At 46.4% G+C, this 70925-nt stretch overlaps 2 protein-coding genes across 5 annotated transcripts in view; both read left to right on the top strand.

Annotated features, from left to right (window-relative positions):
* Nucleotides 1-21484, top strand: part of Xpr1 (xenotropic and polytropic retrovirus receptor 1) — a 172470-nt gene extending 150986 nt beyond the window's left edge. The window contains exons 12-15 of the mRNA XM_015491740.2: nucleotides 4790-4956; nucleotides 8125-8264; nucleotides 13092-13313; nucleotides 15551-21484. Coding sequence (XP_015347226.1) covers nucleotides 4790-4956; nucleotides 8125-8264; nucleotides 13092-13313; nucleotides 15551-15611 — 590 coding nt within the window. The 3' untranslated portion in view covers nucleotides 15612-21484. The remainder of the gene's footprint in view (nucleotides 1-4789; nucleotides 4957-8124; nucleotides 8265-13091; nucleotides 13314-15550) is intronic.
* A 10873-nt stretch (nucleotides 21485-32357) lies between these two features.
* Nucleotides 32358-67350, top strand: Kiaa1614 (KIAA1614 ortholog). 4 transcript variants are annotated; one of them, XM_048809896.1, is made up of 11 exons: nucleotides 32360-32463; nucleotides 33703-33910; nucleotides 35718-36661; nucleotides 37605-37668; nucleotides 46865-47008; nucleotides 52608-54061; nucleotides 55415-55568; nucleotides 57088-57346; nucleotides 60699-60826; nucleotides 61523-61707; nucleotides 66159-67350. In XM_048809896.1, exons 3-11 carry the CDS (start codon nucleotides 35752-35754, stop codon nucleotides 66350-66352), a joined length of 3492 nt encoding a protein of 1163 aa, XP_048665853.1. In that variant the 5' UTR covers nucleotides 32360-32463; nucleotides 33703-33910; nucleotides 35718-35751; the 3' UTR covers nucleotides 66353-67350. The 4 variants fall into 4 exon arrangements, with proteins under 4 accessions (XP_048665854.1, XP_048665853.1, XP_048665855.1 ...); XM_048809897.1 differs by lacking the exon at nucleotides 33703-33910 and having other exon boundaries at nucleotides 32358-32463; XM_048809895.1 differs by lacking the exon at nucleotides 32360-32463 and having other exon boundaries at nucleotides 33408-33910.
* The last annotated feature ends 3575 nt before the right edge of the window (nucleotides 67351-70925 follow it).

The following is a 70925-nucleotide window of genomic DNA, read 5'->3' as shown; positions in this document are numbered from 1 at the left end:
GTGTCAATCATTTTAAGAGTATAACTTTTCTATAATCACAAAGTTGGGGTCTGGATTCAAACCCAGATCTTCTCTGATTTCAAATTCAGTTATCTTCCCACTTACTGACACTCTTAAACTGTAAAATGGGAATAATAATGCCCTCAGGCTAAAAATGGTAATCACCAAGGGAGTAATTACATGTGATCTCCCCTTTTAAATAAAACACAGTAAAGATCAGGAGAATATTTACTGAGTTCTCAGCTTACAACTTTTTGTATGTTTGGAGCCCAATAAGTGCATTGTAGACTGAAACTATTGCAAAGTGAAAAATGCATTTAATACACCTAATCTTCTAAACATCTTTGCTTAGAAACACAATATAATATAGTGTTAATTGTTTACAATCACAGTCTCATGGTTTACCATATCTGTGTTCACTGCTGCTGCCTGTCATCAGTAGCCTAAGAAAAGATCAAAATCCAAAGAATGATTTCTTCTGAATGCATATGGCTTTCACGCTCTTATAATGTCAGAAACTGGAAGTCAAACCATCATAAGTTGGGAACTATTGTGTATTAATTCATTTTTCAGAAAACATCACTAATTATAATTCAGCAAGTTTTTTGTTTGTTTAGGTTATAAGAATAGATTGAGGATTTTCCAGATATTAAAGCTCAATCATAGGCTGTGGTTTTGAAAGTTATGTCTACTCTTTCATTTTTGTGTTTAATTTCAGATTAAATACTAATAAGCTTACCACAGCAGAAAGATACAAGGTGAAAAGAAAACTATTTACTTTCTCTCTTTACATGGTATTGCTTTTTTTCATTTTTCAAAATTTCTTTCCTGAAACATGATTTAGAATGATTTCTGTAATTATTCTGGTTTCTCTATTACCACTTTTCCTGACTCATTATTTCACTTTTATCATTCCTACAATGACTGTGGGTACACAGCTCTAAGAAATTTATTTTTGTTTGTTTTTGATTCAGCAGATGTTATTACCATAAATATGTTCAGTATGAATTATGCTTCTAATGTGGCAGGTGTGTAATAGATATAAGCTTAGGGTAGAATAGCAATGACTTGATTTTCTGTGATTCTGAACATCACTAAAATGGACTACTGGGGTTAGCCAAGAGAGAATAAGATGTAATTGCTTGCCTAAAGTGATAATATCTTTTCAGTGTATCCTCTGAATACCAATGAAGGCAGATGATTTCAGGGAGAGGCAGTCTTCATTTGGGAAATGGGGAAGATCAAATGAGGGCAATAATTAAAATGAGACTAAAATGTAGACCAAGTATATGCTAATCGTTGAGGAAGTCCATAAGATAAATATTGCTTCCTGTGAAATACTCTGTAAGAATGTATGTTTATTTAAAAGTCATTCCTCATGTGTGTTTCATTAAAGTTTCACAGAAATAATATGGGCTTGAATAAGAGAAATACCTGACCCATTGTGCCATTTTAAGAATTATACTGTAAGGATAGGATTAAAAATCTAGGAATACTGAAAAATTAGTACATTGCTTTTAGTTTCATTATCTATTGTTTTTATTTCACTTTTTCTACAATCTCATTTTATTTGATAAATTAAACTCAGTTATTTCTTCAGTAATTAGTAAAGAAGGAAAGAATCAGTTTTCACTAGTAGGACTTGATAGTACCTATGCTCATTTGAAAATAGTCATTTTGTAATTTTCTACCTAATGTATCTATTACTCTATTCTCATGTCCTCACTTGTACTAGCAAACAAAATGGTATCATTGTGTTGGAAAATTTAGTAAAGTAATATTTGTAGAGTAAGTGGCACATGCTAGGAATTCAACTTAAAAGTTGCTGGTATAATTTATAGTTGTGCTTGTCTTCATCTCTTTGTGTTCATTTTGTGGAAACATGAGAATGAATTTTATTAAGTTGCTAAATTTACTTTATTCTTTGCAAACCTTTGTATATGAATTATAGCATTCTTTTTTAAAACAACCATGATAGGAGTGATTGAATGATTCTACTCAGCAAAACTGTATTTCTGTATAGAATGAAATAAACGTGTCAGAATACATCCAACTCTATTTAGTTATAAATAATTTGACATTTTAAATTAATAATTCATATATACAATGTCGTATAGATATTCAATTCAACATTTGTGTGTGTGCGAGCGAGCGCGTGCATATGGTAGTAGGAACCGAACACAGGGGCACCCTACCATTGAACTATATCTTAGTTGTTTTTATTTTTTTTTTATTTTTTGGTTCCAGGGATTGAACTCGGCCCCCACCCCCCACCCTCTTTTTTTTTTTTTTTTAACTTTGAGACAGGGTCTGGCTAAGTTGCTTAGGGCCTCACTAAGTTGCTGAGACTGGCTTTGAATTTGGAATCCTCCTACCTCATCCTCCAGAGCTACAAGGATTACATGTGTGCAGCAACATGCTGGTTTTGTTTTTTGAGACAGGATCTCATTGAGACTGGCCTTGAACCTGTGACCCTCTTGCGCCACCCTGCTGAATTGCTAGTATTACAGCCATGCATCACTGCACCCGACTCCCAGTATGCTTTTGATAAAGAAAAGTTTCTATGGAAATAATTAAACCTGAAAATATGTTTATCCAAGCTGGGGTGTTCATAAGAATCACTTGTGAACCACTTTTTGAATAGCAGATGCTTTTCCCTACCACTAACTTTCTAAGAGAAGAAGCTCAACAGTGATGTATACTAGTATATCTTTAACAAACCAGCTCTTAGTTGGGAGTGGTGATAGGGAGCACTGATTTGTAGTGTTTGCTGATTTCCATGGTATAAATATTTCCACTGTAGCCAGTTTTAGGTTACTAAAATAATAACTTGAATATATAGAGTTAGGAAAAGGTATACAGGAACACAGCACTGTATTTCCATCATACAAATAGAATAAATATATATAACCTCAAAAAATAGATAATAGTGAAATTTAGTACTATTAGGAAGTGATGAACTATATTTATTACTTTTATTTTTAATATAGCTAATAATAAATCACTGTGACTTGATTTTTAATTTTGTATTTAACAACCAGCATCCAAAATTTCTAAAAATTCAGCAAATCCATTCTTATGAGCTGATACAAACTGACTTTGACATAACATTAGAGCTCTGAGGTATCTATTTTTTAAAAACAACTAAGTAATACAGATGTAAGTAACCTACCAACCAGTTATTTTTACAAAATACAGATCTTTTCCCCTTTCCTAAGACCCAAGAAGGCCTTCCACAGTCAGACCCAAAATTCCTTTTCATTTCAAATCATACCAGTTCTCTCACATCCTCGGTGTGTCACCTTCACTTGATGTTGATTACTTGTAGCTTTTTAAACACACCTTGTGCTTTCCTGCCCCATGCCTTCTCTTTATCTTCCTTCATTCTTGAATGATCTTACCTCATCTGACTTTTATGATATTGTTTATTGTTCTACTAGAAATAGCTCAAAGGCTACTTCCTCTCATTTCCTACTGTTGGAAATATTCCTGTTCTTCTTGATGTTCTCACAGAACTTTGTGTGTACTTCATTTTGAGCTCAAATTTATCATCAATAACAAATGTCTATTTCACATACTAGATTACAAATTTACAATAATTACCTTTGAAATCATACTATACATAATATTAATAGCCTTAAAATGATTAATAAATGCTTATCTAGGTAAATAGGAAATATTATGGATAATGCATGATATAGATTTTGTTTTCTCTACCTTTGAGAAACTGATCAAAATTGAAACTTTTTTTAAAATTTAGATGTTTTACATCTTTTTTTTTTTCTGGTAATTCAGAACCAAATTAGTATTTTTATACCTGTATCCTGCATCTAAATAACACTTAGAGCATCATGATGACTCTAGAACTTACCAAAGAAATGTTTTAGAGAATATGTGAAACACTTAAAGCCAAAAAAAATTAAATTGTATAACTACATTTGAAAAATATTTTTATTCTGATTTAGTGTGTTTGATAGTGTTCTCAGCATAAAGCCAAAGTTATTTTATCATGTTTCCAGGATAAAGCCAAATTAGGCCTTTGTATCAATAATACCCATAAAAGAAAAATATCATGCTTTGCTTTGTGATTTGACTTTCATATGTCCTTAAATTTTGCTTTCTGACATTTATTCTAGGATTATTTGATTGTTTCCACATTAAGTGTTGACAAGATGTAAGTGTACAAAGGAAATGTTCTAAAGCAAAAACAACCCAACACTTGCTTAAAGCAAATGGAGCACATTCTTTGTTTCTAATTTTTTTTTTCATCTTTTACCCTAAGCTGCCACCTGATGGTAAAAATTAAAATGACATTTTTAAAACCTCTTGCAGTTATTTGGATTTTTATGTATTCAGTATAGAGCCTCCTAAACTCCAAATTCACATTGTACAAATTCTGTATGTTCATTGATTATTATTTTTTTAGAGAGAGAGAGAGAATTTTTTAATATTTTTTAGTTTTCGGTGGACACAACATCTTTTATTTTATTTTTATGTGGTGCTGAGGATTGAACCCAGCGCCCCGCGCATGCTAGGCGAGCGAGCTACCGCTTGAGCCACATCCCCAGCCCCATTGATTATTTTATGATTACTTTGGACCACAGCGGGAAAAATGGTATTATTTAACCTTTGTTAAACAGTGATACTACTAAGGAGATTCATTTAAAGTTTTACTTCTTTATGGGGCACTATAAAAATTATCAGCTGTTTAATTATAGTTGTATTTAGTTAAGAATTTTGTTTAACTTTAGTAATTCTCTTTTTCTCCTTTTCCCCTTTCCTTCTTCAGAACGAGGTCACTCAGATACCATGGTATTCTTTTACCTGTGGATTGTCTTTTATATCATTAGTTCCTGTTATACCCTCATCTGGGATCTAAAGATGGACTGGGGTCTCTTTGACAGGAATGCGGGAGAAAACACTTTCCTCCGAGAAGAGATTGTATACCCTCAAAAAGTATGTACATAGTGTTTGTATTCATTTAAAAAATAAAAATAATAAATAAATAATCATTAGTTAAGTCCTATCAAAATTATAGACCCAGTCCCTAATTATACTAAACTAATACAGTAGAAGAATAATTACCTAAATTTTTCAGTCAGCAAAATTGTATCAAATGCTTACTATATGATAGGCACTATAAGAAATAAAAATAAAATAAAATTTTGGTTCTCCAGGAGGCCATAAGCTATATCTAAGCAGATAAATAAATAGATTGCAGTACAGTATGATAAAGACTAGAAGAATAAATAATTTACTACAGTTTGTTTTTGAAGATAGAATTCCCTCTGTCTGAAGTACCCTTTCTCCTCTTTATTTGCTTTATAAATTCCTGTTCCTCCTTTTTAAGTCAGTTTAAGTGTTACTGTCTCTAAAAAGCCTTTATTTTTCCTAGCATATTTAGCCATTTATACGAGTCCTTTTTGACCTATATAAACTTCTATTATAGCAATTATCACATTGTATTATAATTATCTATTTAGGTATCTCTATTTCTCACTGCCAAGCATAGTTCCTGGTCTGTGGTACACTTAATGTTTATGCAATGAATGAATGTTTACATCCCTGAAGGAGCAGTGTTATGGACACTCAAAGGAAAGGGAGGGCCTAACTCTCCTTTCATTTATTTAAACCTACATACAAATAAGGACAAGAGAGGCTGAATTTAAAAGTCAAAAGACCAAAAGTATCTTTACTCAGATGTTCTAGTAACCTTGAAAGAGATTAAACAATGAATTGGGAATCCTGACACATGAATTCTGGTCCCAGCTCTCTGACTAACCAATTGTGTCTCATTGGGCATCCAGACTACAAAAGATTCTAAAAGGTAAGAGTGTTAGATTAAATTATTTCTTTAGGTATTTCCAGTTCTGAAATTCCTCTATGGTAAGAAAGTATAGATTGGGCCACAAATATTTTATACTATACCAAAATGTCTTCAATAACTCAAAATTATATTTTTAAAAGTATGTGAATGTGTCAGTTGATAAGTAGGGAAGGCTGTTTCAAGCCTGAAGATTAAAAGATAAATTATAGGAAAGTAAAGATAAATGATGTATATATAAGTTAACTTCAGATAAGCAAATGAAGGGGATGGGCGTGGGCATTCATTGATGTTGATCTTTTTTTTTTTTTAACTTAAAACTATAGCAATAATCCCAGTGTGAAAATTTACATATGCTCAAGACCTCAGACGTATTTTTATAAGTCTCATTTGAAAAAAAATCAGTAATCAGAGAATAGTCATGAGTTCAGATAAAACTGGCCCTTTATGCTCACAAAATGTTGTATTTTATTACTGCTTATATTATTCTTGCGTTAGAGCTATATTTGTTTTTCACTATAATGATTGCTTAGATGAACTATTTATATCTTTAAATAAATGTTAATTTTTTTCAAATAATTATGACATTGGTTTCTATGTAATAAAATTAATCAATAGGGCTGGCGTTGTGGCTCAGTGGTAGAGTGCTCGCCTAGCAGGCATGAGGCACTGGGTTCAATCCTCGGCACCACATAAAAATAAAATAAAGATTTTGTGTTCACCTAAAACTAAAAAATAAATATTTTTTTAAAAAGTGAATAGAATCTTTTTAGTTTCTTTGTTATTATATATTTTCATGGTGCTAGGAAATAAAAGAATATGTTTTCCTGTATTTTAGTTTGTAAATTTATAAGAAAAATGTTCTGTTAAATCACCATATCCCTCTCAGTTTTAAAAAGGAAAATATTGAGGTAAAAATCCATCCAGCTTGAAAAGTGAAGAAACTATTTGTGAAGTTCAATGAACCTTCATTAAAAATTAATTAGTTCCTAGAAATTAGCAATGCATACTGAGCACCCAGGTCCAGGAACCATTTTTGTTATCTCCATATTCAAACTTAAGTTTTGTGTCTCTTTATCCCAAGTTTTGTGTTTTCTTCCAAAACTCTTTCACATCTTTGATAACATAAGCTCACAGTGCCACCACTCAGCTATAGATAGCATATCAGTTGACTCTTAAAGGTTCATGAAATTGTAGTTATTTCTTAAGTCTAGAAGGAATGTAGTGAATGTGGATTTGTCCAAAAATTGCATTATCACTATAGAGAGAAGATGGGGAAGGATACAGAGATATGAGAATGTGTTAAAATCCTCATAAAATCTAAATAACCAGCTTTAAATGGATATTGTATAAAATTGATTAATCAAGATGAAACCATATATACACATTACTTAGAAATATACAGGGTAATTAGTAGAGTAACTACAAATTTTGAAAACATCTCTAGGAAATGGAAAAAGAAGGTAGCAAGGTTAATTGTTTTGTTTATTTTTGGTTAATAGCCTAACAATGACTAGTATTACTTTGTTAAAATTAAATTAATATTATATCTTAATAAATAGCAATTCTAGTTCCCAAAATATCACAGCCTTTAAATAAATGTATTAAAGAGGTAATTTTTATTAATAATGAGCAAATCCCTGAAATATATGTTGGTATTTTGTGTATTTAAGACATTTGTATAGCTAGAACTAGAATCCTAAATCATGCTGAGTACCTGGAAGTATTAGTAGAGTACTATGTTCTCCATGTAAAAAAATAGATCATTTTAAAAACTCATCCAAACTAATTAGAACAAATAAAAAATTTATCCTAGTTTAATTTCATTTACTAACAGCAAAAAACAAGGCAAAACTTTCTTCAGATACAAGGTAAGGCAATTTGAAAACACAAATGCAAAAAGCACAGTTAGTAAATCTGCTAATGATCCTTAATATTATCTGTTAAGACATTGTCATGTAGCTGCTAGAATGTAACCTCAATAGATCAAATTTCTCATGTAGCTTGTCTTTCTGGAGCCTAGAAGAGAGTTGGTATATAATATGGGAATGAAATATATTTGTTAAATGATTACTGAAACTCAGTAATATTTTGTTTTGAATATCACATCATTTAAGAAGAAAACTAATTGATGAGTTTTTCCTAAAATATAATATATACTTATGCAAAATTAAATAGAATATAACTTTTTCCTCTTGAACCTATGCCTATTGGTAGAACATGCATGAGTCTTTTGGTAGGTATGCTTCTTTGTGAGAAAGATAATGGAAAACATACTCAATTTGCTTATTATTCCTTAGGCCTACTACTACTGTGCCATCATAGAGGATGTGATACTACGCTTTGCTTGGACTATCCAAATCTCAATTACCTCTACAACTTTGTTGCCTCATGCTGGGGACATCATTGCTACTGTCTTTGCTCCTCTCGAGGTTTTCCGGTAAGCAAACCATTGAAAAGTTTATCAAAGATTCTTTCTACCAAAACGATGCCCAGTACTTACAAATTAGAATTTAATATAACTTATTTTTGAAAAGTTTAAATTTCCAACTTTTCTCAAACTTCTCATCAGCCCCAGAGTTGGAAAATCCTATCTAAAAGACTTAGAGGTTAATTCTTTCTTTTTTTTTTAATTTTTTTTTTCTTTTTTGGTACTGGGGATAGAACTCAAGGCACTTGACCACTGAGTCACATCCCCAGCCTTGTTTTGTATTTTATTTAGAGACAGGATCTCACAGAGTTGCTTAGGACCTCACTTTTTGCTGAGGCTGGCTTTGAACTCGCGATCCTCCTGCCTCAGCCTCCTGAGCCTCTGGGATTACAGGCATGCACCACCACACCTAGCAGAGGTTAATTCTTATAGTTAAAATAATTATTGATGATGATTTAAAGTTTTTTTTTTATTCATTTGAGAGTGATAAATTAAAATTGGGTGTTAAAAAGAAATTTAAATATTTTGGGACTATATTTTGCAATTTGGTAGCCTCAGTTATTCAGACAAACTTTCTCACTTGAAAGCGGCAAAAATGCTGGATAAAAGATTCAATATGGGGGCTGTGGTTGTGGTTTGGTGGTAGAGCGCTTGCCTAGCATGTGTAAGGCACTAGGTTTGATCCTCAGCATCACATAAAATAAATAAATAAAATAAAGGTATTGTGTCCATCTACAACCAAAAAAAATTAAAAAAAAAAAAAAGGTTTAATAAGTCTTCCGAAAGTATCAGTGATCTGCCAAAATAGCACAAAATCTAAGTGAAAATAGGAACCCCAAGATAAACAGAACACTAAAGCTACTTTTGCACTTCTAAAAATTTACTAGATCTGATGGCTTTGGGATTCAGAGTGATTGCCAATTTAAATTTATATATACCTAATAACATATCTTGAAAATATGTAAAATAAAAGTTGAAAATATATAAAGCAGAAGTTGACATTGCTAAAAAGTATAGGTAGATGAATTTTAATGGAAGATTTTAATGTATTTCCTTTAATATAGATTAATAAGTAGTTAACATGATTTACATATATAGAACATTGCATCCATAAACTACTACACAAACATTTTTCTAAATGCATATAGGACACTTACCAAAATTAAGCACATATTGTGCAATAAAAGAAGTCACAACAGATTTCAGATGATTCAAATCACAGAAAGATAAAATTCCCAAATGTTTAGAAATTTATAACCTGAGGATCAAAGTTGAAATTGTAATGCAAATGTCAGAATATCTTGAATAGAATGAAATTAAAAATATAACAAAAGGAAAATATCAACTGAAGTTAAAGCCAGGCTTAGAGGGTGTGTATATTGGAAAAATATATAGTGTAAGAAATTAAAAAAAAAAATACTAAAACAGCAGGTCAAACCCAGAAGAAAAATATGAAGAATAGAAATTGATGGAATAAAGAAAAAAAGGCACAAATTATTTTAAAAATCCTAAAGACTTCTTTTTTTTAAAGAGTAAGATGATATTAGAAGCATCTTTATGTCTTAAATTTAAAAATTTAGACAAAAATGGCCAAATTCCTCAAAAAGCATAATTCACCAAAACCAATGAAGAAGGAAACAGAGAACCTGGTAAACTTGAATATATTAAAGAAATAAAATTCTTACTAAAGTACCTCCCACAATAAAAACTCCAGGCTCAGGGAATTCTTCCAAATATTTGAAGGTGAAATATTACCCTTTACTAAGAAGATGCTTCAGAGAAAAAGGACAAAAAAAAGATAACACTTTCCAGTTTGTTTTTGTGAAAAAGCATGACTTTATTACTTAAACCTATAAAAATATTCTAAGAAAATATACTAATCTGTCTCAACCACTGTATTGTCTTTGCAATATAGTCTCAAAAGTTCTAATAAAATATTAGGTAATGAATCCAGCATATTAGGTTCATCTAGAAATATAATACTTAACATTCAAAAATTAATATAGTTTACTACTTTAACTGAATAAAGTGGTGGGGGGTGCAGAGAACCTCTCTGTTAAAAATCAGTACCTGGCCGGGACTGTGCGACTGTCGTCCCAGATACTTGGGAGGCTGAGGTAGGACTTGCACTTAGGAGTTCAAGGTGAGCCTGGGCAATACAATAAGGCTCTGTCTCAAAAAAGAAAAAAGAAAGAAAGAAAGAAATTTTAATCAATATTCAACACCTGTTCATGAAAAAAATATTTTCCACATAAAACACTATGAAATATCCCTTGAGCTGAGGAATGAGATAGGAATTTACCATCACCATTTCTATTTAACATTTTGCTCTAAGTATGACTGGTATAGTGAGGAAAAAAGTTAATATAAGGATTAGAAAGAAAAAAATAAAACTACTCACTGACATGATTACATATACATAAAGTTCAAACGAGTTTACAAATAAATTATTACATTTTTCCATACCCCTCAATACAAGGAATACATTTGAATAACATTAGAATATATCAATTACCTAGACATAAATCTAATGAAAAATTTATGTGTGTAAAAATTGATAATTTATATGGAATCATAAAGGATCAAGAATAGTCAAAACTATCCTGAAAAGAACAAGATTAAAAATTTATACTCTCAGATACAAACTGATCATGTAACCATAGTGAATAAAATAGTGTACTATGTTGATGAAAGGAAAGTCCACTGAAACAGAACAGGGAATTTAGACGCATACCCATGTATATATTGACACTGCCTGATTTATGTCAAAGATAGCTACATAACATAGGAGAAAGACCTTTTTTAAAAAATGAGTCAACTAACACCTGTAATCCTAGGGAGTCAGGAGGCTGAGGCAGGAGGACCACAAGTTTAAGGCTAATCTTGGCAACTTAGTAAGGCCCTAAGCAACATAATAAGACCCTATCTTAAAATATAAAAAGTTTTAAAAGGGCTTGGAGATGTAGCTCAGTGGTAAAGCACCCTGAGTTCAAACCCCAGTCCACCCTCTCAAAAAAATGAGTCAACTGGATATCCATATGGAAAAAAATGAATATTGAATTCTACTGTATACTGTATACAAAATCAAGTTAGCATAGTAGGGTGCTCTAAAGGTAGCTTTCAGTGAGTTATATGGTAATTAATAAATTTCATATTTCTAGATATTAATTACGTAAGATTTTCATTTGATGATAATTAAGCTTGCATACTTCTGATTTGCAAACTTTTATATATGTATATTATATAAAATAAAAATGCTTATTTTAAAAAAAGCAGCCAGAAAGATTACCTTTAAAGCAGTGGCAGTAGACTAACAGCTGACTTCTCCAACAGCAACAATGAAAGTCAGAAATCATTAAAATGAAATCTTCAGTGTGCAGAAAAGAAAATGAGAACTCTTCACCCAGTGAGAATCTTTCACAAATGAAATGATACTAAGATATTCTCAGATAGGTGTATAACATTTCTGAGTCAGGGTGGGCATACACTACCTGATAAAAATGTAATCAAAGCTGGAAACATAAAACTAAAAGCCTGTAAGTTAAAGAATAACTCTGGAATCGGTGTTCTTGTAGCTGTCAGTGTTCTCTCCAGACCATTTTTCCCCTTCCTTCCCTTCTTGACTCTCCCAAATATCTAGGTCTAGGGCCTGAATCCTACATCATGCCACCATCTCTTCCACCCACTTCTTTTTTTCATATGCTACTTTGTAAATTAAATATATATATATATTTTTTAAAAGTTTTTTTTAAATTCTTGGTAGTCTTTTTTAAGAAATCATTTGCTTGGTGGATATGTTCAAAGTATGTTATTTGCATGTATGAATATCCACAGTGAAACCCATAATTTTGTATAATTCAAATGCAACAATAAAAAAGAAAATTAAAAAAAATGTAAAGAACTCATTTGCTTAATTTTCTGTCACCCATTTAAAACAAAAACAAAACACTTTAGAATCTTCTTACCCCCTCCAACTTTGCCCGTCTATCTGTTCTTCTTTATGACAAAATTCTTCAAGAAATGTCTACACTTCCTGTCTCCACTCCCTCTCTCTCCATTTTTATCATCTGCTATTCAAATATTTGTTCCCAATATTCAAACTATACCATTTTTATTAATAACTGTACTAATGATGATGATGATAGAGCAAACGCTATATGTAGTACCAGTTATGTCTCTGGCACTGTTCTAAGCTCTTTATAATTAATAAGTTATTGAATCCTCACAACAGTTTTATGAAGTAGCTTCCATTATCCCATTTTACCGATGACCCTGAAACATAGGCTAAGAAACTCATCCAAGATCATTACAGCTAGTAAAAAAAGGGAAGGAAAGCAGCAGGGATCCCAGTATACTCTTAAGAGCAGGCCCACAATGAGGATATTTTTCTCCATGACTTGCTTACTTATATTCAGATTTTTTGCTAGATGCATACAACTCTCCTTCACCAGCCATATGTCACACTTTATGCCCTTTTCCTGCTTTACTTTCCCCAGCTTTTCATCAGTTGATTTTTATATCTGTCTTCACCATAAAATAAGAACAAAGGTTTTATCTATCTCATTCAATGCCTTTTCCTCCCTTCAGTTGGCATTCAGTAAATATTTGTTGGATGAAGTGAAAGAATGAGTAGTCTAAAACTGTTTTCCTTTTGCATAGTCCACTCTTATTTTCCCACCTCTATGCTGTCTTTCTCCATTTCATTTAAATATTCTAGCTCTTAATTCCTTGTTTTGTTTTCATCAGTAAAAACTTGATATTCTCGGAGCTTTACAGATAGTAGTAGTATATTCAACTTTTATAATTAGTGTGTTTGCTCTACCCCATTTTGCTAAGGCGGTTTGTGTGGAACTTTTTCCGCTTGGAAAATGAACATCTAAATAACTGTGGTGAATTTCGTGCTGTGCGAGACATCTCTGTGGCCCCCCTGAACGCAGATGATCAGACACTCCTAGAACAGATGATGGATCAGGATGATGGGGTACGAAACCGCCAGAAGAATCGGTCATGGAAGTACAACCAGAGCATCTCCTTGCGCCGGCCTCGCCTCGCTTCTCAGTATGTATAGCTGCTACTAGTGTAAGGCATTCCTCTGTTTTTTAGCATTAAGTAACATTAGACTAAGAAGATATCAAATTAACAATGGTTAAATGCCTGAATGAAATTACAGGCATTTAACCATTGTTCACCTACAAAAAAAGTAATAGCAGTTTCATATGATCCAACTTACAGAATGTCTTAGCGCATATAGGGCCGGGTTGTGGTTCAGGGGTAGAGCACTTACTGAGTATGCATGAGGCACTGGATTCAATCCCGCACCATATAACAATAAACAAAATAAAGGTGTTGTGTCCATCTACAATTAAAAAATATTTCTTAAAAAAGAGTAAATGTTATTAGTGCACTAATGGACATTACAAGGTACACTGGGGACAAAATTGTTGGGGAAGGATTTACTTGACTCTTCAGTAGTTTTGTATAAAACTTATACAGTTATAAACTGTAGGAATCGTGTCATCTTTATAGCCTTGATTAAATTCCTTAATATTATCTCTCTTCTATAAATTGGGATTAATACAGCCTGTGCTCATACAGTGATTAAGAGGATTAAGTTCATTATCACATGGAACTTACTCCAGTTCCTTCACAGAAAGTCCCCAATAAATATAAGCAATGACTATTTTATCTTATTAAATACCTACAATATTTTTATCAGTCATTGACTTTGTATGTTCCCAAAATAATAAATGTAGGATATATGGTGACTGCATTTGGAGTTTAGAGATAGTGGATAGCACAGTAGACTGAAATGAAGGAGGAGATTTAAGCATGAGCAGCAGTTTGGAGATGGATAAGGAGTGTTTGAATAGGCTAGAGACTCCGTGAAGACTATCAAGGTAGAAACGAGGGGCAGAAAGGAAAACCATGTGACAGAACTATAATGAGAAAATTTTAGTTGACTAGATGAAATATCATCAAAGATCAAAAAGTAAAAGCTTGATCTTGTACATGGGGGAAAATCACATTTTTTTCATAGAAGAAAGGTAAGTAGCACAGCAGGCTGGAAGAAAATGCTGTATATAGTCTAGAGTCTTGTTGAGCTCCTGATTTTGAAAGTCTAATCCTTATTAGTTACCAGCAGAGGGCAATCTGAACATACACTATTTCTGTTTGAAAAACACACAGACCCTTTGGCAATAAATAATATTCAATTTCAGGTGTTTAGTGGGAAAACGTTGAGAATTTAGGTTGCAACCAAGGAAAGACATTTAGATTGGAATAGGTTTTGTGTGATGGAGAGAGAGAAGGAAATCTAAAATAAGATCTTAGTTCTGACTTTATGACTCATGCAACCTTTAGCACATCCTTAACCTTTTGAATTAAATTTCCCCTTCTGTCAAGTAGGAATATTAACTGTTATTTCCCCAGTTGCTACTTGACTTCATGGACTCTTAAGAAGTTCCAGAATACTTTAATGTTACCTAATCCCATTTTTCAGCCAGTTTAGGAATCCCTTCTGTATAAAATGAATAGATGATCATTTTATGCTGATTGAAAATCAACAGTGTTAATGAACTGTATAATAATCTGAGGGACCTGGTTTTATTGTTGGATAATTATAGCAGTGGATAGATTATATTGGGTTGAAATGTATGTCCTTATGATTAAACTATGACTTCATCAGTTTGATTCTCATTGGGCTCTCTCACATGAGTCTCCTCCCTCTTCTGCATCAGGCTTTGCCAACTATTTGAAGACAAACAACTATCATGCCTTTCCTTAGGTCTTGTCTTCTGCTAGCCAGCTCCTAATTTTTCAGGCATACTTCAAATGGTATTCTTTCTTTCATCCTGATTTATTTGTTTATGCTTTATTGATTTTTACATCTATTTTCTCACCTGATATGCATACTGAACATAGGGTAAAAGGGATATTAAGTGAAATAGTTATTTTTATTCCTTCTTTAGAGATATGGAAAGGGGCACTCAAAAGAGTTTAATGTCATAAATCAAAGTCAGTGCTCAAACTCAGATGGTCCTATTCAAATTTCTTCTCTGTTAAACATGTCCTGCTATTGTTCTTATTACATTCCTCTTAGTGTTTTTCTAATAATGCCAGAAATTGAGCATATAACTTCAGGAATAGACCATCTTATGCAATAGATGGTACCTGTTATATTATATTATTATATATATTAATGGTGGTGAGATTAGAAATGTACCTAACATTGTGAGTGTGTGTGTTTATAATGTAGTAATGAACTAAATGCTTTTCTTTCCCTTTCTTACCACCAGATCCAAGGCTCGTGACACTAAGGTATTGATAGAAGACACAGATGATGAAGCTAACACTTGAATTCTCTGAAGTCTAGATTAACATCCTTGGTTTTCCTACTCTACAATTCTTTCCTCGACCAACGCAACCTCTAGTACCTTTTTCCAGCTGAAAACAGGAGAAAACACGTAACACATTTTCCGAGCTCTTCCAGATCGGATCCTATGGACTCCAAACAAGCTCACTGTGTTTCTTTTCTTTTCTTCTGGTTTAATTTTAATTTTCTATTTTTAAAACAAATATTTACTTCATTTTGCCAATCAGAGGACGTTTTAAGGAACAAAAACATTGTACCTTATGGATTGTTTACAATCACAAGGACACAGATACCTATCAGGAAGAACAGGCACTGCAAGGACCTTCTGATGGGATGGTACTGAGATAGCTTGGCTTCTGCTTGCCCCGGTTTTGACTGGTTGAAACCGGACATTGGTTTTTAAATTTTTTGTCAGTTTATGTGGAGAATCTTTTTCCTTTTCTTCATACCCAGCGCAAAGGCACTGGCTGCACTTGCAGGGAAAGTGCAACTTGGAGCAGTACCTTCATTCATGAAGCTACTTTTTAATTTGATGTAACTTTTCTTATTTGGGAAGGGTTGCTGGGTGGGTGGGAAATATGATGTATTTGTTACATATAGTTTTCTCATTATTTATGAAATTAACCATAAAAAAATGCTATAACTCCTGTGCAATGAAAGTGATAACAGTGAAAGAAGATGGGGGAAACTAATGTGGATGACATTTATGAGGGTCAGTCCCACATACCTCTTTAGGGAGACAACTTGCACCAGTTTGACTTTTTTTTTTCTTTTCAATTTAAGCCAAAGTTTTATTACTAAATTTTTAAGTTGCTGCTGCTGTAGAGTATCTCTCATAACAAGGCATGTATTTCACACACTTTTACCCCACTGATTGAAATTTATTACATAAGAGAATCTGATACTTTTTCGTTTAGGAATATTTACTCATATTCCAACCATAACAACTGAAGTTACACTTTATTATGCTTCAGCATGTAGGGTGATTGTAGTGTAATCCTTACTAACTCTGGAAAGCAGGGCTATTTTACTCCCTTTTTAGACAGTTTTTCCTCTGGTCTCACCCATTTAAGCCAGAGTCTGATCAAATTAAAAGTCCAATAATGGGATATTTTTGAGCATGTGAAACAAATTATCCTTCCTCCTTCATATTACATTTATACAGAAGATCTTGGCAGCCATTTCTCCCAGCAGTGTTAATGCAGGAATTTCATGCCCTCCCATGATAGAAACCTGCTTTTAAATTTTTGAGGGCCTAAAACTAGTCAGACATAAAACATATATTTCTTAGAAATTTCAGTCTATGATAGTCTATGTGCAGTGCCCATTTTCACTTTTTTGTCCCATTTATTCCCTTTCTTCCCAAATAAGCCCTGAAACTATAAGACATTTTACTTTCTTGAATATAATTAGCATTAAATCTATCATCTCAGGCCTGGTGAGGAGTGTAGCTCAGTGGTAGAATGTCTGCCTAGCATGTACAGGACCCTGGGGCTCAGTCTGCAGCCTGGCAAAAATAGTTAAAAATAGCATTTCATTATCTAACAAAATTAACATAAATACCAGGAAAAAGTAAAGTGTGTTTTAATTACCCCTCCAAGACGCAGGTGAAGATTCCAGAGTCACCATCTGTAGACTCGTTAACTTGAACTTACTTCTGTCATTTTCAGCTTCATTTAAGTCAAAGGAACAAATAAGTAGGAAGGCAGCTGTTGTCACTTGCTTTGTCTTAAAAACAAATGGCTACTGCCCTTTAGTTCACCCCTTTTGTCACCAGCTCTTCTTGTGTGCATCGTAAATCTTTACTCAACCCTTGTCATAATTCCAGTAGATTACATTAAAGTCACTGTTATTACCAAAATTATTCTAATTAACTGACAGTTTCTTTTAAAAGGAGTTTCTTCCATCTTTATTCTGACAACTCTCCAAAATTATTTCCCTTTGTTCCCTTTCTGAATCAAGATTTTTTTTCTGAAAAAAAAAATCATACAATTTTGTGGCCTCTATTGCTTTTTTTTGTTTGTTTTGCCAAGTATGCCCCTTGTCCCAAAACTGAAGAGAAAGTGCTTATTTAAAAAAAAAAAAATTAAATAAATTGAATCCTTGATAATAATCAGTGGTACCAATTTAATGATCCTTGTTGGATTAAAGACTGCATTTTTCTATTTAGGATTTTTTCCCCTGATTATTCTGGGTTTTGTACTTTAAAACTATGAGGGAGATATCACTGGTCTGTCAAGCAATAGCAGTAATTATCCTGAGGATATAGAGAAAGTCCAGTGACCAGTCATCTCTTATACAAATAAAATTGGTGATATTAATGTGTATCCAGAGCCATTTGAATTGTCAGCTTCATTCTCTATTAGTAAATTTAGATGATGTCACACACACAATCTTACACTTAGCTTCTGGTATTTCAACCCCCCAGTGTTTCTACTTCAGTGTATCCTATGGCCGTTTCGGTCTTTCTCCAACTCTTATGATTCTAGGCTCTCATCCACATTACTTCTTAATATAAAATACAATAATAGAATGTATTCTCTGCTGCATTTGTCCTACTGGCGTAGTCTACTCAAAAATAGGTGTATGTAACTTTCAGCTTATCATGACAGATGCTCAAATATGTATTTAAACACACAGCTCCACATTCCTTTTAAAGCTGTAAATAGAAAAAAGGAATTTTCCTCATCAAGAGACTTTGGAAGACAAAGTATATATTTAAATTTTTTCCTTCAAAAAAGTCTATATTCATTTTTCTCTCCTCAGTTGTATATGCCTAAGCAGTGTGAATGCTCTGTCCTACCTAAAATTTTACTGGAGACTCCTGTACACTGAAACTCTCAATGGCTTTCTTAAAAATAACTGTCACAGAGTCATTTTACAGTCTAACCAAAGGTGAAAGAAACTCGATCTGATTTTAGGTTTAAAATTCTAGTTTTATTTTTGAGAGCCACTCAATTTTTAATATCAGTTAAAATCCTACCCCAGAAGAATGAAAAGGAAGGTGTTTAATAAAAAATTAAAATTCATTTTTTATTTTATGATAATATGGAAAGCATTGATGTACATAGAGAAATGGAAAAACAGAAAAGTGGTTTATTTGTTATGCACAAATGAGTGCCTATATTTAAGACTGCCCATACCATTATAACAAATAATTGGCAATTTCATATCATATAGAGAATAAAATGGTCAAAGATGAAGTCATCATTAATCATGATGGTCATTTTTAATTTGGAAAGAAGTTGAAACCCTACTGCAATCTTCTTTTCCAGTACTTTGTTGTTAGACTCCTTAAGTGAACTGCGTAAGTTCAGATTCAGAAGCAAGGGTGTAGGAGGAGAATGCCAGTAGAGACCAGTATAAACCCTTAAGGAAGGAGAATGGGGATCCACAATTCCTAAATATACTAGACATGAGATTTCTACTATTTAACTGAGCTCTTACTATGGCAATTTGTTGATACATTGTATCTTTGAACCATGGTTTGACTGAAGTACATTCACAACTAGAGAAAACAATTCATCCATTTCTGAAGTGATAAACTAAGGCAAGATAAGAATAGAATAAAGTCACCTGGTACTGAGTCAAACAGTCAGCAGATTACTCCTCTTCAACTAAAGGTCTGTTGTTAAATTAATTTTGGAAATAGCAAAATACAAGAGGATATTGGCCCTTGGCAGCAGAAGCAGGATGGCGTAGGAGGTACGTGAGCTTAGTATGCAGGTGTTAATCTCCATCCCTCACCAGTAGTTGTTATACTGCCCAGAAGGAGCTGCCTTTACTCTCCTATCATTATTTTCCATTACTTTGCATTATTCACGAAATTGTTCTTTATCCCCACGTGAAATTTTCTAAGCAGGTAACTAGAACATTTTCTTATTCTAAAGAAAAGAATTCAGAAAATAACCCTATCCCTAGTGTTATTTTATTCAGAAACTTGGGATTCTTGGAAATGATTACCACTATATTTGATAAACAGGTTTCAGGTTATTGTTATTTTAACAGTTTGCATAAAAGGTGCCTAATTTTCAAAAAATAAGTACTTCTTACTATAAACAACATATTGAATTTTTTAAATTAAAATAGCTTCTTAGGTTAAAGCAAAATCATGTTGAATCCGTGGCTCTCTCAACTACAAAAATCACCATACTTTTCTCAAATCTAATAAGAAACCAGTACATTACAGATAATATCTAAAGTGACCAGGTGAAATAGAAGTTTTGGTAGGACTTTTGAAAAAGGTAAAGAAAAATAAATTATATCAGCTTAGTTTTTTTTTTCCTCATTGATATAAATTTTTTTTTTCGCTCGTCATTTTAAAGTTTTCTCAATTACTTATACATACACTTCTGCATTTCAAATGTCAGTCTTGATACTAAATCTTAAAAGCTCCTGACTTTCTGTATTGTATTTCAAGTCTTTTTGTTAGGGCAATGGTGATATGGGTTAGAGTTAATTGTATTATAGCATAAGAATTGTCTGCTGTTTAGTGTTACAGATCAACAATTTCTAACCAGCATTAACCACACACCAGTCAACAAATATGAAAAAGTAAAAGCATCTCATTAGGTTTGGAAAAGCTTAAGTTAAGCAACATAGGATCTTGCCTGGGAATGGGAAAGAACCTGCTGATTGGTATGGCTCCTGAAACCTTTCTTTTACCGACCGTCAAAACTCTGGCACTGAGTTGCCCCTCAGAAACAATCTTTCAGAACAATATTTCTTACTTAGGGTGGAAGAGGAAGCATGAGGGACAAGAGTTTTCCCTGAAGGGGGGAAAATCGTTATGCTAATTTTCCTCTGAAGTGTGTTTCCTTGTAGCAAAACTTTGGCCTATTTATTATTAAATCAATGCTACCTTCAGTTTTTTTGTACGGTGCCATCAACCGAAGGACAATCAAATAACCTATTGTCTGCCTTGGATTCAGTATGTCTGCTAGCTACACAGTTTCACCTTGTGTACCTTCAAAACAGTTATGTTACTTGCCTTCTATTCCCTTTTCTCTGTAACATGGCAAATCAGAGGACAGACTGCAGCACTACTAGATAGATGTGGACTTCTAAGAGAGAGCAAGGATTCCACCTCACTGTCCCTTGATTGTTACCTCAGATCCCTGCCTGCATTTCCCTGATTGTCTGTAGCAACACCAGCATGGTGGGAACAGGGAGAAATTGTGGGAAATCACTGAAGAGTAATTATTCATGACATTTATTGCTCCAAACTGTGCGGTAAAATTGTGAGCCACTCAGTTCATTTACTACAAAACTAAGCTTTATCAGATTGTAAAGATTAATTTCTTGCCATTTTCTGCATTAGCACAGAAGCTTGTATCAATGAAGAGTATTTAGGAGAGGAACGGGGTGGGAAAATGTATTTTTCTTTTCAGACCCTCTCCCTCTGTTTCCTTCACATACCCAACCTCCTCCACGCTGTGTTGGTAAATGATACTATGAAACCCTGAACTACCCTTGTCAAAGTAACTATGGATTGTGATTAGTCCTCTGTGGGTGCTTCTTTCTTTCTCTCTTTTTTCTCCCTTGCTTTCTTTCTTACTCTCCACTCTAGTAAATGGAAAAGGTGACGTCAAAGAACTGATGCTTGCTTGGACCATGATGTATCTGTGACTGTGCTCTTAGCTGTCTCCTTTTTCCTTCTTATATGGGTAGAATTCTTAAGACGTGGATTTCCCTTCTTGATAAGTAGGTTAAATGCACAATGTGGTACTGTTTTATAGTTTCTAGATGGTTGTATAAAGCAAAAGTTAATGTGGTTATGTGTTTTTAAAAGAAAATAAGTGATTGGTTACAAAACTTTGTCCTTTTTTCATTATTACAAGCTCTCTGTTTTCCAATAGTTTGCTGACTCCTTTGTCACTAGTGAATGGTTTGTCTTACTGTGGTTTTCTCTCTGGGAGTCTCTCTTTTTTTTTTTTTTTGGTACCAGGGATTGAACTCAGGAGCACTTGACCACCGAGCCACATCCCCAGCCCCATTTTGTATTTTATTAGAGACAGGGTCTCACTAAGTTGCTTAGTGCCTCACTTTTGCTGAGGCTGCTTTGAACTGACGATCCTCCTGCCTCAGCCTCCCAAACCTTTGGGATTACAGGCATGTGCCATGATGCCTGGCCTGAGAGTCTTAAATTCTTGAACTTGGTTCCCCTTGGGACTTACTAGCATATAAGTTTAGGGAAAACAGACTACCATGGTGAAATTTTTTTTTAAATTATTTTACTAAATTAAAAAATAATTTTAAAGGGCCTTTTACATGAGATATGACTCTAAAGCAATGAGATTAATCCAACAAATTTGGTGGGGTTTTTTTTTTAGTAACTCGCAAAACAAAGGATCTCAAGTATTAGGTGAAATGATATGTTTAATTACATCTTGGAAAGCTGGACACTTGTCACAACATTTCTGTGCCCTATGTGGGAGCATAGCATTTTCTGATGAATTCCTCAACTAATTAGTACTTCCAAGATCTGTCTAGAAAAAAATTATAAAATTACCTGGCCATAAGATGAATATTCCAAAAATTGAAAAGAGTAAAGTAATTTATTAAGTAAAGCATTAAAGCCTTTTCAGGAGCCTGGTGCAGTGGCACACAAAGCAGAAGGATCACAAGTTCAAGGCCAGCCTGGGCAAGTTTGCAAGACCCTGTCTCAAAAGAATTAGAGGGCGGGGGATGTAGCTCATGAAAAAACACACCTGGTTTCAGTCCCCAGTGCAGGGGCGGGGGGTACTTTTTATTTTATTTTAATACCAGAAGCTCTGTTTTTCCTATATTTCTACGTAGGCTGAACAATAATGTAATTAATATGGAGATTCCAAGCCAAAGTCAAGATAGGCTATGAATATGAATCACTTGATACTGAACACTCTTTCTACAGTTTGATAACATACTCAACGCTGAATGCCTGTAGTCTTACATTTTCCAAATAGATAGCATTGAAGTTTCATGGGGATTAATGAACCATTGAGTTTCTTTATGAAGAAACAAATACTAGAGCAGAGCAGGTTTGATAGAGGACAGTTTTTTATATGGAAGTGTTCCCGAGACATAGAATTTAACTCCCTAGCTAGGATCCAGGATTTGGTGCAAACTTGCTACTAACATGGCCCCTGGAGGCACGGAAAATGTGATGGCCTGGGCTGAGCAAAGTTGAAATTCCAGTCAGGGAAGTGGCAACAGTGCAGGAAGGGAGGTGGGCCATATTGTGCGGGAAGAGGTAGAGGAATAGAAATGATCACACATCTTGTACAAATCTGGTCCCTGAAGAAGCTAAATGAATTAGGGGGAGTGATTAGATGCAGCACCAGATGTGGTGTTCTTTTCTAATCAAAACAATCAGAAATGGTTCACATTTCCATGAAAATAACAATATACATTAATAGTTTTGCTCCAAAGAGCCATGGTAAGTCCAAAGAGATCTGGACCAGATGAACATCCTCAGAATATCACATTGATTACATCAATGACACTGTTAATTGGGTTGAGCAAGAGGTGGCTAGCATGCTGGAGACAAGTAAGATATGCATGAGCCAGAGGGTTGAAAATTAAACCTGGGAACATTAGGAACCTGTCAATGTTTTCATGGGTCTAGTAATCAGACATCATGCCCAAAGCAAATTATTAAATTGTACCTCCTGCTATGAAGAAGATGGCACAGCATAGATAAGCCTCAAATTCTTACCATATTCCACTCCATCCTTGCTCTTTCTTGTTCTGGGACCCATCTTTGAATCCAGAACAAGAAAGGTCTCTGCAGTTGGCCTAGGCCTTCATGCAAGCGATCCTGCAGCTTATGAGCTACAGACCCTGTGGAAGTACAAACGGTGGGAAAGTAGGGAGTCTGCGGCAAGCCCTAGTGAAAGCCTCCCATACTGCAAGGCCCTCAGGCTTCAGAGCAAGACTGTGCCATGCAGTGAAGAATGGTATACCTTTGAAAGACAACTCCTAACCTGGTAAAGAATGTCCGATCATAGGTCACCAAGGACCTAGTGGCTAGAACTTCCCAACAAATGCTGTTTCCCATCAGCAGATCCAGCCACAATCCGCCATAAGATGGAAGTGATACCTCCAGGATTGAGCACGAGCAGGATCAGAGGGCATAAGCAGATATCTAAACCTCCCTGTCACCTGCCGATTTATTGCACCAAAGCTCCTCCCTTAGGACACACCGATGGCATTATCCTATAAGACCTGCTGAAAGAAAAGGAAAAAATCCTTAGTTTGTTTTATGGGTGGGTCAGCTCCACACGGGAGTGATGCAAGCTGCAAGATGAAATCAGATGGTAGTTAAAAAAAAAAAAAAATCCTCCCAGTGGTCAGAGTTTTGAATAGAGCACCTCCCCTCCACTCAGGGAAAAAGAAGTGACATAAAGTCTGCATATTAGTGGCAAATGGCCCATCTTTCTGGTCAGGAAAAGTAGATCAGGGAAGGGAGTCTGGGGTAGAGGTATGTGGACAGACTTACAGAAGCAGGAAAAGATTCATATCCTACCAAAAGTCATGCAGCTATCACTGACTAAAAACTGAATAGCCAAGTGGTGGCCTCAACCCACTGATTCAGCCAGCCTCTGTCATTGGCCACTCCAATGTTGACACAATGGTTAGATGAACAAAGTGGCTGTGGTGGCAGAGATGGTAACTATTCACAGGCAACAGCAGACAGTGTCATTTAGTAAGACACTAATTTGTCTACTGCTGCTACCAAAGTCCTCAACATGACACAATTTCTCAAGAAAACCAACCAGCCAAGTCTCATCAGCAAAATGAGACCTTGCCCTCCTGGAAGGCCCAGCAGTTTGTTCTTAATTCTCACAAGAACAGGCAAACATTTGCTCTTCCTAATCAGAGCTTCACCCTGAATGACCTTCCAAAGGCTTAGAGAATGTTGGATCCACTGTTGTGGGGTTCCATATAACACCACCTCAGACCAGAGATCCAACTTGACAGCCATAGGTGGGGTGACAATGAGCCCATGAAAATGGGATTTAGTGATGGTTGCACATAATGCACCACCTGAAAGGCACCGGAATGGTATACTGATGACATGAACAAGACTCCATGAGCATGAGTGACATTCTGCAAGAGTCAGTGTATGCATTGAATTAAGGACTCCATTACTATACCCCCAAGGATGGACACCTGGATCTAAGTAGCATGAAGTGGACCAAGTAGCCCAACTCACTGTCATGGCCACTAATTCACTTTCTCTTTCTGTCCCTTTATCTTTGAGCTGCAGAGTGGGAATTCCTGGGCCTCTTGCATTATGAGGTAGGGATCTTTAGGTTGCCCGTGACCAGGGACCACAGGCAGAGAGTGACTTCATTTTGGTAGGGTACTTGGCCCTGATCACTAGAAGAAGGCGGGTCTGCTATTACACAATGAGAAAAAGGAGGAATATAACTGGTACATAGATGTAGAAAAAAATGTCATGTTGAGCCTGGAGATGACATGGTTTTGTTTTCAAAAACAAACTCAGGATTGTAGTGGGAGGATGGATTAGAAGCAAGAGGCCTAGCCCCACAGGTTGGATTCCCCAGAAGGCACTGAGAGGAGCTTGGGGTGTGCAGTGTGCAGTGTTTATTAGAGGACAACACCTGTGAAGTGGTGGGGAGGAAGCAGGGTGGGGCAGAGGGAGAAACTGAACTGCACTGAGATCAGACAAAACCTCAGCCAACCCAGTGCAGAAATCGCCAGCGAGTGTTGCCCCTTGGAAGGGTCAAGTGCTGGGACAAGATGGCTGGGCTTTGTGCCTTTTGGGCATAGCCACCAGAAGTAGCACGGTGTGGGGCATAGTGGCTGTCTGCTGAGACAGCCCCTGCAGCTGTGGCCAGTGGAGCCCGTGTGCTCATGGCACTCCTCTCCCCCCAGCAAGGCCCTCCTTGAAGACAGACCTCTGACCTGGCCGTGCACTGCTGTGTCCACCTCAGTTCACTCTGTGCCACATGGCTCCCTTGTCCACTGTATTCAACAGCAGTTCCTCCAGGATTCTGGGGGTTCCTCTTCCTGAGGGAAGCTTAGGAGGGGGAGGTTAGCAAGACGAACCAGCCTCTACAGCTGTGGGCAGTTTCTGGGCCACAACTGATAGTTGTACCAGGAGATGTGAGAAGCCAAAAATACATACTTTTGACCTAAAGGCTCAATTTTGCTCTTTTATGTAATTTAAAATGTTAGCTACAATGAATCCTATATTGTGTAGGATGGGATCTGGCCCTTATGCAGTCCAACCTCATCTTTGTCTGTCCTCAAAATGAGCCTGCAGAAAGATATGTCTCCAGCCTGGTGCGGTGGTGCACACCTGTAATCCCAGCCACTCAGGGGGTGAGGCAGGAGGATCACAAACTCAGCCTCAGCAACTTAGGCCCTAAGCAACTTAGACCCTGTCTCAAAATATAAATAAATAAATAAATAAATAGGACTGGGGATGTACAGCTCAGTGGTAAAGTGTCTCTGGATTCAATCCCCAGTACCAAAGAAAAAAGAGATCTCTCCCTGCCTCCATGCATGAGGCCGATTTCTCCAGAGAATTCTCCCTTCTGCCCTTTGCCTGTAAAAACTACTTCACTTCTTCAAGAAGACTTGTGCCTCTGCCCACACCCCACTTCATGTGTTGAAGGCGTGGTCCCCAGTGCAGCAATGTCTAGAGGTGGGCTTTCAGAAAATGCTTGGAACAGGAGAGCTCTCGGACCTTATCAGTTGATCGATTTATTTGATGGATTAATACTTTGAATGGACTCCTGGAATGTGGTGGAAACTATAAGCAGGTGGGGCATGACTGGAGGAAGCAGGTGACTGGGAACACACCCTTGGGGACTATGTCTCCCCCACCCTTCCTGGTTGAGCAGCTGTCCACCACCATGCCCTCTGCCATGATGTTCTGCTTCGCCTCAGGCTCTGAAACTGTGAACCAAAATAAACATTTCCTCCTCCAAGTTGTTTGTGTCAAGTATTTTAGTATTTTTGTCACCACAACAAAAAACTGACTAACACAGGAATACATTTAACACTCTTATGGATTGAATTGTTTCCTCCCAGAATTCATATGTCACAAACCTAGCCCTCAGTATCTTAGACTGTGATGATGTTTAGAAACAGGATCTGTGTAGATGTAGTGGGTTAAGATAAAGGGAGTAGGGTGGGACCCTAATGCAACATGACTGTGTCCTTATCTAAAGGGGAAATTCGGATACAGGCAAGCAGCACACCGTGAAAATGACACATGAAGATTGGAATTACGCTGCCATAACCATCTACCAGAAGCCAGGGGAAAGGCCTGGAATGAACCCTCCCCAGCATCTTTAGAGGGAACGTGGTCCTGCTGACATCTTGATTTTGGATTTCAAGCCTTCAGAACTGTGAGGCAATAAATTTCTGTTGTTTAAATCGTGCAGTTTATGGTACTTTTAATCCATGAATGTGAGATATCCTTCCATTTATTTATCTCCTTTAATTTCTCTCAGTAATGTTATGTAGTTTTGTAAAGGTCTTGCTAAAAGCCTTTAGTTAGGTTACTCCTACGTATTTGATGTTTTCTGACAATTGCATTGCTTTATAAATTTCATTTTCTATTTATTTGTTGCCAAGTGTGTATAGAATTATAATTGATTTTTTGTGACTTTGCATTCAGAAAAAATGATAGTTTACTTCTTAATTTTAAGAGTTTGGAGATTCTTTTGGATTTCATACAAAATCATGTCATCTACAAATAATCACACTTTTATTTCTTTCATCATTTATACTTTCTAGCTTTATTATGCTGGTGAAGACCTCTGTTACAATATTAAATAGAAATAGAACATCTTTTCCTTGTACCTGAACTAGGGAAATGTTCAAAATCTCACCAAAGTATCAGATTAACTTCATGTTTTTTAAAAGATACCTTTTATCAGAGAGGTATCTCAAAGTTTAGAGTCTGTTTTTATGCTATCCATTATGTTATATCAATCTGGTTATTTTTACATCATTTCCTATTTTAATTATTGTAATCTTATAATGCAATTTCTTTTTTTGTTGTTGGTTTTTTTTTTTGTTTTTTTTTTTTTTTTTTGGTGGTGCTGAGGATTGAACCCAGGGCCTTGTGCATGCAAGGCAAGCACTCTACCAACTGAACCATATCCCCAGCCCCTCCTGTATTTCTTTTTTCACAGTTTTTTTTTTCTCAAATATTCTTACTGATATATGGAATTTTGACTGAAGTTACATCACATAGTTTAATTAGCTTGAAAAAAAAGCACATGTTCTTCATATCTAGTAAATGTCCAGCAGCACTGAGTAAATATTTTTCCATTTGTCGATTTTTTAGTCATATCCATGGTAAAGTTTTTTCAAAATATGACTTCCACATATTTTAAATTATGAAATGTATTCTATATACATATGAAATATTATATATAATAAATATATGTATGACAATGTGAATGAGAAGAAGAAAATGTATCCCCACCCACTTAATAAAGCATTTCATTTGCATTTGTTGTTGATTGTGGTGCTGGGGATGGAACCCAGGGTGCTCTACCACTGAGCTCTGTCCCTTGCCCTCACCTCTGCACTTAAACCTCTCTGAGTCCTTCTCCCCAGTTGCCATCTGCTTTCTCATCCCACACTAAGGATACTACCGTGAATCTATATTAATAATTCTTTTGCTTTTTGTTGGTTTTCCTTCATATGTGTATGTCCCTAAAAATATATCACTTAGTTCTATATTTCTTTTTTGACTTGCTTTGTTTGTTCAGCAAGATGTTGGTGAGAATCAGTCATGTTTTCAGCATAGCTACTGTTTCTTCATTTCCATGGATGCATTGTATTTCATTTTTCATTTATGCTAAAACTATCCTTTCTACCATTGATGGTCATTTGAGTTGTCTTCAGGGTTTTCATGTTATGAGCAATGTCACTGTTAACATTTTGTAAATGTCTTAGCATAAAGGTTATTTCTAAATAGGGGATTATATTTCTGAGTATTTTTTCTTTCAATTCTGTCTTCTACTTTATCAGTGCTGGTATTAGGGAAACTAGATTTTAACATTTTTCTTGTGTCCAGTTTGCTTCAGTCTTCCATGTAAACAATCAGATCAACCACAGTGTATGATTTGATCACTCCTTTTAAATAATGATACATTTCAAAGACCACTATAGATGGATATGGTGATGGGAAACATTCTCACTAATATGGGCCTATCCTGGAGTTGTATCATCTTGTAACATGTTGGCCGTTAAATTTTGGATTTGAGAAGGACATTTTTACCATGTTAAGAAAGGCTTCCACTTCTCCATACAAGTATTGAATTTTGCCAAATACTCTTCCAGCTTCCCTTGAAGTATTTGTTGTTTTCACTTAACTGTAGGTGTGAGTATCTGACTAATATAGTTTTTCATAGTCTCTCATGGGTATCAAGCCAATCATTAGTACAGTATTAATCATTTTCTGTCTTTTCTCAAGAGCAAAAGGTGTCACAAAAATGCCATCAGACCTCAGTGATCCCACAAGATCTTCCTCCCTGTCATGGATGAGAAAACTGACTTGGCAAGATACAGTGACTGACGGGTCCAACTCAGACGTCCTCTCTTCATATTGATGATGACCTTTCACTGAACAGGCATGGTGAACTAGGAGGGAGAGTGTTACAATACTTTCCCAATCCTGGCCTTTGCCTGGGATGAGGATATTAAATGAAAAGCTGCAGCCTGGGTTCTGGCCAGGAAACAATGCCTGGCAGAGTCAGCTTCCTACAGGGTGAGCAGGCGTCAAAGGCAATAAGGTCTGGAGTCAAAGTTCCTGGGGAAGGTCCCTGTCCCCTCACAGTGGGCTCCTTCCTGCCAGCCTGAAGAAGTGGAGCAGGCTGACCCTGACCAGGTAAGAACCATACTTCTAGGTCTGAGGATCCAGGCTGGTGTGGTTTGGGTGAGGGGTGTGTGTGTGTGTGTGTGTGTGTGTGTGTGTGTGAGTGTTGGAGTGCGTGGGGAGGCACAGCAAGAAAACATAGCGCTGCTGGCTGGGGCTGTCTGGTTGTCATGTCATCTGACTGCACTCATCTTGGTCTTCTCTCCCAGCCTGTTGTTTGTGTTTCTCTCTCTCGTTGTCATCTCCTCTCCCATCCCTCATCTCATTGGAGAGCTCTTTTACCCCCAAATTTTCAGGCTCACTCAGAATCAAAGTGCAAAGCTCCCATCACTCTCTGTGATCAGTGTGTACCTGGGGGTTGTTCAGGAGCCCAGGTACTGGTTGGTCCTGGCTCTGCCTGTGGTCACTTTTGTCACAGGGCCTGGGATAGGACTGGCCACACTGAATGGAAAAACCAAATCCATTGGAAGTAGCCTCGATTCTCTTAGCTAGGTATCCTTACCCAGTGGGAATTTTTTTCCTTCATTAAGCCATCTGTCCTTTATTCAATACTTGTGTGGCGAGTACACGTTAGGGACCAGGGACACAATAAGGATTAAACACAATACTTCACCCAAGAAGCTCTCTGGATCATGGAGGACACAGCACCAGGTGTGGACAACTCCATGTAATGAGTGCTGTATTAAGACTGAAGGGTGTGTTGGGGGTAGGCTTCCCTGAGGAGGGGACATTGGAGCTTTGGGTGTGGAAGGTCAGGAGATAGACAAGTTGGGATGGGGATGTATGCTAGGCAGCTTGGGCTGCAATAAGAAATTACCACAGACTTGGGGATTTGAACAACAGAAATGTATTTCTCACAGCTCAGGAGGTGGGAATTCAGAAATCAAGTGCCAGCCTGCTCAGGTTCTGAGGAGGGTTCACTTCCTGGCTGGCAAGTGGCCACCTTTTTGCTGTGCCCTCACATAGTGGTGGAGGTGGGGAGCAAGCTCCCTGGTGTCTCTTCTTAATAAAGCCACTAATTCCATTATGGGGGCCCCATCCTCATGATGCACTTTACTCCCAAGAACCCAAGATTGAGCTTAGATCTCAATCTATGAATTAGGGGAGCATAATTCAGTCATAGCAGCATGTGTATTGTGGGGAATGAAGCAGGGTCTTTCAGGCTGAAGAAAAGCCTGGACAAAGGAAAGGATACAAGCACCGCCAGAGCCTGTCAGGGTCCAGAGGCAACTCAATATGGCGGGAATACAAGAGCACTGTTGGTGATAGTGAGAGATGAGGCTGAGGACCCAAGGACCTATTCCTCCCCAAACTAACGGCCTCCAAATCACCTGGCACGCTTATTGGAAAACAGATTCCTGGGCTTTCCTCCACCCTACGGAACTGGAATCTCCATGAGTGAGACCTTGGAATCAGCCTTAAGTAGCACCCCAGAGAGTTTACACAGGAACTGGGCAATCTCCAGCCTAGAATTCTGAGGGAGCCCAGGGAGGGTTTCAAGCAGGGACAAAGCAGGTGCATGGTTGACCCGCCCTGACTTCTCTTGTCCCTCTGTTGAAAGAATTGGGGGCTGCTGAAGGCCCTGGGGCTATGAATAATGGCTGCCCAGCCTTCTTGTTCTCATGGCAACACGTGCCCATGGCTAAGGCGAGTGAAGGTGGAACTCAGGTTTTCCGTTGGACAAACTCCTTTATGCTGTACAGTAGAGACATGGCAGAGATGTCCCTGCCACACCATTCCTACTCCATCTGGGCCCTTACTGCATGACCTCGAAGGCCATCTCTCTCATCTCTCCCTTAATCCTATGTGGGGCCTGAATTCACATGCCACACTGCTCCTCCTAGCTCAGGCTGAGTGTTCAGGGCATGTTGGGAGAGGTGGGGAGGAGGGGAGGCTGTGCTTTATCTGAGGCTTCTCGGGATATGGTGGCCTTCCCTGTTCATTCAGATGAAGGAAGAGGGCTACAGGGTCACTATTTGCCATGTGTTTTTTCCTCCTAGATTTCTCTCCAAAAGATAGTAACAAAACATTTCCGATCTACAAGGAAATAAGTAGCCCCAGCCCAGAGTGCATCAAGCTTAAGGCGAGGGGGTGGACTAGACCACCCTCCAGGGCTCCCACTTCACAGGACTCTGGAGACCAAGCTTCTCAACCTGAAGAGTCCCTGAGGCCTCAACCAGGCCCACACTAGCCCTCCTCCGCAGTCTCATCCTGTCCTTTCTGGGCATTTTTTGGTTTCATTTTTATCAGGCCTGCATACCTCCATGTTAGTGCACATGCTAATTTCTGCTTGAAATGCCTTCTCCCACCCCTCTCTTCCCCTCTATCTGCTCATTGAGACCCAGTTCTCCCTGACCTCCATCCCACCCAGCATACCCTTCCCACCTCAATCTAGCTGTTCCTGAGAGTTACCTGCGCCACCCTTTGCTAACCCGAGTGGGAGCACTTACACAGAACTCTCTGCCCCTGCCCCTGCCTTGCTCAATTTGACCAGAATTCCAGGGCAGGATCTGTGGTGCTACATGTTGTTCCCCAGTCCCTGACACAGGAGGAGTTCAACAAATGTCTGCTGAACCAAGCAGAATACAGATGAATAAGAAATGCCCTCTGAATGTGGATGCCATGATAATCTGATAGCATCCTACAAAGCTTATTGGTATCTTTAGGAGGGGTGACTTTTATAGCCTCTGAATAGATGTGATACCCCATCCCTCTCCTTGCAAAATAACAAATTTAATGAGTAAACCAGAGGTGATTATTTGCATCCCCAAAGGTGGGGGGTGGGTAGGTTTCCTTTAAACATTAAACCTTCGCTGGAATTTTCAGAAATTCCTTACAGATCATTAACTTCTAGAGGAGGGTGGGAGCAGGGGTCATGGAGAAATTACCTTTTGGAGTCTGAGTTCAGAGAAGGCCTCTCTGAAAATCTTGGAAGCAGGCAAAACTGGGTCCAGATTCTATCTCTGCTAGCTGTGTGGATTTGGGTAAGTCCCTCAATCTCTCTGTGTCCCAGGTTTCCTTATCCCTAAAATGGAGACCCATTACTCTTATTTTACAGGGTTGTTGTAAAGATTTAGAAGTTCCTCTATGAAGTGCCTTCGCTTATAGGAGGTTCCCAGTAATAGTAACAGCAATGCTGTTAGGTTTGACATTGCCTGTAGAAGAAAAGAAGGGGTCTCGTGTGGTGTGCAGGATTTGACCACTGGACTACAAGAATAAGGAAAAATCAAAGAATCCAGAAAGGACAGGCCAGAGCACCGGGCAGCATGTTTTTAGAATCACAACCCTTCATGATTTTTTTCACAAATTCTTTGATTTTTTTTTTTTAACTCTGTCTTTCCATGTTGAACTTGTAGATACTGGTGACAGTGCTGTACAGTGTGTTGTCTGAGGGTTTTGAACTCTAGAAGACCTGCCACTTACTGGTCCTATGTCCTTGGACACTCAACTAGACTCAGTTTCCTTATCTGAAGAAAGGGAGACCACGGTACTTAAGATTGCAATGGGATTAAAGTGCTTAGCCATACATTTGGTGCAAGGTACACCATCCACAGATGGTACCATAACTATATTGTGATGGGATCAATACTAATAAACAGAGCAGTAAATGCCCAGTTTGAGGAACTACTAGCTCTAGAAACATGGAGGAAGTGGTCACAGACCCTGAAGACTACCCATAACAGAGCTATGTGACCCTGGCTCTGTTCCTTTACATAGAGGGTTTACCCTGGATAATCTCTCAGGTTCCTAAATTGGCCCCAGGCCAAGTAACTGTAAACTACTGGCAGTTCCCCAAAGGTGGCTGTCAGCCCTGGGTGCCTCTGCCTGCCCAGCTGCCCCTCCTCACCTTCTGCAGGGAAATCCTCCTTATTGGAGGCCAGCCCCTCTGGGAACCTCCCCTTCCATGATCAGCTCATGCACTTGACACTGCCATGGCCTTTCCTGTTGCTATACCTGCCATTGAGAGGTGACTCAGTTCACAGGTTCAAGTACTCCATTCTGAGAGTGAAGCTTTTTACGAAAGGAAAGATGGATGAACGAACACTTCCTTTTTTGTAGAGATTTCTGGAATCTCCTGGATCCTCTCTTACTGTTTCTGTCTTCTGTGGAAAAATGGGTCCGGTAATAGTTTAGACTCGGTCACCTCCTTCCAGGAGAGAGAAGTCCATCGCAAGTTTGGATCACAGCTGTAGGCTAAGTCCTTTGCTGCTCCTTTCTCCCAGGTATGGAGAAAGTGACAAGTCTGATCCTGAGGACCGATACCCGCCCAAAGCAGCGGGCCACGCAGGTACCAGTTCTCGCCTTGTCAGACCGGACCAGCGAACCCACGTCCACAGCGGGTTACTCTAGCTCCTCTACAAAGCGGGAGACAATGTCCTTGACCTCGGAGGAAAGGGCGCCCTAAGACCACGGAGATGGCCCCACCGAGAGGTCAGCCAAAAAGTTGCCTACACAAAAGGCATTCCTCGGCGTCCACCCGGCGCAGAGCCTGGTGTTGAGTTACAGGGGGCTGAGGAGTGCAGGAGCTTGTCGCTCCTCCGCTCCGGCCCGCGTCGAGCGGCGTCCCCAGCCCCGAGCTGGGGGACCCAGCGCNGGGAGGGGCGGGGGGCCGCCGAGTGGGGACCCGGCCGTCGCCGCCACCGAGCGCGAACCGAGGCCCTTCACGTCCATCTCCATTTAAGCTTCTCTGAGTTAGAGCAAATGCAAGGCTTGGGTCATAGAATCAGACGGCTACGGCAGAACCATCTTCCCGAAGGCTGCCCAGGTGCCTCAAGGCGAGGGCCCCTTCTTTAAGGCTAGTCTCGGGACAAGGATCATCTGGAAGGCTGTTCGAAAAGCTCTTTTAATTTAACCGAAACTGCTTGTATTAGACTCTAATCCCGTTTTCTGGATTGACTCATAGAAGAGAGGGAGAGGTGGCTGGGCCGGAAAGAGAAGCATTCTAGATTAACTGGTACAGCAAATGGTTTCTGTCCTAAAGACCGTCCCTAAACTTCACTGGCTTAAAAATAATACGAGAGTTTGCGTTATACATGTCTTTTGCTGTACAAAGCACACATTTCTGAGACGTTATTTATATGCTGAATTGTAATAAGCAACTCTAGAGGGAATTGCTACTTCAGAGTATTTTGTGGTGAATTTTTAGTCCATGTGTGAAGGGAATAATTTCCTCCTAATTTGTAGTTTATGCACATAGGGATTTTCATAAATGAAGTTTACTTCAAGTGGGACACATCTAGATGTATGCTGAGTAGCATTTTCCTAGAGAGCAGAGCAACTAGTAAGACTTCATGGCATGTATGCACACAGGTAACACTTTGAATAAAATCCTGGTGCATGTTTTCTTTCCCTGTGAAGCAGTTAACATCAGCCGTGCCACTGAGGAGCAGTGTAATGCTGGCAACTCACTTAACCTTTGTGGACTGAACGGTCTCATCTCCAGAATAACTGGAGGAGGTTGTGTGATCACTAAGTGTTTTTGAAGAGTCCTGGGCTTGGAATGAGAAACTTTTGCATTCCAAACTGGGCAGGCCCCTCTTAGCACATGTGTGATGTGATCTGTGCCTCAGTTTTCCCCCTCTGTACAAGTGAGGGTCATGACATCATTCTGGCAGCATTCTGTCCAAATTATTTGAGAGAGTGCTGTGGAAAGCACTCGAAAGGATTTTGCCTAGCATAGGGCAGATGCCCCCATAGGAGTTCAAGGTTGATCAAGGTTTCCCTTTGAGCACAGCCTCATCAATCCCATGCTGTGGTCTGAGGCTTGCGGGTGGGTGGTTTGGAAGGCAGCTCTTCTCGCTGGAGGGTCAACTCCAGCCTGTCATCTCCCTGAGCTCCCTCATCCACAAGGAAGAGCATGTTGGTCATTAGCAGGCACTGATGTTCTGCACTGAGGCTACCTTTCAGTGAAGCAGGAAGGCCAGGGATTGGGGACTCACCCTGGGTTTCCCTCTGGTCCACATTCGGCAAAGGGTTAATTGCTGTTTGAAGCTTCATTATGTCCACTTGTAGAATGGGGATAGAAATACTAGAATACTGCTCAGACTTGAAAGTAAAAGTTCACTAACCCTCCCATGATTTACACTTTTCAAAGTGCTCTCACTGTGTCCAGAAGCCACCCTGCTCTGACTCCAGCTTACTTGGTGTGGATAGGACTCTAGACAAGACACTGGGGGGAGGGTGTGTTTGAGCCATCCTGGTGCTGAATCTCAGGCTCTCTGTCTATTTTCTCCTCCAGAGGGTCCAACACAGGAAGCAGAATAGCCACCGCCATGCAGGTGACCTCGGCTGTGGAGAGAAATGGTCCTGAGCCACAACCAGACAATGGACCTCTCCTGAGACCCTGGCCTAACTCTCGGGAAGACAGAACACCCAGCCTGATGGCCCCCAAGCCTCCCAGCACATGGAGGGTGCGGGTCCAAGGCCCCTCTGTGCTGGAGTCCAAGGTGAGGGCTTTGAAGGAGAAGATGACAGCAAGTAAACAAGGGGCCAGCTCCTGCCCCACCTCCCACGAGCAGTCATCCCCCCAAAAACCCAAATGCCGACGAGTCAAAGCTGGAGGGATTCAGGCCCCACCAGAGGGCTGTTCCCTACCAGAGGGCATGGTGGCCTCCCATGCTCAGAACCCATCCAATGAGCCCCTGGACAGCAGTGTCAATGAGGGGGAACCTTCCAGAAATGGGGGCTCCAGGCCTCCCTGGTCACCTGCCCTTAGGCTGGAATGCTGGAATGGGCAGAGCCCGTGGTCTCCAGAAGCAACATGGATGTTGCCTGATGGTGAGAAGGGTCTGCCACCAGAGCCTGGCTCTTTGCAAGACAGCCTCTCCCATGGAATTACTCCTGGACGCCTGGGGGGGCCTGGTCCTTGGAAAGTCACCCACATGCCCAGCCTGAAGAAAGGAAGGCCATGTGCCCTTCAAGATGGTCTGGTTGAAGTGAGAGACTTGGACAGCACTCCTCTGACCTCTGAGGAGAACTTTGTCCCCAGAGCAGCCCTGCTGCCAGGGTTCTGGAGACCTGGAGACCTGGAGGCTCTGGGCACTGGGGGCAGTGTCTTGTCCCTGTCTGACCAAGTGGAAAGGAATCGCCTGCTGCTGCAGGAGATGCTGAAGGTCTCAGGACAGAGCCCTCCCAAGGTGGAGACTCCAGCCTGGACTCCATCCTGGGATACAGCTGCACCAGGTGAGGCTCATTCTGCAGGTCTGGGTGGGGCCGCCGAAGGGAGTCCAGTGCGAGGGAAAAGAAAGGGGTGCTTGGTTGGGAGCAGAGAAGGAAGGAGAGCACAGTTGTCTGTCACCAAAATCATAAATGTCCTCTTGGCTTTGACATAGGTTCTTTTTTTTTTTTTTTTTAATTTTTGGGTAGTTGTAGATGGACAGGATGCCTTTATTTTATTGTTTATTTTTTATATGGTGCTGAGGATCAAATCCAGTGCCTCACATGTGCTAGGCAAGCGCTCTGCCAGTGAGCCACAGCCCTTGACATAGGTTCTTTACCAGCTCACAGGCAGCCCTGCCTGGTAAAACGCCCCCTGACCCTCCAGATCAATGAGAAGCCACCCTCTGGGCTTAGGGGTAGAAGCTACTATAACTTCTTCCCTGTGTCTTTACCCCTTCCCATGGTGGCCTTTTAAACTTGCTCCAGTGACATGCCTTACCCCCTGGTGGACCACATCACCCTCTGGGGCAAGCAGAAATGTGTATCTCACAGTTCTGGAGGCTGGGAGTCCAAGATCAAAGAAGCATAGACGTCAGATTCTCACTGTGTTTCAGGTGGTAGAAGACCTTCCCAGCAGAGAGGCTGAGCGTCCTACCCGCGGGGCCCAGCTCCTGCAGTGGAGCTGCAGGGAGGTGCTAGGGTTCTGACCCAGCAGACAGCCTTCTTCATAAGCTCATGTGTCACCCCCACCTGAGGGCACATGTGGTCCTCTCAGCCCACACCAAGCCTACCTACAGTCATCATGACAGACTGTGCCTGCATTTCTTTGACTGAGACACAGGCAAGCTGTTGGGTTTATCTGGGGTAAATTACTGGAGAAATCTCTCTCCTTGGTGTCAGTTAGAGGCACTTGAGAGCCCCATTTCTGCTTCTGTTCTCTTATCTCTGCTTCTATTCTGGGCCCTAGAACGACCCTCAGGGGACGTGGACCGGGACTCGGGCATCTCTCTGCAGGACTCAGACCAGAACAGGTAGGAGGTCAGAGCCTGCATTTTCTCACCCTCCTTCTTCACTGTTGTCCCTCCATTTCCTCTGCAGCAGGACACTAGGAGACTGTGCAAAACCAGACAGCAAACCCCAACAAACCCCATGCTGGTGGACAGTGGGCCCCTGGATCATCAGCCCTGAGACCCCATAAAAAGTGTCAGTGGCTCCCAGTGCCCCAGGCTGCTGCCTACCTGCTAGTTAGGGAAAACGACCAGGCACAGAGGTGTGCAAAGAGCTTTGCCTGCTGTGTGTCCTGGGGCCATTTCCCCCGCCCAGGCCTGTCTCTTTATCAGTGAAATGGGAGAATTGTAGTTGTTGGGTTACTTCATAGGATTATGGTGAGACTAAAAAATGCGATAATGGCTGTGGCAATCTTAGGGAAAGTACATGAATGTTCTTTTCCTAATCAAGGGTATGTGCAGGGGTCAAGGTCTTCACCTCCAACCTCACTATGATATCTACAGACTTTTTTCCCTAGCCTCTCCACCAGTGTTCTGTGGATTTGGATGTGCTGGAGTGTGATGGGGGAATTGGGGACACCTGTCCTTCACAGGCAGTGTCCTGAGCCAGGCAGGGTAAGAAGAGTGTGCACAAGGTGGGGCAGGGGCCACCGTAGGCCTGAGCTGCTGCTGTGCCTGTGCAGAGGTTGGCCTCAGCCTCCATCTTTGCTGGACTCTTGGCACATGAGGCTGAGAGAGGCCCTGGGGCTGGGAACGGCTCTCTTTTCCCCAGCTGCACAAGTGATGTCAGCCTCTCCAGGGTCTTGTGGTTTCTGCTGAGGGCAGAGGTCAGCATTGTTGCTGCCCCATGAGCGGCCGCTCCCTGCATGAGTTCTGTTAGTTTGACCAGCCCTTCAGAAAATGTGGGCAGGGCCTCTCTTAGTCCATTTGTCTTAGTCCATTTGGGCCACTGTAACAAAATGCCATCAGCTGCGTGGCTTACAATAACAGAAATGTGTATCTCACAGTTCTGGAGGCGAAAGTCCAAGATCAAAGAGCCAACAGATTCAGTGTCTGGTGAAGGCAGGTCTCCTGGCTCATAGATGTCACTTTCTCACTCTATTTTCACATGGTAGAAGGAGGCCAGAATGCTCTCTGGGGTCTCTTTACAAGGGCACTAATCACCTCCCAAAGGCCTCCCTTCCTAATCGCATCACACTGGGGATTAGGATTCAACATATGAATTTGGGGGGACCAGAGTAACCCCTGGCCCTGCACTCTGTTGTAACAAAGCAGGGGCTGCCCAGTCAGGTGATTTAGCTTCTGCTTGCTGAAGGGTCTGGTGGAGAAAATCCTCAGTCTTCTCCCACTTCTGAGGCCACTGTGGTCAGCCTCTTGTCTCCTCCTTACCTGACCTTGCCAGCAATGAGGAGTGTGGCTGCAGGAAGGACTGTGGTCCTCGGGGATGCTCTGCTCGCCCGCCCTCCTTCTGTCCTCGCCCCACCTTCCCTGTGGAGCCCTCAGAGGAGGTGACCTGGGCAGGTGCACCTGGGTCCTGCGGAGGTGGCACCCCTTTCCCTGCAGCTGCTCCTCCCACCCCCACCCGCCACCCTTGATGTGTGTATATGATGGGTGGTACAAGTGTGTCAGGGATCGGGGAGGAGAGGTGACTTAGTGAACTTTAGGACCCATTCCAACACTAACAAAACGTCCCCTTAAAATGCCTAGCAGAGGGGCTGGGGTTGTGGATCAGTGGTAGAGTGCTCGCCTAGCATGCTTGAGGCACTGAGTTTGATCCTCAGCACCACATAAGTGTAAAATAAGATGTGTCCACTTAAAACTAAAAAATAAATATTTTTTAAAAAAAAATGCCTAGCAGAAAGGAACACAGAGTTGACATGAGGGTCATGTCCCATGTAGGCAGATACTCAGGCTGAAGGGCCAGGAAACATGGCCAGATTCAGGGAGGGAGAAGTACCCGCCATACCATGGCATATCCTCTGAGAGGCTCCTTATCTGGCTCCATTCTTGAGCCTTCTGGGTGGACATGAAAGTGTCCCCAAGACACCACAGGGCTCCATATCCCCCTTAAGTGGTTTGCTGATGTCACTTCTGTAGAGCCAGACTTCACAAGAGGTCTTTGAGGTAAGGCATGCTTCTCTCAGCTCTGTACCCTGGAGGACCACAAGGTCAGGGTCCTGGACTTAGTGTCCATACTAAGTGGTTTAGGACCCCTTGCAGAGAAGCACTCTGAGAATGGCTGATTGTCATGGACATTCAAGGACATGCAAAAGGCAGGGCCTTTTCAGGGAGGAGTGAGAGCCTCAGCTCTTCTCAGGGTTGAGGAATAAGCAGCCCTGCCTCACACCTCCTCAAGCTCCACATTCATGCAGCTTCTTGCTCCACTCAGAGAGCCATTACGACCAGGCAACCCACCATAGACTTCATTATGTCCATACTTCCTACTGCTCTATAAGGTAATGAGACAAGAAGCTCATGAAATGAGGGTGACTACAGAGCCCAAATTAGCACTTGGGGTGGGGGGGCTGGCCCTGTTTGCTGGGAGGTAGTCCTAGGGAATCAGCTGCTGAGATGAGCCATCCAAAGATCCAGGATCTTCAATGCAAAGGGTCAGATGCAGAGGAGACCTCCATCCCAACTTCAGTGTTGTCCTGTTCTACTAAGAGGCAAGAGAAGGCTCAGCCCCAAAGGACTGGACCATCCCAGTGGCCAGTCCAAAGGCCAGGCCCACAGCTGCTCTTCTCCAGCCTTATGCACAGGTGCTGCGCTAAGTTCCTGCACTTCCACTTTATCCCAATGACAGACCTTATGTGCTGCTCCTGGGTCACTGACAGAGACCATTACGTTTCAGGGCCACAAACTGTCCTTCCCATCCCCCCACAGGCCATCCTTGGGCTAGGAGTCTGGGGATCTTGTGTATTGTATGATTTGTGTGTGTGTATGATGGGTGGAATCTCCTCAGGTGTGGGCACTGAGGTATAGGAGACTCCATGGAATAAGCTTGTTGTCTCTTGAGTGTCACTGAGGTGTTCAGGCTTGGAGTCTTGATGGGAGGGAGAGGATACAGGGAGCCGTGGGGCCTCAGAGAGTGTAAAGGGCTCACTGGAGAGAGGTGGGAGAACAGGGAATGGGTGCTGTGCTTGGGGAGCCTCTGCCATCATCCACACCTGGCAGCCGATGGCTGTGCTGTCACTTGCATCCAAGGGCTTAGATCCAAAATGTTCTTCTCTATAAAATGGCCACAGCCATCTCCATCTGTCCCTTCCTGGAGGCTCTGAGAGACATACTGGGATTACAGAGTGCCTGAGGATCCCACATGAATCAGCATGAATGGAATTGTTGAAACCAGAGGAGCAGCAGTCCATGCAGGGCTGGCTTCAGACCCCAGGCCACAGGGCGTCTGGCTGATGCAAGTGCCTGGGTGGCCCCAGGCCTGGGGGCCCTCCCCAGCAGGCAGTCTCCACTGAGAGGCATGCTGCATGCCCAGGCTGCCCTGTTCAAGTCTGGACCGTGTGTGTGTGTGTGTGTGTGTGTGTGTGTGTGTGTGTGTGTGTGTGTGTGTGAGAGAGAGAGAGAGAGAGAGAGAGAGTCTGCAGGGGCTCTAATGATTGATCTGCCTGCTAGAGCACTGGAGGGGAAGAATTCCTAGTGCCCACCTCCCCTCCCCACGGGAAGAGATGAGTATCTTTGGAAGAGAGGCGCAGGACCAGGTGTGTATGTGGGAAGAGGCGCCTTACTTTCACCCCCTCTGGGTGCGCCACCTGCCAGGAACCTCTGTGTGTTCAGCTGTCCGGAAGTTTTCCAAACCTTGTCCTTTTGGGGTTTGATGGAGGCTTCAGCGTGTAGGCAGGCTTGATCACATCACTGGCTGACTATGATTGGCTCAGCCTTCTCTCCCTCACCCTTTCCCTCCTGGGAACATGGAGGTGGAGCTGCAAGTCCCAACCTTCTAATCCTGCCTAGGTCTCTGTTTGGAAGCCCTCTGCCTGCAAAAGTCAAGTTGATTACTCTGGAGATTCCAAGGGTTGTAGGAGCTGTGTACTGGGAACCAGAGGCAATGACCCAATGTATATTTCTTATATCACAATATCACAGAGACTCTTGTTTGAGTGGAGCACTGTGTGTGCATGTCAGTGTGATCTCAGGTGGAACTGCCTGTGTTTTGCTCTCACTGCCCACTGCCTGCATCGCTGCAGCCATAGCTCTTACTCTCCTCCTGGAGCTCCTAGGGGCGGGAACTGTGCTGCTTACAGAACAGGGGCTCAAAAAACTGGCAGAGGCAGGCAGGAAGGAGTGAGTGAGGGCTCACTGAAGGCTGGACCTGTGTGGGCTTGCGAGGGTCTGGATGGAAACAGAAGAGGACATTCCAGACGGGTGAGGCCTGCAGAAATGCCTGGGAGTGTCTGAGGTGGAATGTGTGGATGACCCTATTAGGGTGCAGGGTGGAGGCTACTTATGGAGAACCCTTGGGATTTTTATTTTAATCGGAATGTAGAGACATTTAAGGATCTTCCTCATGTCGCCCCCCCACCCCCCAGTAGCAGGGTGATCTTAGCTCCTGGAGAGTGGGCTAGCACAAGGGTCTGGTGCTGTGTCAGAGAGCCTGGTGAGGGGGTTTGGAGATCATTCTGAGGCACTAGTCAGGTTCCAGATCTTCCAGGCCCTAGTATCAGGGAGTCATAATGAGTCCTGGGGTGAGCATGGGAGAAGAGACACTCCTGCCCTACCCCAGGATTCCTGGTATAACTAAGAACCCCCCAGGGCAAGGGTGTCACTAAAAGAGTGGCTGAGCCCTGCCTGTCCTGCTTACATAGCCCCCAGCCATTCCTGTGCTGCCCCATGGTCTCAGACAGGTTGGCACAAAGGAGAATCCATTACCATCCAGTCCCACCAAGACTAAAACAAAAAAGAAAAATAATTAGGTTTAACAGCTCAACAGTTTTTTATTGCAAAACCTGCTCCCTTGGTGTCTGGTACTCTGGAGCCTCTGCGGTCAGGGAAGCTGACCCTGGAGCCCCGAACAAGGCCAGCGCCACCTGGAATGCTCAGCTGCCGGCCCGCCACGTGCTCACCATACACACATCAAAGCCGATCTTTACCAGAGGAAGTTCATTTACCTAAGGCCGCTCATCTGGTGGGGAGCAAGGCTGAAATCCAAGAAAAAAAGCCCTCCCCTGGCCTTTCAGAGCCTAGCAGGGGGGTGTCTCAGATACCTGATGCCATTTTGGGCCTTGTATGTCCCATACCCTGAGCCCAGGCAGTGCTGACTGCAGGGGCGCCCTGGAATTCGTTGGCCTCTTTCAGGACAGTGAGCAGGGCCGCTCTGCTCTCCCCAGAAGTTGCAGTCTGAAGGAAATAGTGCAGGCCTCCACCAAGGTCTCAAAAAGATGCTAAATGAAGTGGCTCTGTCCAGCAGCCTATCTTGAGGATCCACTCTCGCTTCTGTGTTGAGAGAAGAGCTTTCCCCTCTGGGCACCGGGGTCCTTCTGCAGCTTCTGACTTCCCCTGTTCCCTGTTGCATAGACATCACCTTTCCAAGCTGCTCTGTTAAAGGCTTTCGAAAATCCAGAGCAAAACCACAATGCCCTCTCCAGCTGCAAGATGTCTGTTGCTTCCACACATGCCTTTCCTCTGCAGGTGATCTTGGTGGCAGGTGACTTTAGTTCATGTTCAGGGATTCCATTGCTTAGGGAGGGGTGAGAGCAATCTATAAACAATGGTGCTAGGGATAGAAGTGATGGTCTTCATAGCTGAGCCCTTATTTAGCAAGTGAGCAAAGTGGGGCTTCACCCTGAAGTTGCCTGCCAGGGTGGCACAGGTAGGGGGTAATCGTCCAGAGCTTGGCACTCAGGCAGTTACCCCTGGGCCACACTCTCAATCACTGCTCAGGGCTCTGTCCTGTCAGGGTCCTGCATACCTGGGAGGAAGTCACCTGTGCCACTAAGCATGACATTGTGAGTCCAAGACAAGAACTCTGGACTTATGGAGCATGCCATCCCGAATCCATTCGCTGCACACCTGATCATCTTGCACAAAATGACAGTAGGCAAGCTCTGTCCTTGGTCATCAAAAGCTTTAAAATATACAAAAGTGGAACACACACCAAGAAAAATGTTAATCTCTGTCTGTGCATACATGAACTGGCTGCACCCTGAAATCTGGGAAGTTTGTGCTCTTTCTAGTTCCTATTATTTCCAGATTCACGTGCCTGAGATGGAAGGGTTAAACCCAGACTCACTGGAACTTCTTATTTTAATCCAGGATTATGGTGGCTGTAGAAAAAGGCTGCTCTGTCCCCTTGACCTCTTTGGCTGGGAGAGGAGTGGTGGTTCTCCTGCCTGCCTGGCTGCAAGGGGAGGTAAAGGCAGGGCTAAGCCTGTTCCTCCAGGAACCTGGCCTAGACCAGAGACCAGAGCTGAGGAGACATGCCGCCCTTGTCCTGGAGACACAGGAGGGCAGAGGGAGGGCTCTGGACACTAGAGGAACTCCAGTTTTCCCCCAGCAATTAGCTCTTTGTAGACTTGCTGAGGGCCCAAACTCTGTGGCGTGAGCACCCCAGAAGAGGATCCTCCCACCGCAAACAGTAGGCAACAAGGTCAAAGATCCAGACTCACAGGCTTGCAGTGAGCGCCCCCTCCCATCTCTAATCCCCTGGGTTACAGAGGGAAAACTGAGGCCCGGGGAAGAACAACTCTCAGCCACCTTGTTCCCATGCCCTATGCAGAGCTAATGAGCTCAGAAGTCTCGGCTCTTAAGACAGCAACAAAAGCTGCCTATTCTTGGGTGGGAATTGACTTTGCCTGGCCACACTGTGACTGCCCCACTCTTCAGGAAATTGCCAGGGGAACTGTGAGAGCTGGGATTGATTGTGTCCTATAGTCCATAATAGAAGGGTTTGGCTTGGCAGCTGTGTGCCCTGGGTAGAGGCCAGGGTCAGAAAATGGAGGACTGAACGTGGCTTCCTGCAGGGTTGGTGTTCCTTTGATGTGACGGTGGGAGGTGGGCAGTTAGGGACAGGCTCAGCACCCCACAACACCACACCCACTTGCTCCCCGCTTCTCAGATGAAGACCACCTTCTCTCACCAGGGTGCACGGTGGCTGGGAGTTGCCTGCTCTGCTGACCTTGGCTTCAGTCTGAAGGTGGCTGCCGCTCTCGTCCTTGCTCAGTGTGTTACTGCATGATGCCTCCGGGCGCCTAGAAAGCCTGCATTTCTAATCAGTGGAGAAGCCAGCTTTGTCTGCCAAGACACTGCAGCCGAGCAGCTGAGCGGGGCGGGGTGGGCGAACCCAGCTTCAAATGAAGGAGCAGCACGGAAACAGCAAAGCTGGAAAGTGGCTTAAAAACCTGGGGGCAAGGCTGATCCCGGCAGCATCTGGCCAGCTGCCGAGGGGCCCTCCTGCCTGCCCACCAGACCTTGTGACAAATGCCCTCCGACAGCCGGGGAACCACAGCTGTCACCGGAAGGTTCCCAGTGTGCGGGCGGGCAGCCAGAGGCCTGCGGCTGCAGGGGCACCTCTCCGGGCTGGTAGCCTCATTATCTCTGCCGCAGAGCAGGAGCCCCAGGGAGCACAGCTGCTCTCAGCCGCGTTGGAGGAGCAGCCGCCTGTTCTGGAAGCCGCGCAGGGGAGGCCTCTCCTGCCAAAGGAAGCCTCCTGGGGCAGTGGGCCTGGAGATTTACTTTCACATCGCTTCTGTGATGCCCTCCTCCTTCCGAAGCTGTGCCTGGGCCCCGCCGGGGTTCTCAAGCACTGACAGTGCCTTTGTGCCACCACTCTCTCCCCCTATGGCCCCAAAGCAGGGTTAGATGCAAAAAAAAAAAAAAAAAGGAGAAGAGAAAAAAAGAAATTCATGTCACCTGAGCTTGCCAAGAATGGCCTGAGCAGCACCTCTCCCTGGAGGCCAGAGTCGTGCCTTTGTTCCCACACGTCTGTCATCAGGAAACTGCCTGGTTCCATCCCCCAGTCAGGACAAGGACCCTTTACCCACATGGCATATGGGGCGGGTGTGTGGGCCGCAGGCCTGTCTGAGCCTCCGGCTGCCTGAGTTCTTGCTTTGTGAACCCCTCCCTGTGAGGACAGCCGGGCATATGTGACAGAACACTGAAATTAACATCAAAGAGTGTGTCTGACTTCAGCCACAAACATCCCCCACCTCTCCGGGGACTCAAGGAGGGGAGAGGACAGGATGCAGGAAGGACGCGGGAGGCAGTGGGGCTGCTGTCCTCTGTTCTGCTCTGCTTGCTCTCAGTTGATGCTCGACCTTGAGCAATGTGCCAGTGTCCTCTCTGCGCTGGACACCCTCATCTGTCAAGCAGGGAGAACACCTGCCCTTGGCCAGCCTGCCTGGGGGAATGGGCTTTGCGGACAAAACAGTCTTATCAGGAGGAGGCTATGGGCTGCGGTTACTGCTGTCACCCAGCACAGGTGGTATGTCACCGCCTGGGAGACAGCTTTGGAAAAGGGCAGCTGTCATTTCTGCAGCTCTGGACTGGCCTGGGCAGCAGCACATCTGGTAGGTTGTGCTGCCAGAGGACCCTTATTATTATGGAAACGGAGCCATTTGCCGACTTGGTCTGAGTCCAGCCGAACCCCTCTCAGCTCAGAGCCTGTGAGCCCTGGGCTGATGCGGTGCAGGTTTGAATTAGGACGAAGGCAAGGAAATAGCAGGATTTGTGAAAATGTCACTACCCCAAAGGACCAGAACTGGGATGGGTGATGCCTGAGTCCCGCGTCTGTGGTGGGAGCTGGCGGAGCTGTGTGTGCTTGAGTGGGTGTGCATGTGTGCACCGAGGCCAAGAGGAGACAGGAGGTGGTGCATGTCAGGACCATCTGTCTGGGCACAGGCCCAGCCCCCAACCCCAGGTCCTTTCCTCCCTCTTCCCCCAGACAGCTCCTGCTGTCTGACCAGGGAAGGAACAATGGAATAATCTGGAGACTCCCCTACCCTTTTCTAGATCCTCCTGGGTCTTTGCCTCCAGCCCCTGAGCAGATGTGCAAGGCTGGGCCAACTCCCCACCCCTCGTCTGAAGCTGCTCAGGGCCATTCCCTAGGCCCCAGGCCCCAGGCTGGGTTCCCCCTGGGTGGGAGCTGGAGGGAGAGGTGCACATGCAGGGCTTTTTCTGGCTGAGCTGGTGCTTGACACTGTTAAACCCCTCCTAATCTGTGTTATTTTCTTCTAATCCCTCCTCCGCCTGCCCTGGCCTATGTGCCACCCTGCAGGACCTTTGGTCCCAAGCCGGAGCCCATGCTGAGCGCCAGGCATGAGGAAGCCAAACATCTGCTGCATCGTGCCCGCATGAAGGCCAGGACCCAGCCCCTCCGTGCCAACCATGACATCGTGCCCACCATTGCTCAGGGCAGCCGGTGAGTGGGGCTGGAGCCAGGCTGGCCTGAGAGGACCGTGGCGGGGAAGGCTCCTCCCTTCTGTGGTGTGTTTTCTACATCAGGCACTTGTGGGGATCATTTGGCCAGTCATCACCCCTTTACTGAGGGCTTACAGTGTCATGAATTGAGACACAAAGATGAATGACCATGACCTGCACTCCCTGTGGGCGTGGAGGTTAAGGTCTCCAGGGAGAAAGACTGCCAAACAGAGGCTCTGCTCTGTGGACTATGGTGTAGGGAGGAAAAATGTGCGTGCCAAGCTGGAAACCTGTAACCCCACCTAGAAAGGACAGGTGAGGTTCTGAGAAGAGGTGGCTTCTCAGGACCCGAAAGAAGTCCAAATGTTCACTGGGCAGATGAGGGAGGCAGGGGTGAACATCCTAAGGGCAGAAGCCACAAGCGGAAGCACCATGCTCAGGAGTTCAGCTAGACTGGAGCAGGGACACTCGTGATGCCTGGTGGGGAGGCCAGATAGCTCACAGAGTCTAGTAGTGAGGCCGCCAGGCCTAATAAACAACTTGGATTCTCCTGTAATATCCAGGAGCCACTGAAGGACTTTGAGCAGGTGGAGAGCATGGTCATATTTGCATCTCAGTAATGCATGCTGGCTGCAGGGATGTGTTGGATCTGGTGGACGAGGGCCGACAGGAGGCTATTGCCATGATCCTGGTAGGAGGTACAGGGGAGGAGAGTGTGCAAGCCTCACAGAAATCCCCAAAAAACCAGAGTGAGCCAGCTAAATAAGGCAGCAGAGAAGAGGTAACATCAGAACCAGACTAGCCAGGTTTGAATTCTGGCTCTGCCTTATTAGCTGTGTGCCTTTGGGGAAGTCTGTATGCCTTTGGGGAGGTCTCTGTTCCTTGGTTTCCTTAAGAAGGGGTTATGATAGTGCCTGTCTTTATGAGGGTCATCTTGAGGGGTATATGAGCTAAAATACAAAATGTGCTTACAACAGAGCCTGGCATGCAGTGAGTGCCAGAAGACTGTTAGCTCTGACTGCCAATCATTTGATTACCTGGGGGTGGAAGGGATTCAGGACATGGCCAGAGTCTGACTTGCATCCAGGCATTTGGTGAGATCCAGCCAGGTTGATGCCCAGGTGCAGGGTCAGGCTTGGGAGGACAGGTTCTAGAGCCTCTGCTGACCATGTCCACCAGGCAGTTGCATACAGGATACTTAGAGGAGAAACTTGAGTATTTTCCCTCATTTCATGATGCTGGAGCCATGAACAGGACCTCATGTGGGATGAACAGATGGAAGAAGAGCAGGTTCTGGAACTTTCAGACATAAGTGTCTATCCCCTGAGCAACACGCCCCACCTCCATCACTGTGCCTGTTTTGTGTATGGAGCGTCTTATAGAACTGCTCATACCTCAAGGAGTTCTCCAGCACTCAGTACCAGCCCTGGCAGGGCTCCTGAGCCTCCTGTGGGCCATGCCAGATCTTGCCAGGCTAAGCAGGACCACTGAACCACCAAGCATGTGACTTCAATGGCATGGTGGGCAAGCTGGGTCTGTCTCCATTATCATGTGACATCAGAGCGAGTGAGGACTCTAGTGAAACTGGGCCATGTATTCTTTCTTTTAAATATATTTTTTAAGATATTGATGAACCTTTGTTTTATTCATTTATTTATATGCAGTGCTGAGGATTGAACCCAGTGCCTCACAGATGCCAGGCAAGCGTTCTACCACTGAGCTACCACCCCAGCCCTGGACCATGTATTCTTTGACAGGGTGCTGAACCTGCTTAGTAGAGGCTAAGGACCAATTGGGTGCTGTGGCATACGCCTGTAATTCCAGCGACTTGGGAGGCTGAGGCAGGAGGATCCCAAGTTCAAGGCCTCAGCAACTTAGCAAGATACTGTTTCAAAAATAAAATAAAAAGGTTGGAGATGTAGCTGTGGTAGATGCTTCTGGGTTCAATCCCCAGTACCACCATCAAAAAAGAAAAACAAGAATAAGGACCTTCAAGGACCATTGATCACTGGGAGCAGATCCTCTGTGTTTAGTGTCATTGTGTCACTGTGGCTCCTAGGAGAAGGGCTCAGGAGGCCCTAAATCCTGATAAGATGTGCCCAACAGGTTACCCTTTTGTTTCCACATTTTATGCCTTTTCCTCTGGCCAGGGGGTACTTAGCATGGCTTCCTTGAGGCATCCTGTTCTTCACATATGTGTAGGGAGAAGCCTGTGACTTCCAAGGATCTCTCCTGTCCTGCTTTCCCCAGGTATTAGACTGGATGGGAAAGCCACAGAATAGACTATCTGTAAAGCAGACTTCCTGCTCACATATCCACCTGGGCACTCCCTCTTCTCCAGATGACTCCAGCCACTCACGATGACCCCAGTCCTAACCTAAAGTAGGCTCCCTTTTCCCCAGCCCTGGAAATGCTACAGAAATGCAAGGTGACCCACTTTAGCAGCTGCTGCATCCAGAAAAGAATGATTGTGACTTGGCAGCACTGGGGAATCCTCCCAGGGTATAGCTGCAAACTCCGAGCCAGATGGCTTGCCACGGCTGCTGCTAAAGGTTACGCTCTGTCAGAGGGCCCTGGAGGGCCAGCAGAGTCAACCCTGGATGCTGCACAGACCCCAGGCCTCAGCTAGAGGTAGCAGGCCCTGGCCCCGGCCCCAGCGCATCGCTGTTTCCCCAAGCAGCTTGGCGAGAACTGCTGGAAGAGGAGGGGTGCCCAGAGCAGTCTCCAGGAGGCCTTTATCCTGGGTCTGGCTGGAAGCACAGGGCGAGCCTGAGCACACGGGCTTTTCTGGAAGGTGAAGACGGGGAAGCAGCTACATTTTTTAGAAGTAAATTGACATAGAAATTAAGCAGCCCCTGGAAGCAAAAACTCTTGCCATTCTTGGGAGAGGCACCTAGATTGGTGTTCTTAATCCCAAAAGGGCAGCACATGTCGGCAGAAGGCACACTGGATAGTGACACTGTGCTGCCTGTAAATGGTGGCTACATAAGACTCTGTAGAGCTTGACACAACACATTGCTCGTGTGGCTAGGACAGCATCATTATAGCAATTGCCCCAGAGGGTCTCCTCACGGAGGCCACACAACTCCAGGGCTACAGCAGAGGTGCAGAGCTCAGACCAGAAGCCTGTTCTGGAGGGATGGCTGCTGGGGTCTCTGCCAGCCTCGTCTTGGGATGGCAGCTGCCATGGGATTTGCTTGCTGTGTGCCTTATGCTGTCTGCACTTAAAGGCCTCTCCCTACGTTTTCACACTGTTGCTACCACTGTGTTGGGGTGGGGGACTCTGGGTTTGAAAAACACCCTACATGACTCAACTCGCCTCACTCCTCCTTTTAAAACAAAAATGTTTCTCCCTGTAGAGTGAATCCTAGGATAGTTCAGTTCGCCATCTTGCGTGTAGAAGTTAAGGACCCTGATGGGGGGCTCCCTTGTTGGGTTAGGACTGTGCTGCCTTGAAAGCTGGGGTCTTATTTTGGTTTTGCCAGAGTTTACAGCCCACATCCCTTCAGCAGAGCAGGGCCTTGGCCTGGGGTCTTTACAGGGGTGGTTTCCCAAGCCATGCCCAGGGTCCCCAGTGGGCCTTGCCTGTGTTGGGTGGACTGGCTGGGGAGGGTGTCCACCTGTGTCCTGGGGGTAGGGTGACTCTTCTCTCTAGAGGCTGAGGTTGCTGTTTCTCAGCGGTCACTCTCAGCCTCAGCATCTTCTCAGTCTGTGGGGGAAGATGAGTGGTGCAGGTGTTCGGGGGAGAGAGACACCAGTATGGGGTGTCTCTAATCAGGGTTCTCCAGAGAAACATAACCAACAGGACAAACCATACAGAGAGGGTTATTTTAAGGAATTGGCCTCCCTGTGTGGGAGCCTGCAAAACCTGCAGGGGACGCCAGCCGGCTGGAGACCAGGGCAATGCTGCGTCTGTGTCCAGAGGCAGCCGGCAGAATCCTCTTGCTCAGGGGAAGTTGGTCTTTGTTTTCTTAAGGCCTTTTGCTGGTTGGGTGAGGCCCACCCACACTATGGAGGGTCACTGCTTTATTCAAAGTCCTTTGATTTAAATGTTAGTCTTCTCAGAAACATGGAGGATAGTGTTTGGCCAGGTGTCTAGGCACTATGGCCCAGCCAGACTGACACATTGAATTAACCATCACACATGGTTTGTATGCAGAGAGAAATGTAGAAAGGTAGGAGCCAAACACGAGCTAAGAAGGACGACTCCAGGGTGGATGGCAGGAGGATTGTGGGGGTGAAGGGGCAGGAGCCCAGAGGCCCTGCCAGTGGGAGGGGGCCATTGAACTGGAGAAGAAGGCGGGGAGGAAGAGGAGGACCATATTTTCACCTCAAAGACCATCAGCTGGAACCTGTGTCCTACTGTGGTGTGTGAAGAAAGCTGGGCTCCTGAGGGCCACAGACAGGAGGCAGGTGGAGAGGCCAGAAGGGGCCACTAAGGTGTGAGAAGTGGTATGTGAGAGACGCAGGGTGGCTCCCACACACTCAGCAGTGGATTGGTGGGAGACTGGGAAGGGGAGGGAGAGTGTGGCCCTCACAGGTGCCTCTGATAGGAGAAAAGCCAGGGGCCTGGGCCCACTTGCACTGTGGCCTGAAACTCGGGCTACCTGGCTCCTGGGGCCTGGGTGAGACAGGGAGGGCCGACCCCAGCCACAGTGCCTCCCAAGTCAAAGCTGATGGCTGTGACGACTCTCACCAGCACTTAAAATACCCTTTCCCCATAAGGGCTTCACCACATGTGCCGTGAATGTACCCTTGGGGTGTCCATGGGGGATTGGTTCCAGGACCTCTCGCAGATACCAAAACCTTGATGCTCAAGCCCCTGATGTAAAATGGCATAGCATTTGGATATAATCTAGGGCTGGGATGTTGCTCAGTGGTGGGGCACTTAGCTGGTATGCAGGAGGTCCTGGTTTGATCCCCAGCACCACACACACACACACACACACACACACACCCCATATAACTTGTGCACATACTCCTTCCAACCATCTGTTGGTTGCTTATAACACTTAATACAATGTGAAAAGTCGTTGGGTTACAGTGTCTAGGGGGTTGTGACAAGAAAAAAGATCTCTACGTGTGCGGTAGAGATGCAGGTGTTCTTTCCAAATGCTTTTGATATGCAGCTGGTTGATCCACAGACGCGAGCCTGTGATTATAGAGGACTGGTTGTCCATATTTCCACAGCTCACCACTACCAGCAACGCACGATGACCACTTCCTCTCCCGAACACACACACACACACACACACACACACACACACATACACCTCTCACACAGAAGGACTTTGGTGTCTTCCTTCCATACAGTCCTGAGTTTAATGACATTTCCTCTCAGCTCAGGCCCAACCAGGCCGCAGAGGGAACACGGGGCTTCTGTTTGGTGCTGGGCATCAGAATCAGAATGGGCCTGTGATACAGTGCTTGGCCTTGACGCCCCAGGAAGCTGATTTGGGGTAACTTTGTGGGTTACAGCAATCCCAGAGCATCATGGAGACTGTTCCCCTGGTTGGGTGGTGAGGGTCGGGCCAGGGTGTACCCAGGGAGGGACCATCTTCCCCACACCCACTCTTCTACCTGTGACCTCTCTCCTTTAGAGATGGCCAGAGAGGCCCAGCCCCGGACCCCAGGATGACCTTTGCCTGCAGAGACAGTCTCCAGAATGGGAACATGAGTGACTCCTCCAGTGGGGAGTCCAGCAGCGGGCAGTGGCCTAAGCAGGGCACGGCCCCTTCGCATGTTCGCTTTCAAGACGAGACTGCCCGTGAGGCTGAGTCCCGCTACCTGGAGCGGCTGCAGCAGCGCCAGCGCCAGGTGCTGAGCACAGTGCTACCGGCCTCGGGCCAGGGGCCACTGCGCTCCAAGCCCCATGTCACCCACTACATTAACCGGGACATGGGCGAGGACGCGTTCCCCAGGCCCCTGGGTGGCCTAGACCGCAGGGGCCTCCTGGCACCCCCAGCGCCATGGGGCAGCGAGGGGAAGTGCAGAGCCTGTGGCCACTGTCTTCAGGACGGACGCCCTGCTGAGGGCAAGGTGCCTCCCAGCCCTGGGGTCGCCCAGGGACTCCAGGCTGCCTGTGGAGTGGAGGGGGTGATGCCAGAGCCCCAAACCTCCTGTGGCCCCAGCTCCCCATTCCAGCTCTTCCCTGCTGAGCCAGGGCTCCACTCAGAATGGGTCCGGGAAACACACATTGGAGACACCACCATGTGCCCTGAGGAGGGGGACTCTGCCCTGGACAGCACGGACACCTCAGACAGCTGCCGGACAGACAGTGAGGAACCTGGGACCTCTCAGCCCAGAAGGACAGGTGGGCGGCCCCGAGGCAGCAGCCTCCGACAGCGAGGCTCCAGGCCTCAAGGAGGCCAAAGGCGGTCCAAGAAAGCTGAGATGGAGTCGTCCTGGGCCCCTGAGGCCCAGGATGGGGTTCATGATGTGGAGGAGGGAGATGAGGTGAAGGAAGGCAGGGGACATACACCTGATGGGACTCTGTTTCTGAGAGAAGATGCTGTCTCTAAGCCTTCTGCCCTGGAATCTGAGAGGTCTTCCCTTGGGTCCGAGAAACAACCTGAACAAGAACTGAAAAGTCACTGGGACCCTGTGGACTCCTGGGCTCCTTGCAGGACAGCCTATGTCACAACATCCTCCACAAAGCTTGGGCCCTCGGGGCCAGGCAGACCAGACCAAGTTATAGAAGGCCACGAGTCTCCTGAAATTGTCTGCACTTCCTCCCTGCAACAGAGCCATGCAGAGCCCTCTGCTCACCGCCCAGCCTGGCAGCCAGCTGCTTCTCTCTCCCCTGAAGGCTGGCTGCCAACACCTCCCACTTCAAGGAAAACCACCTCCCCTGTGCCTCACAGGAAGGCAGCGCTGGCTCGGCCCTGCAGTCCCCAAGTCAGGCACCCACTGTTGGCCCTGTCCACCAACAACTGCAACAACTGTTCCCCCCTGGGGCTGCAGGAGCCCTGGGGAGCAGCCATCCACAACGGCAGGGCAGACAGGGGTCCCTGTGGCCAGGAGCTGGACCTGCCCCTGGAGAGCAGCGGAGACGGTAAGGACTGCCCTTGCTCAGACTCAGCCTCAGGCCAGGTCGGGGACACTCTGGGCGTTCAGTCTTCACTTGCTTTTCTTCTCAGTGGTCAGATATCACAGCCACACACTCCCAGCAGCCCCCCAGAGTGACGACAGGTGTCAGGGGAGCTGGTGGCCTGTGGGTCGGAGGCAGGCTTCAGCTTAGCCCAGAGTGGAGGCAGGACCATGAAGGCCGTGGTTCCCAGCAGCAAGCTCCACGGCTGCGGGCAGCCTGGGCTTTATGGGAATCTGGCTTCCGTAAAGCAGGAAGAGGCAGCAGCTCCAGGATCTGCTATTGGCTTTGGGCAGTCAGTGCCCAGGAATCCCAGGGCAGAAACCTTCCACGTCACGCACCCACTGGCTCTGTCACTCAGCGGTGTTGAGCACTGTGCTAGGGGCTGTGGGGAACATGTAAGTGAGCTGCTTCAACAAGAGACCTGCCCTTGTGACTTTCTGTGGCCAGGCAGACCTGCTTCCCAGGGGGCACAGTGACCAGCAGGCAGAGCTCCTGTAGGGTGTGGTAGGCTGCCCTCTGGCCTGAGTCCCCCAGGACCCTGGCCCTGCTGGGCTGGCTGGTGGTTTCAGCGGGCAGGCTGCTGAAGTGGGTAGGTAGCACCTCTTTGTCCTTGGGAGGGGTCCCCCGTCCGGGGCAGATCCTGGGTGTTGCAGTCTCTTCCCTCAGGGGGCTCTAGGCTAGTGGCTGGTTTGCTCCTGACCACTTCCCATGGGGCTTCTATCTTGAGCCCTTTCTGGGCATCCTTCGAGGCCTGGAGCAGAGAGCCAGGGGAGGCCTTCGCTGCAAGACCTGGGCAAGTCACCTACTCCCCCATGCTCCAGGCTCCTCTGTAAAGGACAATAATGGAACCTCCCAGGAACCCCCAGGGGCCTCAGCACTGCCTATTGCATACAGATGCTCCCCAAATGGCGGCAGTTGTCAAAGCTGTGAGAAATCGTAGATGACAAATTGTTTGCTATCCCAGGAATATAAAATGTCCCCATTTCCAGCTATGTCCCATGATATAGAAGGGGCATGACTTATCACAAGCAACACCGTCACTTAAACACTTACTAATCATCTACTGTGTACCAGCTGCTGGCCTGGGTGATGAGCTTCTAGCAGGCCTCAAGACCCCCTCCATGACTCCCCTGGCCCATCCTCAGAGAGCCGCCCCCTCCATCTGCTGCCCCCTCCGCTGCCTCCACTGCTCTGCTGAGGCTCCCACTCCTCTTCCGCCCTCCTGCTCTCCAGCCTCTGAGGCTGGGCCTGTCCTCTCCCCACCTTGGCCTGGGGAATGGTCAGCCTGATACAGGAGGGATGCTATGGCTTTTGCAGGAGGATTCCAGGGCTCTCTCAGCTTGGCAGACACCATTGTCAACTCCATGGGCATTACCCTCTCCCTGGCCTCAGAGGAGCTGGAGTCCAGCCAGGACCTGGAAGAAGGTCTGCAGAGGACAGAGTCCAGTTCTGGAGGGCACATGCCACCTGGGTAAGTGGCAGGAGTAGGAGCCCTGATTGCAGGAGAGGGTGCTGGGTGGGGAGGAGACTCCCAGGATGGTAGCATGACTGGCCTCATTGCCCCCAGATCCTTGGAGTCCCTAGACCATGCCCTAGCCTGGCGGCCCTGACACTCCTTTTTAGTTCTTTTTAGTCTGATGTACCTTGTTCATTTGCTGAACATCCCCTGAATGGCCTCCAGCCCCAGCCACTAAGCTGGTCACAGACCCAGCTGACAGAGTCACAGACCCAGCTGACAGAGTCCCAGCCCTCTGGGTGCTGTCTGGAAGGACTTGCTCCTGACCCGGGGCTTGGAAACCAGATGCTGAGGAAAACTGTTTCTCTACTCTTCTTCAGCTGTGGGTCTGAGTCATTGCCTGGGGCACCTCTGTGGACTGACTTCAAAGCTGCGGTGAGCCTGGTGCTCTGGCCAGGGCCCTCTGTCCCATGCCACACACACACACCTTGCCTGGTGACTGCATGCAACTCCAGGCCTCCCACATACCCAGAGCCAGCTCCCCATCTCCAGCCTTCTGTGCACTCCAGAACTCAGCCTGTCTGGCCAATCCCAAGAACTCAACATCCAGTGCCTACTACCACGCTGCCTGCCCCACCGTGCTCAAGCCCTAAATCTGTCTACCCGCAGCAAGTCTTCCCCCTCCAACATCCCCCTGGCCGTTTCTCCTGGTCTCAGCTGTGGGATCTCCTTTTTGTGAACCTACAGGAGCCCTGGCCTGCTCCACCTGCTCTCTTGTTCCTTCTGGTTCCTTCTTCACACGTGATAATCAGGAGCATCTTTTTAAAACCTTAATTAAATGGCATTATTTTACTATTTAAAAACCTAAAATGGCTATTTCTCCCACTTGGAACAGAATTCAGACCCCTCACCATGGCTGGCCGTGCTCCAGGTCATCCTCCTGGGCCTGCCTGCCTGACCTCACCTGGTCTCTCTGCCCTCCTCCCATTCCCTGCACCCACACCCTGTGTCCTGGACTCTGTGGTTCCTGAGCCCACGCCTCTTCCCGTCTTGCCCAGGCACCTCCAGCACGGCAGCCTGGTTCCTGCTTGGCATTCAGAATGCAGTGTAAAGGCCATCTTCTCAAAAAGACCTTCCCTGGCCACTGTTTCAACCAAACACCTGGTCACTCTGCTGCACTCACCAGTCACTCATGGTTTTCCCCTTGGCTTAGTGGTCCGCAGTTGATTAGCTCTGAGAGAAGGACCTTGTTTGTCTTATACACCACATAGCCAGGGTCTGGAAGAGGCTGGCACAAAGGAGGTCCTCAGAAATAAGGAATGGACGAGGGGCTGAACCCTAGCTGCCTTTTATGGCAGGGGCTCGCCTAGGCTCCTTCCCCGGGGCAGAGCACCCAGCACAGTCTACTTTCTCAACTCATTGCCAGTTCCCCTCATGAGGCATTGGTGCTGCGGCCTGGGACCCTAAGGTGCGGCCTGCCTTGCCTCCGCCCCAGGTCTCTGCAGCCCGCCTCATCTCCCCTCTTGTGTTTCAGAGCCTCACCAGAGGCCAATGCAGGGCCCAGGGTGCCCCCAGCTACTGCTTCTGAAGCCAACAAGAAAAGGAGCAGCGGCCTGGCCTCCGCCCTGGGGCTGAAGAAGCTCCTCTCGGTCCTCGGCCAGACTTCCCGGCCCAAGTTGAGCAAGTCCCGTAGCTACAGTGTGGAGCAGCTGCAGCCTGCTGTGCCTAGCCCAGCTTCACACACCAGCACCTCCAAAGTGAAGAGAGCCCCGTCCTTACAGTCCCTGCATCTGGTGAGTCCATGGTCCCAGTGGGGGTTGTGAGGCTGGTGGTGGAATGAAGGATGAAAGGAGAAAGATGTGCCCAGGGTGCCTCCCAGGGAGCCCACGGTGGAGAAAGGGGAGCCACTGGCTTCCCACAGCCTATCCGTGAGACTTGGGTTCCCCGGGGCCCAGGGCAGGTAGGCATCACTCCAAAGTTCTGTTCTTCTGCCCAGGCCTAGGCTCATCCTAGACTTCTCCTCCTCCCTCAACTTTGCTAACTCTGACAAGTCTTTGGAAGTGCATGGGCCGGTTATTCTGGAACCTTCTCTGTGGCCACAATGACTCTCTTAATCCAGGTACAAATCACTCCTGGATTCCCTCACGCCTCTTGACTGGCCTCCTTGCTGTGGCCCTTCTCCATATGGCTTCCAAAAATGGTCTTTCAGATGTGCACCACCCCCTCTGAACATCTGTCCTTCATCACTTATGCCCAAGATAAAGTTGAGACAGCTCTGTGTCGCCGGAGAGTTTCTGTGATCTGTCTGCTTTCGTCTCTTATCACGCTCAACCCCAGTTACACTGGGGTGTGTTATGCTAGACCTCCTTGCACTTCTGTGGTAAGATCACACACGGAGGGATTGAGTCTTCACCTCAACTGAGGCTCCCCTTCTCCACCTGCTGACGCAGCTCACCCATCAGTACTTCAGGCCCATCTCCCAGGAAGCCACGACGGTCGATCCTCTGGCGGAGCAGGGCCTCTGCTGGGTGCTGCCACCTTCATGGCTGTTCTGCTTTCTCCCCTCACTCCCCTCGCTGAGTGCATTGAGGAAACACCGTTTGATCTTTGCACTGCCAAGGCTTCTCATGATGGCAAACACAGCTCAGCCCTCAGCGCGTGCTGAGGGGGTGGACTCGGGTGGCTAACGGCAGCCTTCCCCCATGCCACAGTCTTAGCAAGCTAAGCGTGGCTCACTAGCTCCCTACCAGGCTCCGGAAGCCCCGCCCTGTCCTAGCAGTGTGCAGTGTTGTTTCTCCTGTTACCTCCACCTCTCCTGGACAGACTGCGGTAGGTGGCTTGGTCAGGGCACGGGAGCCTTTCATTTCTCAGGCTGCAGGGGAAGAGGATGCCAGCTGAATGGAAATTCCACCCGCTTTCTTTCACCAAGGACAGTACCAGGTAGGCGGTTGGCATTCAGAAGATATCTGCTGGCCAAATGACTGGAAGGCAGAGAATCAGAGGCAGAGAGGGCAAGCAGGGGAGAGGGCCACCGCAGGGCCCTTGTGCTTCAGAAACTCATTTGTGGGACCAGATTAGCGGCCATCAGAGCTTCCATCTCTGTAAAGTCCTCAAGGGAAACGATGACACCATTAGTGAAATAGAGGGGTTTAAGCCGAACCCACAAACAGAAAGCAGCCTGGCCGGGACAGAGCAGGCTAAAGTGCAGGAGGACAGTGCAGGAGAAAGATACATTCCAGAAAAGAAAAAAGGAGATAAAAGAGGAGTCTGTCTCACCCAGAAGTATTTATGACATGTCTCCAGGGAAGACACCGCCAGTTAGCATGTTGGGCCGGCACACTCGTGTTCCGTGGTCGGGCGGTGGCTGCTTCTCTGTGTGGTGCTGGGGATGGAACCCAGGGCACTGCACACGCTGGGAAAGTGCTCCTAGCCTCTTGTTTTTTGAGACAGAGTCTGCCCAAGTTGCTGAGGCTGGTCTTGAACTTGTGATTCTCTTGCCTCAGAGTGGACAGCCGCCTGCCCTCATACACAAACACACCAGCTGCTTCCACCCCTCCGATGGGCTGTGGCTCCTCTCAGGGCCCTTGGAGCTAGTGTCTGGAAACTTTCCCTTCCTCCTCCCTGTTCCCTAGGAAATGTCTGCTTGTCCTGCCAGGAGGACTTGAGCCTGCCTCTTAGGCGTCTTGATAATAGATCTGCCATCTTTAGATCACTTAGTCCATTCAGCCTGCTCCAACAAATCCCATAGACCAGGCTTTTATACCACAGAAATGTGTTTCTTGCAGTTCTGGAGGCTGGGAGTCTGAGGTCAAGGCTGAGGCCCAGTGGGTGACAATGAGAGCTGCTTTCTCAGATGACTGTAACCTCCCTTATAAAGCCCAAAGGCTGTCTGGGGGCCCACCGGGTTCTGCCTTCACAACCCAGGCACCTCTTTAAGGCCTCCTTCCAAGTGAATGGAGGGAGCACAGACATTCAGACCATAGCAACGTAGATTCCAAATGTAATAAATAATGTGTGACATTCACTTAAAAGGCTGCTTCTCTGCCTGGCTCCATCAGCCCAGCCCCACCCCCACCTTCAGAAGGGTCTCCTCATTATGTCACTTTCTTTTTGTTTTATTTTTTTGTTTTGGGAGTATTGAGAATGTAACTCAGGGGTGTTTTATCACTGGGCCACATCCCCAGCCCTTTTTATTTTGAGACAAGATCTTGCTAAATCGCTTAAGGCCTCAAATTGCTGAGGCTGGTCTTGAACTTACCATCCTCCTGCCTCAGCCTCCTGAGTCGCTGGGATTGCAGGTATGCGCCACTGTGCTGGGCCTCACTGGGTCATTTTCTAGAGTGCAGATCTGATCTCCTTCTAATTAACATAATGCTGCCACTCCTTAGCAGGGTGTTTGAGGTCCTTCAGGGCTGGCCCCTGTTCTGGCCCATCTCCTACAAACTCTATGACCTCCCCTCCCAGACCACACATATGTTCTAGAACGTGCCAAGCTTTCTCACGTCTGTCCATGTCTTCACTCATGCTATTTTTCTTCTTCCTGGAGCTTTCATTCCTTTCTCTACATGGATAGCTCTTGCTTCCCAGCTCCCCCAGCGACCCCAGACCCCTAAGATGAAGCCCTCTTGACTCCCTACACATCACCCTTGCTTTGCACCCAGCACTCACTACACACCCAGAGCTTCCAACCTGTCTCATCCCCACTCCCAACATTTTGTGGGCTCTTGAGGGATCATTGCCTTGTTGGACTTTTTATGCACCATGTTTTAATGTACATAAAGAGCAAATTTTTGAACAAAAGTGATCATAAAAGGGATACTAAAGAATCGCAAAATATTTGGCTTTAACTCTTAAAATATGATTTAATTGTATTGTTAAACTCACTTTGTTGCTAATCAGTGAGAAAATTAGATTGTCTTAATGAGATAACTAATGGTATAAAACTGAATTGTTATTGCAGTTGTTATAACCAACCTTGATGCTTCAGTGTAGGCCCATCTGCAGGAGTGAGTTCTGGTGGGTCCTACTGAGCACTTGGAAGTAGAGAGCAAAGTTTGCACATCACTTTCTTAAGAGGACCTCAATCCTCTGTCAACCCCTGCCCAGGTGGTTTTCTCACCTGCAATATTGGGCCTTTTCCACCAGGTGTCACCCTCCCACCAACATCGGAAAGCTTCCTCCTTTCAGAACCTCCATTCTCTGCTGAGCGGCAAGGGGGACCGGTCCAGCCTGTACCTGGTAGAGGGGCCAGGAGATTCCAGTGCACGAGGCAGGTAAGAGTGGACACAGATGGTCTAGAGAGTAAACTCAGAGATGGCCAGTGGAGCTATAAGCTCAATTCCTTCCTGCCTCAGCATCACGGTCCCTTTAAGAGGCTGCCTGTGCCTCCCCGTTAACAAACCCTGTATGGAGAGGCCAGGTGGAGCAGTAGCACCTCTGCCTTCATCCTGTGCAGGGGGCGCTGAGAAGGTGTGGGATTCCAGAAGGGGTGAGCTGCCAGGTTGGATTCTTCTCTCCTTCTGCTGTCTGACAATATCTTGGAATCAGATGTTCTAGAGTTTTCTTAGCCTAGCAAAGATCTGACTAAACCTCCAGAGACAGGGGCCCCCAGAGAGGCCCTTGACCTCTTTGCTGAGGCCCTGTGGGCTAGGTGCTCTCACCCAGTGGCCCCTCTGTTAACTCCTAGAAATGTCATATGAAATTACAACTTTCGTTGGCTTCTCGGCTTCTCAGAAGTCTCTACCTAAAAGTCCAGACACCACCGCTGGGTGGGGGAGCTTTCTGGTTCTGCAGAGGCACTGAGAGCCCGGGGCAGGTGTGGTCTCCACCCCAGGCTGCTCTTTCTGCCCTTGTGGTCAGTGGGGCCCCAGCCTTCAGTCCTGGACTCTGAAGTCTAAGACGCCTTGGTCAACTTAAAGCCAGGGAAGGGCTGGGCCCTTGTCCTCACTGTGTCTCTGGTCCCCTCGCAGGCTGGCCAAGGCCCCTCCCCGGCGGGCCCTCAGTGTGGAAGATGTGGGTGCCCCCAGCCTGCCTCGCACCGTGGGCCGCGTGGTGGAGGTGTTCCCAGATGGCACGAGCCAGCTGCAGCTGCAGCGCTCCTCAGAGGGCACTTTTGGCTTCTGTGTAGCCTCTGGGAATGGGCGCCGGGACTCAGGTAAGCCTCTCCCCTTCCTCAGCAAACCCAGTCTTGCCTCTTGGCTCCTGTTGGGTTGCTTCTGGCCTTTGGCTGAGCAGCGGAGCTTTGCAGATTCAAAATCTGCAGGATTGGAGTTTGCAGGAGTCCGCACCTGCAGACCCTGCCCGGAAGCTGTGCAGCCCTGAGGGGTGAAGTGCCCAGGGGTGGGGCTGCCAGGTTTGACTCGCTGTCCCTGCTGCTACCTAATGACATCTTGAAATCAGAATCTTGAAGGACACCTTTTCATAGGAGAGCAGAGGGAAATCGTCCGTGCTTGCCAGGTCCCAGCTATCCCTTTGATGTGGTTGATGTGTTTCAGCAGCTCCCCTCTCCCTTAGGGTCTGTCTGGGCATGTGGAGCCTGCCCGCCCGCCTGCCTGCCTGCCTGCCCGTGCCACTCTCCAGGTTCCTCCCTTGGGGCTGGCCTCTGTGGGTCATGATCAGGTGGACCCTGGCTCCAGACTCCTGGCTGGGGCCTGCTGGGTCTTGATTCCACACTGGCCGTCGGGAGACCTGGCCCTCACCTTCCCCTGGCCATTGCTTAGTACCAGCCATCCGTGAGTCTTTCAGAGCAACTCAATTCGTGTGGGCCTTTGCCCAAGGTCTGTGGTCCAGAATGCTGCCAAGGCAAGGGAAAGCTCAAAGCTCTTCCCCAGGTGAGGTGAGGAGGGAAGGAGGGCAGGTACACGGAGGAAGGGGAAGGAGGGGAGGGAAAGGGAGCAATGACCCAGAAAGACATTCTCAGGGCCTGTGTCCCGGGGCCCTGCCAGGGAGGGTTAGTGCTTGCTTTATCTCAAAGTTGTTTAGCCTGGAAAAAAATCTGCCTGCTCCCACGTCTGCAGACGGCACGAGCCCCGGCACCTGTCCCATCCTTCATTATTTCAGCAGCTACATATTGAACACCTGCCAGGGCGGGTTCCAGCAGTACGTGGAGCAGACAGAACCTGACCTCTGAGCTCACATTCCAGTGAGGGAGTTGGGCTGTGTTCACAAAAGGTCTGCCTTGTGAATCACGGATGTGGGATGTGTATGTGTGTGACCTTACAGGCCTCATGTACCTTAGTGAAAAATGTAAGAGACAAACACAAAGCTAGCGTAGACACGCTTTTTAAAGATGACACTGGAGCAGAGACAGGAGGAGCACATTGGTGTCAGGGGAGGCGCATTCGAGGCAGAGAGAATAGCAAGTGCCAAGTCCTGAGGAGGGGGAGTGTGGGCTGCTGGAGGAGTTGCCAGGGGGTCAGGCTGGGGCCCAGCTCAGAAAGGTGGCGGCTGTGCTGCCCTAAGTGATTTTGGCTCTCCCATTGCGTGAGACAGGAGCCACTGGAGGGCTTCAAGCAGAAGGGCAAAATTCTCAGATTTACCCTTGAGTAGGGCCTAAAGCCACTGTGTTGAGAATAGAGCCTGGTGGGACAAAGGCCGTCCTGGAGACCAGTTTCAGAGATGGTGGTGGCCCGGACTGGGGTGGCACCAGACTGAGAGGGTTACAAGAGGTGGATTCTGGGAGTCTTACAGGTAGTTTTGACTAAGTTCACTGATGGATTGGACATGAGCATGAGGACAGGTCCTCCCTACTCTAGACCTGGGGTGGGGGGGAATGCCAGTCCTCACAGGGCGATGGCATTTGTGAGCACAGACTGAGCCTCATCCAGCCCTCCCCAAGCCATCGGCTGCTCCACCTTCTCTGTGCCCCCTCTCCTTAGATGAACCCAGAAGGGTTCCCAGCAGGCCCTGCGGAGCCAGAGAGCCCTGGAGTGGGTGTACTTCAGGGCCCCTGCTGTGAGGTGACCTTGAGCAAGCAACTTTCCCCTCTGAGCTCAGGTCTCTAACATGTGGGATGAGGATAACAGAACCAATCTGAAGAGTCCGAGGGGCATTCAGTAAGGCTGGGAGGAAGGTGTCCAGCACTCTTCTTCTCTTCCCTCTGCAGAAAGAGAAGGTATATTTGGGGAACAGAACCCCAGACAGGGACCAGCATGCTCTGCATTCAGCTGTCAATGTGCCCATGGTAAACACAGCAGAGCACAGTGGCTCTCTGCAATCCCGGTCACTCAGGGGGCTATGGCAGGGGGATTTTAAGTTCAAGGCCAGACGGGGCAACTGAGGGAGATCCTGTCTCAAAATAAAAATAAAATTAATAAAAAGAACTGGAATGTGGCTCAGTGATAGGGCACCCCTGGGCTCAATCCCCAGCACCAAACATGAAACAGAGAGCCCACAAAAGGGCATGCCCCCCTACCCCTCCAAAGTCTCTTTGGCCCCTTTGTAGGTGGAGAGAGCCCTTCCCAGACTTCCTGTCCTTGAGTGGTGATGGGCAGGGTCTGTAACCACCAAGGGCTCCTTGGGCTCCTCCTGGTCCGCTCCCCTTACCACACTGGTCCTCCCAGGTGTGCCCTGCTCCTGCTGCTGCAGTTGGCCCCTGGTGTCACACAGGGATCCCTGAGCACAGGGAACGTGGCAGGTCTGGTGCTCCTGGCCTTCTCCAGCAGCAGTTACTTCCCTCAGAGTGCCGTGAACTGGGGCTGGTCTGGCTCCTTGCTAAAAATGTCAGGATGCCGGTGTTAACTTGCTGGCTGTCACCTCCCATTCTACACCAGCCTGTGAGGACAGCTGGCTTTGCCTCTGCTTATAACTGCTGTAACAGAGACCCGCATCCTCGACAAAAGCTACCTCCAGCAGACAACAAATGCCTGCAAGAGCGGCCTCTGTCATGTTGGTTATGACTGAGTTGGGACACCTACCCGTCTCCCCCAAATGCCAGAGTACGGTCAGCATTCTTCTGGGGTCTCTCCTTACTCCCCACCTGCTTCTCCCGCTGCGCATCAGATGCTTCCCCAGAGTCACTGGGGTTCCCTCCATCCCTCCCCCATGCCACAGGTGTGGAGAAGAGCAAGCTGCTCAGATGCCATAGAGAGGAAGTAAAGAGAGGGCAAGGCCTGGCGGAAAGCCTCGTGCAGCCAGGAGGGCAGACGTGCTTTGAGGAGGGGTGACGGAGCCTTGCTGGGAAGGTTCAGCCTGTCCAAGAAGCAACCAAAGGGAGCGCCAGACCCCAGGCCGGGGAACGTGTGCAGAGCCCTGTGTGCAGAGCAGAGCCCAGACCCCCGGTGCTGCGAGCAGGAGCAGGGGCAGGGGCTCCTGCAGACCCCAGGCTCAGAGGCTGGCTCTGAAAAGGCAGACTGAGGCCGAGCTGGACCCGGCTCCTCCAGGCCACCAATCCAAGGTGCCATAGATGGTTTCAAACCAGACCCTGAAGAACTAGCCAGATGCCCCTTCGGGTTCTTGCTGTGCACCTGGTTCTAGAAGAGGAAGTGGAGACGGCCGTGTGTGGGCAGCTGTTCACGTCTCCCCTGTGCAGCCAGCTGGGCAGGGCTGGCAGTGGGAGGGGTGGAGGCTGTGCTAGGCTGCCCAGCGAATTCCAGTGTGGTCAGCTCCACAAATGTTGTCCCTTAAGGTCATCCCCTGTAGTCCTCTAGCAGGTTGGGCTAGGCCCTTAGACCCCTGTGGTCACTCAGTACAGAAAATGGGTAGTGGGATCCAGCTTTCCCTGAAAAAGCTGTGCCTCATTTCATCTCAGATGGAGCAGCTGATGGCGAATTTGAGAGGGTGTCCAGCCCTCAGCTGGATGCTTTTGTGCCGCTTGGCCAGCAGAGGACAGGGGAAGCCAGCCCAAGTCTTGCAGGGCCTGCCTCAGCAACATGGGCTCCCTGAGAATCAGCGGCAGAGAATAGGCAGCGAAGCACGGTCCCCTGTGCTTGCTGGGCACCTTCTAGACACAGGCAATAATCATGCTGGCCAGGCGGGGTCTCTTCACATGGAGGGGAAGGGAGGGGGTGTGTGAAACAGAAGAGTAAGCCATCATGGCTTCTGAAGTATTTTTCCTGGGCTTTTGCCCGGATGCCTCAAAATCCCAAGTGAGGAACTGTATGTGAGTAGGACAGTAGGTCAGTCCCAGAGGTACCATGTGGCAAACAACTGGGCCTCAGCTATTTCCACTAACACCCTGGCCATTGTGCTGTCCTGTGCCACTCAGGGTGGCAACTGGATCTATTTATGAGTCCCACTGAGTTCCAGGAACCCAGTAGGCATTTAAAAAAATATTTTCTTCTTTATTTTACATCTTGGAAAAAGATAAGATTAATTCAGTCACACTGTGGTGTGGATGAACAACACCATCCTCAAGTGTTTTCACTTTTAAAGAGGAGACAGAGAAATGAGCTTATGCCGTGGAAGAGACACACTCTATCTCAGTATAAAGCCAGTTGTTGCAAGATAGAACCAGGTGTGTGTGCATGTGTGTGCGTGCGTGTGTGTGCACGCGCTTGTGCGTGCGCGTGGCCGTGCCCCACACCAGCCCTCTCCCCCTGTGCAGCACCTGCAGCGCTGCCAGCTCTGACTCGGGTCTCACTTGCTGCATTCTGCCTTGTTTTGCAGGGCTCTACGTGCAGGAGATGGCTGACCTGGACACTGCCAAGCTGTACTCAGGGCTGCTCGGGGTGGGGGACGAGATCCTTGAGGTGAATGGGGCCAAGGTTGCTGGGCTGGGCCTGGCTCACGTCCAGGAGCTTCTGGCCCACTCAGAGAGTTTGTCACTACGTGTCCTGCGGCAGAGGCCTATCCCACGGTGACCCAGAAGTGCAGCTGGAAGCTCTGAACTGCCCCGGGATTGAATGGCTGGAATGCACTGAAGAGATACTCTGTGGACCGTTTTAAACCACAGATGATGGTGACATGTAGCCCCTCGGGCTATGGCAGGGCTTCTGTGATTGACTCCCCTAGGGCCAGAAATCTGTTGGAGATCATTAATTTATGCAGAACTGGGGAAAGAAAATCCTGATGTCCTTTTATGCTCGAGGTGATGGCAACATTGACTTGCCCCATGTTGGGGCATATTGGAGAGATTCCATGGGTCCTTTATTGGCCCTTGAGAACTGGTCCCATTCCCCTTCAAAGGTGCCCCTAGTCCCCAACACTGCAGAACCAAAGATGGAGGCCATATCAGCCGTCTCTCCTGGCTCCCACTCACCACCTTTGCTCCTCATCCAGAAAGGGACACAGCATCCTGGAGTAATAGCCAGCCATCCAGCCAGCAGATACCCCAAGCCAAACCTCCAAACCTGTGGCCTGATGAAGTACTCCACCCCCCATCAGGATGTGAGAGTATTTGGAAGATGTTATCTGGTACCCAGAACATTAAGAATTTCTAGGAATTTTTTTTTTAATGATATGTAAGGGGATATGTAGGGGGAAAAGTGAAATCAAGGCCAAGTTCAGGGAAGTACAGCTGAGGTGGGCAGAAGCTGGCCCGTGGGTCTGCCCCGCCCCCCGCCTCTGCTCCAGTTGCTGCAGCCAGGCCAGGAAGGCCACGGCTTTGTTCTCCCGTCCAGCGTGCAGACAGGGCTGCAGCTGGTGTCCCACTGCCCCCAGCTGCAAGCTCCCTATCCAGACCTCCCTGGTGGCAGCCGTGGGTGGGCAGGCAGGCAGCAGGGAGGCTGCAGAGAACAGGGGTGGCCATTCCACCTGGGTGCTTCCTACGCTGGGCTTGGATACGGCCAGAAGGGTTGGGGTTCTGCCCGTGTGTGGCCATGCGTCAGTCTTAAATTATTAAAATGCAAGCTGAAACTTCTCTGGGCTCACTTGGCTTTCACTAGCCCTTGGAGGCCTGGGACTGGGCAGAGGCAGGAGGGTGGCCAGTGAGCCTGCCAGAGGCGAAGGCGGGGGAGGCCCCCAGGGTTAAAGTCACAGACAATGTAGATGCAGAAGCCTCCAGGGAGAGGCCTAGGGCTGGAAGAGGAGCCCTGGGTAAGGTTGAAGATGGGGAGAGACAGCCCAGGGGCGTGGCTAGGTGCCGCTGGGGAGTGGGCTAGGCAGCCTAGAGCCATTTTGGAACTTGCCTGGTGTTAACTGTGGTAAATAATAATAATAACACAAAACCACACACCATCAGCAGGCTGAAGTGAGTGTCCCAGGCAGCTTTCAGGGGCACAGGGAGGCTAAAGAAGACTGTGGGTGAGGAAGGGCCCTGGTGTGGGGAAGCAAGCCTGAGGGGTGATGACAGGTGACCCAGGGCCTCAGCAGCAGAACCAGTTAAAGTCCCTCTCACAGTGGCCTGGAGGCTGGGGCTGAGATTCCACCTGAGCCCAGAGGCTCAGAGCAGGGGTGAGGGAGGAAGAGCAACAAGCTTTAGGGGCTGGGGCACCTCAGAGACAAACTGGGCCCCCTCCCCACCCCAAACAGCCCCACCGTTGGAAACTACAGCCGAGGAAACCCTGGCAGCTCCAGCACCCCTCAGGGTCATGAAGCAGGAGAAATTTCACCTTGAAAAGGACTTCAGGGCTGGGGGTGTAGCTAGTGGTAGGGTGCTTGCCTAGCATATGCAAGGCCCTGGGTTCCATCCGAGCATGGCAAAGGGCAGGGGAGGGTTTCAGGGTCCAAAAGCACCCTGGGTTTTCTGGATGGCAAGGACTGCCTGCCTTCCTGCCTGAGGAGCTGGGGTGGGGTGGCTTTGGGAGGAAACAGGGAAAGACTCTGGGGAGGAGCTCCTGCAGCGGCCACCTACCAGGTGTGGGCCAGGCCTTGCCATGTTTATCTAGTCTTTATTACTATTATCATTTTTACAGTATTGGAGATTGAATCCACGGTGCTTTACTACTGGGCTAAATCTCCAGTCCTTTTTATTTTTTTTATTTTGAGACGAGGTCCTACGTTGTTGAGTCTGGCCTTAAATCTGCCATCCTTCTGCCTCAGCCTCCGGGGTGACTGGGATTACAAGTGTGTGCCACCATGCCTGGCTTAGTCTCTAAGATAGTTCTGCCGGGTAGGTCTTACTTACTGCCTTCATTTCACAGGGATGGAGAACCAAGTTCAGGGGCAATGGCCAGGCTCTCCTCCCCTACCCCTGTGATTTGGGACCTATTCTTCCCACTGCTGTGCCCCCCCCCCATGCCAGAATAGCCTAGAAGGAAGGGGAAAGGCACCCAGGACAGTGGGTGGGAGGCACCAACTTTGCTTCAGTGACCCCTCAGGGTGAAATAAAGCCGGGCCTGATTGTGTGCCGGGAGGGACTCCGGTTCTTCCAACCTCCCGTCTGCCGCTGCCATTCGCTCTTCTTGGGGAGCTGCTGACGCGGAGGCCCAAGGCCTTCTCACAGACAGGACCATCAGAACCTTCCTGGTTTATTACCAGGAGCCAAGCCTGGTGCCAGGCAAGAATGGGGCCCTGCGGAAGACACCCAGTCAAGCACAACATGGACACACAGCCTGGGCGGGCAGCAGAGGTCCTGGAACCCTGTGGCCCTGAGGGAGGTCCTGCGAAGGGCAGGTGATTTTGGGGGAGGTGCGGGTCTTGTGAGGGGAGCGGGAACTTAACTGCAAGGACAAGGCCTCAGGACAGAAAATCCAGAGCCTGTGTGAAGGTTCGGTTTCCCCACATAGAGGGACCCATGTCCCCAGAGGCTCACAGGATGCACCTGATATTGGGAACACACAGAACAGAGAGGCACCAACGTTAGCCTCAGACCTGTCAGTCTTCAGGTGTGAGGGGAAGGAAGCAGTTCAAAAGCCACCAGGAGAAGCCGCCTGTGTCTCCTGGTGCCAGGTGCAGCGGGAGGGAGGAGGGAGTTCTGCTGAGGCCTTGCGACCAGGAGGGGACTGTACAGGTGGCAGCAATCCCATCCTCCCTCCGGAGGCAACTGTGAGTCGCATTGGCACAGCAGAGTGTCGCCGTGAGCCTGGGCAGAACGAAGGACGCAGGACGCACCAGGCCGCCTCTAGCCTTTGTCCACACCACGCTCAGCAACTTCTCCGCCTCTACTCACGGGTGGCAGAGAATGCCGCGGCCTTTGTGACAAGGCCACTTCCTTGAGGCGGCATCTGGGCACAGGCTGGCTTGAGCTGCTGAAGTCGCAGAGGGCGGGTTTCGTGGGTTTTGCACGCCCTTGATCGCCAGCAGCACTGCGGATGCCCAGGCCCGGATGAAGAGGACCCCCCTTTGCCCTGGAGGAAGGCACAGTTGGGGGCAAGAAAGGGACAGACAACCCCAGCACGGTGCCTGGGTATTGCTGAAAAGCGCTGGAGACAGGCGCAGAGCCAGGCTGGGAGGACGCAGCTGGCCTGGGATGGGAAGGTTAATGGGGCGACCTCAGGCCCTGTTTGTGTGGCAGGAACCCGGGGACCCAAGAATGAGCTTTAGTGCATGCAGTGTCCCCATACCTCAGGCAAGAGAGGGAGCCACAGGCATGGCTTGAACTTTGGAAACCAAAGTAAACCTGGGACTCCGGGGACTGTGCAGTCGCTGTCCACCCCACCCCCCTGCCTGCCAGCCTGCTTCAGGCTGCTGGGACACAGCCCTGAATCCCTAGGGCAACTCTGGGGGTGAGGGCAATATAGTACTTACCTTGGAGTTAGTCTGAAGAAGGAATCTGAGACACAAAGGTTAAATCACTGCCCAAGATCCAAGATCCACAGCAAATAATTGCGGAGGCAAGATTCAAACCCAGTGGATTGCACCTCAACCGGAGGATCGCAGAACATTGCCTCCCTCCACCTCCTTAGCCTGACAAACCCACGTGTGGATGGGCCATAAGAGCAATGCTGCAGGAGACTAGCATTTGACCAAAAGAAAAAAGAGTGGACAGAGGCTGCAGAACAGAGCAGCTGGCCTAAGGCAAGGGCAGGTTCCGCCCACTCTGGTTGAGCTGCTGGGGAGCTGAGGAAACCCCCCAGGCCTGGTCCCTAGGGAAAGACAGCCTAGATTCCCATCACCAAGAAGAGGTGCGGGACTCAGGAGTAGTGTAGTGTCATGCCTGTGGACTTCCCAGTCCTCTGAGCGGGCTCCAGGTTGGGGATTACCAAGTGGGCATTTGGGGACAGGGCTTCATCTCACCGCACCTTCATTCACTTACTGTTCCCTTAAATGCTTATTGGGGGGTCTTTGCTGGGGTGTCCTTCTCCTTGTCTACCCACCACCACCTGGCAGCCTTCAAAGAGATTATGCTTCCTGTCTCGGGGAGCACCCAAGCATGCGGACTCTGGCCCCTTCTCCTTAATTTCCATAAAATCTTGTGCCCAGGGCTCTGTATGGTGACTCTCTTTAGGTCAAACTTACCTGCCAACAACTGGACTTCCCTGGTCCATCGGCCCAACCCATTTTCACCGCTCCCCCAATCCCCAGGCGAATTCTAGAGCTATTCAAAAGGCCCGG

Source organism: Marmota marmota, unplaced genomic scaffold (assembly GCF_001458135.2).
Source record: "Marmota marmota marmota unplaced genomic scaffold, marMar, whole genome shotgun sequence".
Taxonomy (NCBI): domain Eukaryota; kingdom Metazoa; phylum Chordata; class Mammalia; order Rodentia; family Sciuridae; genus Marmota; species Marmota marmota.
The sequence above is the reverse complement of the archived record's forward strand: the minus strand, read 5'-3'. Positions and strand labels throughout refer to the sequence as shown.

Bases quoted from the DNA above. Each gene is read 5' to 3' on its own strand.
- Kiaa1614 (XM_048809897.1), top strand. From the start codon at position 35,752: ATGCAGGTGACCTCGGCTGTGGAGAGAAATGGTCCTGAGCCACAACCA. The intron at 36,662-37,604 runs GTGAGGCTCATT...TCTGGGCCCTAG, and splicing joins CTGGGATACAGCTGCACCAG to AACGACCCTCAGGGGACGTG. The intron at 55,569-57,087 runs GTAAGTGGCAGG...CTTGTGTTTCAG, and splicing joins GGAGGGCACATGCCACCTGG to AGCCTCACCAGAGGCCAATG.